This window comes from Drosophila subpulchrella, chromosome 2R (assembly GCF_014743375.2).
Source record: "Drosophila subpulchrella strain 33 F10 #4 breed RU33 chromosome 2R, RU_Dsub_v1.1 Primary Assembly, whole genome shotgun sequence".
Taxonomy (NCBI): domain Eukaryota; kingdom Metazoa; phylum Arthropoda; class Insecta; order Diptera; family Drosophilidae; genus Drosophila; species Drosophila subpulchrella.
The window spans coordinates 12,300,292-12,356,365 of NC_050611.1; the positions used below are offsets into that span (position 1 = coordinate 12,300,292).

The 56,074-nt window shown below is 42.0% G+C and overlaps 4 protein-coding genes across 4 annotated transcripts; 2 read left to right on the forward strand and 2 right to left on the reverse strand.

The window, feature by feature from the left end:
• The first annotated feature begins 22,041 nt into the window (after nt 1-22,041).
• Nucleotides 22,042-27,442, forward strand: LOC119550105 (protein phyllopod). Its single transcript, XM_037858585.1, has 2 exons — nt 22,042-22,437; nt 26,042-27,442. The coding sequence occupies exons 1-2, from the start codon at nt 22,249-22,251 to the stop codon at nt 27,065-27,067; spliced, it is 1,215 nt and encodes a 404-aa protein (XP_037714513.1). The 5' UTR covers nt 22,042-22,248; the 3' UTR covers nt 27,068-27,442.
• Nucleotides 27,443-30,543: 3,101 nt separating this feature from the next.
• LOC119550534 lies at nt 30,544-34,988 on the reverse strand. The gene has a single exon (XM_037859254.1). It carries the CDS (start codon nt 34,303-34,305, stop codon nt 31,675-31,677), a length of 2,631 nt encoding a protein of 876 aa, XP_037715182.1. The 5' UTR covers nt 34,306-34,988; the 3' UTR covers nt 30,544-31,674.
• A 6,503-nt stretch (nt 34,989-41,491) lies between these two features.
• Nucleotides 41,492-43,511, reverse strand: LOC119551590 (stress-activated map kinase-interacting protein 1). The gene has a single exon (XM_037860991.1). The coding sequence runs from the start codon at nt 43,426-43,428 to the stop codon at nt 41,716-41,718; it is 1,713 nt and encodes a 570-aa protein (XP_037716919.1). The 5' UTR covers nt 43,429-43,511; the 3' UTR covers nt 41,492-41,715.
• Nucleotides 43,512-43,934: 423 nt separating this feature from the next.
• Nucleotides 43,935-45,554, forward strand: LOC119550010 (zinc finger protein 239). The gene is made up of 3 exons (XM_037858433.1): nt 43,935-44,173; nt 44,232-44,791; nt 45,201-45,554. Exons 1-3 carry the CDS (start codon nt 44,105-44,107, stop codon nt 45,406-45,408), a joined length of 837 nt encoding a protein of 278 aa, XP_037714361.1. The 5' UTR covers nt 43,935-44,104; the 3' UTR covers nt 45,409-45,554.
• The last annotated feature ends 10,520 nt before the right edge of the window (nt 45,555-56,074 follow it).

Below are 56,074 nucleotides of genomic sequence, written 5' to 3' on the forward strand. Positions count from 1 at the left end.
TCCCAACTTGAGATATTTTTTTTGTTCTCCTTAGACAAGGGGGATTCGGTGCTCCACTGCAACTAATTGCATTTCATTGCATACATTTAGGCTGCCACGAATCCTTTTGGCCTCGCCATCTCGGTTGCAGCCGCAATCACATCGCACACACAACGTAAAACGTTTCAAAATTGTGCACAAATAGCCAGAGAGATTTCCTTGGAGTAGCCAAATGGTCTGAGGTAGAAAGCCAACCACAAGTGCCTCGAGTCGTTTATGGAAAGGGTGGGGTAAGGGGATTAAGGATGCCAGGAAGGATGCGCTGGCCAAGTGTTGAGTGCTAGCTATGACTGCACTGGGAGAAATTTTAAAGGTTTGGTGATAGTTAAGCCTTCCAAAAAATATATTTGAAATCTTCTTCTGAATTGGGGTAAAAGGTTCAGATATTTGAAGGAAAATATGGTTTGATCTTAGTAACATGATCTTAATTACATTGTAGATTTTCCTTTTTTCAAAAAAAAAATCTTTAAAACGTATAAGTAGAAGTATTTCTTTATATTTAGAGAATTTAAGAAGGTACCAAAAATAAAAGAAATAATTTTTATTTTAACATCCGATTTCCAGAAATACTGGATTGGAAAAAACTTTTAGAAAGGTCTTTTCAACGTTATAATAAAAGAGCATACTGATATATTGTTGGAAGAAAGTTCTAAATGTTGTTTTACGTAGAGTAAGAACTACTTGCATATTTTTTTTAGCCGCACCTTCTGGAGTACTCCCTATGGGTCAAGAATAGTTTTAGATGCATATATAATTTAACAAACTATTTTCTTAAAGTGTAGTCAAAGGAAGACACAGACAAGTTAGCAGCCGGGCAAAACTTAGCTCCGGAGTCGGGGGCAAGTAGTGAAGTCGAGTGAAGTGAAGTCTGAGTTGTGTGCATGAATGAATGAATGAAAGGGGGCGGCAAATGGGCAGCCCGTTCAGGATGCTGCCGGCGGCAAGGACGTTGTTCGGGGCAAAGACAAAAAGCACAAGAAGGAAGTTGTGAAAAAATAGCAGCCAGGGAAGTGAGACAGCCGTCGCCACACAAAACGAAACAAATAACACAGAAAAAGCATTCGAAATGGCACTAGAGAGAAATGTGGTTGAAAGTGAGGGAAAGATGGTTGGATGGTTGGATGGTTGGGATGTTTGGAATGCTAGGAAGGAGGTGAGGTCATGTCGTGGCCGTAGCTCATGATGCTGCCGGAGGTCTCCATTTCTGGCACCATCTCTCTGTCTATCTCGCAGCCTCTTCGACAGCTCGTAAATGGCAGCCAGGATATGTGAAAGTGATGGAGCAAGGGGGTTTTTTGGGAGGGAAGTAGGATGATGGTCGGGATGGGTCGGAATGCTCTGTGTGGTCCCAACTTGACTCCGACTTGTGCTGTTGGTGTTGATTGCTGTTTGGGGTTTTTAAAACGTAGTTAGGCTGCCGGGCAGCCACAGGACCGCAGCATATGGAAACGACACCCGCGGCACAGGTGTAGAGCACCCTGGAGTGCCATCTCCGGCAGCCAGGATAACACCCCCAACACCAATTTCAATGGTTATGGCTCCAGCACGCATGCTGTGTGTATTGTGGGGACTCGAAAAGTGGAAGTTCCTCCACAGTACCATAGAATCATACATCTGTGACACTTGGCCCACCGCTTACCTGAGTAGAAGCTGTCCAGGCTCTGCAGCTCCTCGTCGTCGTAGTCCTCGTCCCCGCTGAGACTGAGTAGTTCCTCGTCCAGTTCCAAATCTTCCGGCTCCTCCGGCTCCTCTGGCTCCTCCGCATCCGCATCCTCGTGGCCTGCAGTTAAAAAAGGAGAAGCTTATTTTAGCCTGGATTGCAAAGGGGCAAATGCAGCTGGGACTTGACCTCGACGTCTTGGATGGAAATAGCCTGGTGGCCAAAAGGGCCAGAAGCGCAGGGCAGGATGCCCTTTCCGGATCCCCAAGTGCAAGGAATTTTGATTATGCTAAGCCCCAGGGTGCCATAATTCCATACCCCCAGCAAGTAAGCCCCCCATGCCCCCGTACTACCTACCCCCTTCTAGAAATCCCCAAATCACCAGGACTTAAGAGCAGGAAAGAGCAGATCACCAAACTGCGCATGTTCCATTTAAGAGTAATAGCCAAAAGAGAGATTTCTGGCTAAGAGACCTGCTTGTTTTGGTCTCGAATTTCGAAGGAACAGCTGTTGCCAGCACGTGCTGCGAATCTTGGGCAGCAGGGGGTTAATGCGGAAGCAGAGGGGGTCAAAGTTTGTCTACCGAGCCGCACAACTTGGCGTTACTCATACGCAACGTTTGACGTGCCTCTTGGTGGGGTTCCTTGGGCGCCCAATGTCTCACGTGAGTAGATGTCTGACTTGGGCTGCTTCGGCAAGTAAACCAAGAAGCTGCTCCTGAGGGATATGCTAATGGGGTTGCGTTACCTGAAGGACAGTGGGAATAGTGTATTGGTAAATATGAAGAGGATAGATGAAATGTCAAGACATTAATTGAAAGTTAGTTAAAGTAGATAGGGATATTAGTGATTGGGTTGAATGTCTAGAGAATAAGATAAATATTATATGAAATTACATTATAATATTTACATATCTATATTGGAGTTAAGAAATAACTTATTATCTTCTTAAAATCCCATAGACAGCGAACCAATATCTCTCACTTTTCACTTCCACCATCATAAAACCAGCAACAGAGGTGAAACCCTTCGACATGAACTCATCAAGCCATCGACCATCAGGCTTTCACTGCTCCAGCTACTTTCGCGTTTTTGGCTTTTACTAGTTTCTAATGACAAAATGAAATTTCGCGGGTAGTGCTGTAGTAGTGCTGGGTTTAAAAAAACGAGTGAGATAGGGGGAGAAGCGCTGTGGCGACGGGTCCTGCAACATTCTAAGCGCTTGAGAATTTCCTTGATGGCTCGTCGTTTCGGCGACGTTTCGATGATGTGGTTCTGTGGCTGTGGATCTGCTTTTATGCCACTTTGCATGCCAGCACATAAAGCACACAGAATGTGTGAGAGGATAGACGGGTGGCAAGGGGGCGGTATGGGGGGCGTGGCAGGACTCTAAGCCAACAGTGAAGCTGGTCTGGACCGCCACACGTCCAATAATCCTTGTCCTGCAGCTGGGGAATACTTCATCAGCGGAAACAAAATTTTACGAATTTCTCTCTGCGATTGTGTGTGTGTTGGTGTGCTTTTGGGTCGTATATGTAATGGTATGTGAGTTGCACGTGCTGGCTGACTGGCTCCATCTGGCGGACGGACCCTGGACCCAGCAACAGCCCGGGACAAGTTTTTAACATGCCAAAAACGCATCTCGCGCCTGGTTGATTCCTCTTCGGCAACCTATGAAGCACTGAGAGAATTTATTATTGCTAAGTCACGAAAAATGGTATGAGTCTTGAATCTGGAAGTCTTATCCCTATAGGCAATAATGCTGTTCGTTTCCAATAAGGAAATTCTATATCATTACTTCAGTTCAATATATATTTTGGTAGCGAGTCCCTATCATCAGTTACCAATATAAATTTAAGATAACTTTCCTATATCATGGTTAGCAACCATATTATATATTATATATAATATTTTATTAATATAATATTTTAAAAAGAAGAGATAATAGGGATTTACGACATATTTAACAGTGATAAACATGTAAGGCACATGGCCTCTTCGAAAACTTTTAGATATTTTTAAAGTACCATAGCTATAAAACTAGGTATATAATAGGCTGAAAGGAATTTAAAGATTTTGTTATTACTAGGCTATATTCCTGATCTTAGATCTACTTTTTCCAGAGTGTGTATGTAGAAATGACGACGACTTTGACACGACTCCCGCCCCCCGACTCCCATTGCCATTTCCTTTTCCCTCTGTATCTCCGTCTCTCTGATGATGCCTGATGATTATTCAACATTCAATCTACTGGGAGTCATATGCTGCCACGCCCCCGCCTTTTGCTGCCCACATGCATCTCCGGTCGCTGCTCTGCTTTTTCGACTTCGTATGACGCAAAATTGGCTTTCGTCGAATTGTTGCTTTGAGTTTTGCAAATTTTTCGACACTACCCCAATGGTGATGGTAGAGAGGGGGGTGGGGATGTGAGCCGGGGCAGCAGGGGATCCAAAAGAGAGGAGACGAGAAGGTTCTGCAATGCATTCATCATCATCATCAGCCATCGACTGGCGTTGCCTGGCTAATTTTATGACTCTCTCGCATCTTTCGCGAATCATGTTAATGAACCAGCTATCCATGTGTGTGTGTGTGTTGGCCAGGATATCTCCATAAGTGTGTGTGTGTGTGTGCACTGTGTGTGTGGCGACTATAAATCGAACGAAATTTGCATATCCGAATAGCGCCATCTTGCGGCCATTTTTACGACTTTCGGGGCTTTGTGGTGCAGCTGCTGATTATTGTGAAGTTGTTCGGCCACGCCCACCCACTCTGCCCGCCCCCTCACGTACACACACACATGCACAGTGGCACTTTGGGAACGCTGCAGGCCGCTGCAAGCTGCACTCGCCCAGATTTCCCAAAGCGCCGCCGCCTACGAGAACAACAACAGCAACGAAATGAGCGGACAAAGTCCAGAAGAGTACTGTCCTATCAGGGGCGTTGTTGGGGACTTCCCCTGGGAGGGGGGTCCTTAAATCGTATTATGATATTACCAACTGATGTTGGCTGCAGCCATTGTTACAGCAAATATATTTGATGATATATAATAAAATTTGATGATATATAAGCTATAATTTTTTGTAAAAGGGTTTTACAAAATTGATGGTAGGTTAGAATAGTTGTTTTAAAAAAAGCATTAATAAATGATTGGTGAGTTATAGCCATGTGTAAACAATTTCTGAATATTTTATGTTAATGTCTATAAGCTTATCTACAGATACCATAATATTTTAGTAAAAGCATATGATATTTTTTACAAGCCATTAGCTTTATAATCAAAGATTTATAACAAGTCTTATATAATACTTCTGATATTTCTTATATTGCTAGCAAGGTTCCTAAGAACTAAACAAATTTAAAATAAAGATGAATCTACTATAATTACTAAATCTATTACTATGAAATGCATACAATTGTCTTATCAAATAATGCAAATTACAAAAGCTCTGCTCTTGATGCCCAACTCCTGATTTATGGCCCTCTGGTAGCCCAAACAAATTTATTTGAGTGTGGTTACTTTATGGTGAACCCCTCAGGCGAACTCCCGCCACCTCTGTCAACAACAACAACATCGCCGTGGTGGGACAAAAGAATGGGACAAAGGGGAAAGGAGTGTGGAGTTCGCTGAATGGGAGATGGTAGATGGTAGATGGGAGTCCAACTCGGACTGCGCCAATCCCGTGGGAGAAAGTCTGAAGCGGGCGCTCCGCTTCGCTCTGCTCTGCTCCGCTGCGAAGTGGGACCACCTACCGTGTGGTGGCTCTTAATTCGATTCGTTTGCTCCCTCCACTCCACAGAACCCAGTCCCCAGTCCCCAACCTGCCAACCTCCCAACCAACACCCCCTTTTCCTTGGCAAAAGCCAGCGCTCCTTTGCCTTGGCTTCGTTGCCATCGTCGTCGCCGAATCCTTGGGGAATTGTTGCGCAAATGCTTTTTGTGTGTTTCTGTTTGAAAATTATTGCAAAAAAGGCGAAATAATAAAGGCAGCCGTCGACGTGCATGTAATCGAACAGAAGTGGCGGGGGAGAGGAGAGGGGGTGGGCCAGGGGGAAGTACCTACGGGAAAGTGGGACTCGGATATGTCTCTGATGCAATTATGAAGTGATAAATGAATTATGTATGCACGGGGAATTGGCCCGAATTGGTCATGGTCATCGTCATCAACATTTCCATGTCTGCAATTTGTAAATTTATCGATCTGCGACCGCAATCGATAAAAAGTACAGTACTCCCTGTGCTTCATAATCAAAGCAGCGGTAGGCAAACGAAGTTTTGTCATCCAATTTAAGGTATCACCCCTTTTATATCCTGCTTCTTATTTCAGGAAATCTCCCACGGGTCTGTCAAGCTGTGTATATGTAGTACATACTATGCACTGATAAAAAATACAATAGTTTGACTACTCTTTGATATAATTATACAAAAATTTTTTTTATCTAAAGTTTTAGGGAACCATTTTTAATAGCAATCAGAGAGTAATGTATTTAGTTCTAAGTACTTATTACGATTTTACACAGTATTAATGAACGTAATAGAAACTACTCATAATGTTGTATAACAATGAGAAACCTAAGTCATTTTAAATCTTCTCGACTAATCCCTTATAAAAAATAGTAAAATTACCCCTGAAAAATATTATTTCTGTGTGCACCTGATAATTTTATGACCACCTTTCATGTGTGTTATGAATTAGGGATAAGGTGCAGGGGGTACGGGTGAAAGAGTCAAGGCGACGGAGACGATAACTCACTTTTGTTTCATTTTTCAATACACAGTGGAATAATAATGGCAAAATGAGCAACTTCGCTATGCAACAAGAAGCTGTCTCCCGCCTTTTCCATCGGTCTCAAGATGCTCCCCAAAGAACATACCAATAAACACGCTGGCAAAAGTTAGGAACACACACATACACACATTTGTGGAAGTGGGACGGAGACACCTTGGATCCTTCGGGGATCTGGAGTCCCCTCTCTTTGTTGTCTACTGTACTTCGTCTCGCCCCACTTATATGGCAATGTATAATTTTTATTCGCACCAAGGTTGCTCCCCATGGAAATGTCGTCGTCGAGGCGCCTCCCACTTTCTCCCCTTGCAACCGCCGTCAACCGAAAATATTGCAACATAAAACTTTACACAAATATAATCTATAAGCAGCAGAATTCATATTAGAATCAAGAGAGTGGGGGAGAGAGGGAACTTTATAGGGAACACACGTGTTTAAGTGTGTGTGTGTGGGTGGGAGTGCAAGGGTGTGCGTGTGTCATTTTGGCGGGCGCACAGTGGTTTGGGTGTATGTCAAAAAGTTGCGGCATAAGTGGATGATTAATTAGGACCAAAACAAACCTTTTTGTATAAACAATTTGTTATGAAAGATTAGCAACGAACCAAAAAGGGAACTTAAAGTGCCAGGAATAATTCTTTCTTTATGCTTTATTGCTAATATTACGTATATATATAAAAATTTGTTTTATTTCTGAGAAAACATTTAGTGAATTTCTTAGTACTTTAACCAAATTTGTAGGACCTTTTAATGTTTGTATATTTTTTTAAATCTCTCTGATTCTAATAACTTTATTAAAAAATTCTAAAGATATCATATTTCTTTAAATGTGTTTTTGAAAATTCAAAAAGTACTACCAAACGCCTATTGCCCCTAGCCTTATCTTGGCTCAATCATTAACCTACTTTTCCGCCTTTCAGCCCCACTGTTTGGAGTACCCTCAAGTTGGGCCACCATGGTGCTGGTGATGCGCACAAAAGGGCCAATTCATTCTCGCCGGGTTTCTCGTTGGCAGAAAGCGCCGCAGGAGCACAAGAGAGCGCCAGCAACGGCACGGAGCAGAAAGACAATTTTCGGATCCCCAAACTTATCACAGCCTCTCGATTTCCCCTTAGAACATTATACAACCCACCAGAGGGCCTCGCAGGACGAGCGGAGCTCCAGGAGCAGCAGGAGCAGCAGGAGAAGCAGGAGAAGCAGCAGCAACAGCAACAGCAGCAGTAAACGGACGCAGTGCAGCAGCGTGTACTTGTCATATAATATGCGCGTGCGAGCGAAAGGGACGGCGAGTGCAGGCGCGCTGTGGTGATAAAGTTTGGTCCTCCGTAGTGCCGTTAGTCCCGAAGAGTTCGCAGTGAGGTTAAAGCCTCGCACACACCAAACGGCAGCACACACACTCACACACAGAGAGGCTGTAGAGCTCCCAGGTAGCCGGCAACAATAATCCAGGGCACCCAGACCTTTCGAATGGCATTGGCATGCCAAATACAGTCCAACTTTAATAACTCGAACATGGTCAAATATAAGTTTTGAGAGCAATTTTAACCAATATGTTTCTTTGACAATAAAGAAGTATACCAAATTCAACAACCTATTTTGAAATATTTTAACCAAAAATGGATTGGTATGATATTACATTTTTAAAATACAACATTTGTAAAATCCTTTCTTAATAAGCAACTACGAAATTTTTCTGAATTTTGGTTTTTGATTTGACATTTTTATATCAAACTGTATTTGCTATGTCCTGATCCTCCAGAAAAATATAGGACTTTTTTATAGTAGTTGTAATGAGGTCTGAATAAATTTCATTTTCCATTGCCTACTTTTAGGTACAACAAAAAATGTAATCTTGAAGAAACTAAGCTAACCTTTTTGAAGAAATAATATATTTTATGTAAAGTCTTGATAAATATGGTTTCGATTTATAGATGTTCGACTGTATAGGGGGGTGGGTGGCACTGGGCGCCCGACTAGGTTCTAGTTGATGATGATGTTCTCCATGCCGTCGTCTTGACTCGCGGGAATTCGCCGCCCGGCCTGGCCAGAAACACACAGAAAAGAGCAACAAATAATGAACAGACACGTCTCAGTGTGTGTGTGTGTGTGATGTCCTGTGTGTGCAGATACTACCCATACACTGGCATGTGTGTTTACGTTCCATTTAAAACATGAAGCTTGTTTTATTATTGTCAGACAGCAGCGGCCATAACGGCCAGCCAGCGCTTTGGTCATTGGAATCGATGGCTTTACACCCAAGTGCCATAATCCAATGACGCACAGGAATACCGAATACATGGGGCACACACACACACAGAAAGTCAGATATTGTGTGTATGGGGCCTCATGGAGACATCAAAGTTGATGTGACCAGGCAGCGGTTCCAATGGGAATAAGCCAAATATACAGGGTCTGTACTGCATTGAACCTGTGTTCCATGTGTTGCATACTTTTAAGCGAACGCTTGAAAAAATCTTTAAGTGTTCCAGAAGAATTACTTAAAAAATTGGAAGTATTACAGAAAATATTTCTTTACCAACATTTGTTGGGAATGTACCATATTTGTTCTTTTATTTCAAAGAGAAGGGACCGAAATATATTACAACCCACGATCCTTTTATAAATCCATATTTCTTAGGTATTGATGGTAACATAAAGTTCCAATGCCCTAAAGCACCCTGTATGACTCTTTCAATGTGATTAACCTTATCCAATTTACAAGAGCACTCCACACTTTTAAACCGTCACCGTGAAGACACCAAAATAGACCGAAACCTGAGGGCCGAGGACCAGGACTCACGTGTCCAGTGGCCAGGGGAGCCACAAGATGCGGATGTGTGCCTTAGATGGGTCAACTCCGACCACAACAACGGGGCGAGAGCAAAAACCTTACATTTGCTATTTATGAGACTGTCGAGAGTTATTAGCCGGACATGTGAACGACCCAGGGGGAAATGCCCAAGACGACGGCGATGGACTTGAGGCAATGCCAGTGGATGCTGGCTAGTTTACATACACGGATATACGTATATACACATCGGTGTGTTCCTACAGATATATCTTTTGGCTAGAGGCAATAAAATATGCAAATTGAAGTCAAACTTACCAGAGGACTTGCAGTGCCCGTTGGCATTGGCAGCAGCATCAGATGCAACTACCTCATCCCGTGGGTGTTGTAGTTCTTCTGCTCCTTCGGCTGCTTCTTCTTTTGGCACTGCAGCTGGGGTCGCTGGCTCATCAGCTGTTGGCCAGCTTTGTTGCTGTGATTCATTGGGCTCGAGCTGGGGCCGCTCCCCTCCCTCGGGCGCCTCCTCATCGGCCACCTCCTCGTCCTCATCCTCATTATCCTCGTTGTCCTCGTCGGCACTGAGCAGCTCCTCCTTGGGCTCCAGCAGGCCAGTGTTCTCCTCATCCTCCTTCTCGCCAACTGAAAATAATGCACCGAATATATTTTGATAAAAACGTGACCAATATTGAGGAATTATTACTTCTTTTAAAAGATTAACATTTTACACCAATACATACATGACCCCAAAAGTATGCCATGAATTAAAGATTCGTTATTTCAACAAGGACTTCAATTGTGGTGAAATATTATAAGGCATACTTTTAGGCTTTCAAAGTATTGTTATAAAGTTTACAATTTCTGGAATTTGAGTATGGGATTATGGCTAAACAATCAGTAATTATTTTTCTTAGCCAAATTGGTAACAAATTAATTTCCCTGTACCCATACAAATTAAAGCTAATCAATTGATAACACTTCGAACACTCGCACAAATTGCTAGGTGTCGGATGTTGGCTCAGACATCGGGTGCTATGTGCAATGCCAACGGCTCATGCAGATTATGCCAAAGCACTCCCCGGGCGGCCATCGGGCCAAAAATTCTATTTACACGCTCCGTGTTTTATTGTTCCCCTTACCTTGCCAATAGCTCAAAACTCAGACTCCTTGGATGGCTATTCCGGCAAAGCCGCCACCTGATCGATGGCCTCTGCCCGGGGCCTTGTGGGTGTCGTTTTAAGCCCCCTCCCCCCAAAAAAAAGAATAAACCGAGTGCTTCGCCTCAAAAGTAATTGCAAGGGTGCAACAACGGAAACGGAAAAAGCAGCTGGATAAAGAGAAACTCCGGAAAATGGAAATGTGTAACATGTGTAATTGCGCAATTAAATTGAATTTTTCATACATTTCTCCAGCTGGCCGTGATGGCCAAGAGAGGGCAAGACGAATGTGGTCGGGATTGAGGGATTCTTTTGGATGCTGGGCCACACAGGTGACAAAATCATTTACAGAGAGCTTTTGGGAAAAGTTGTCTGTTCAAATCTTCCAACTTTAGAATAAATATAATTACGACATGATATAATATTATATGATCTGATATAATATGATTTATGATTTTTGGAAACTGATTAACTCCTGTGACAAAGCTTTTTTTGATACCCTTGTAACTTTAATACACTTTTAGTTTTGTAATAATATATTATATTTAGGATGGCATCTTAAAAATGTTAAGGAATAGTAAGCCAGTTAATTTCTTAGCAAAAAAAACCTTGCAAAATAGTGAATGATTTTGGTGGGCAAGGAGCAATATACCTCACAGCAACCGTATCCCCCTTTTTTTGAGTCTGAGAAGGAAGAGGACTTTTTCGGAGTGCGGAGTCAGGAGGCAGCGCGTGACCATTTCGAATTGGTGACCGCGAGGAAGGTAAGGACTTAAAATATATGGCCGAAAGGACAAGCCGGAATCACACCGCAAGGAATCGCCATGGAAATGAACATTATGCATGGGTATGGTCACCATAATGGGAGGGGGGGCTCCTGCAAAAGGGAACAAGGCGATGGGGCGGGGGCAAGAACATTTGGTTATTATTTCCATATAAAGGAGCCGAATGCTGCAGCCACTTGGCGGCGAGGTGGTGCGGTGGGCTTGGGTTTGGGTGCCGAATGGAAAGTGGGTGGGGCTATGGGATATGGGATGTGGAGCAACTGTGTGCCGTTTGCGGCGGAAGTGCCGCGTATTTTAAAATAAATGCGCGTGGCGGCGGAGAAAGGGGCGGTGGGGAAATGAAGCGAACAGGGTGAGAACCAGTTATGGTCGTTAAAATTGTCGAAGCACCGCAGCAACAACAGCGGCAGCAACAACACAAGCAGCAAGTCAAGTTCTTTTTGTGCAAGCCAAAAAGGATATGGGTACACTGGCCAAAAATATCTAAGATTTTGTAAGAAAAACTGTGAAATCATTAGTATTAGGAACGGGATAAACAATTAATATTATTACAATTTTTATAATTCTAGGAGGTATAACACAATAACACAATCGAAAAATGTTGGTTGTTGTTTTTTTAGACTTTGATTTAACTAACTACTTTATGAAAATTAAATGAAAATGGTGAAACAATAAATCTAATCAACTAAAATTGAAAGAAATTACAAATTTATTTTGAAGTTATTAATAATTTATTTTAAAAAAAATTGAAGGGCATTTTCTCATTAACTTTCTTCTATTTTATTTGTTTAAATTTTACTAAATTTTAAAATAAAATGTTTCTCCATGTGCACGTATGTGTGAGCATTGAGCACGCTACTGTGTGTGTGTAAGCGCCCATATGTATGCAAGCGATTTTCATTTTTGTTTAAAGCCCCCCAGAGTGCATTTCGCACTCGGTCGCTGGGTTGCCATCCCTCCCCCTCCTTCTCTCTCTTTTGCTTTCTCCACCCCCCTCTCCTCGAGTGTTTGTGTGTGTGGGTTTGGGGAGAATAAGTGGTGTGCATGTGTGAGTGTTTCTTACTTGTTTTTCGGCAATGGCATGTTTTTAAGCGTTTTACTCAAACATCCACGCCCCCCACCACTACCAACGAAAAAGGTGCACACTCACACAGACACAGACACAGCCAGAGACAGAGAGAGAGACGCACACATGCACACACTTATTTGTAAACGTAATAATAAGCGTCGTCCCCTTTGACTCATCAATCCGTTGCCACTGCCATCGCCTCCCCCCGCCGCTTCGGAATTTCCCTTTTTTCCCGCCAAATACCCCAACGCTTGCCACTTTTCCAGCTCCCAAACGGCTACTAAGCGTGTGTAGAGGGCACCACTGAGCAGCTGGGGAGGCATTGGGGGGGTGGCTGTGGGTGGCAACGGGGGGCGATGCACTATGGGGAATTTGACCACTTTTCTTGGCCAAAACCCATTTTTTAAAAGTCGTTAAAATTTGGTTTTGTTTATCACAAAGTATCAGGATAACATCAATATCTAATGTTACTAACAGAAAAGGTTAACAGTGGGCCCCACTGTTAAGTTATCAGCTGTTAAAGCCTGTTTTTATTTCAACGAGGTGGCAGCGCTGGTAAAGCGCCTATTATTCTTAATAGTTTAAATTGTCAAAAAGTGTAAAACTAAACATAGCACTGAAGTTTTTGAAATACCATCCAATCAGAGGGACTTATATCTTGTGTTTGTGACCTTGATATTGTATTTATTGATTGTGGTGCTCGTATATTCGTGTTCTAGTTCTAACCTCAAAAAAAAACAAGATCTTTAAGTTAATGTGTATTTTTAAATGGAGCTACAAAGTGATTCCAGCTGTTTCCACCTCTGAAACCTTTTTTATCTTGTAGAGTATTTAATTCTCATTAAGCTCGGTTAGTAAAAAAGTGCACTTTTGCGCACTTTCTCTTAAATTTAGCTTTAAAGACCTCTACCTAATATGGTATATTTCTCGCATTTTTGTCTGGTAAATGCCAGTTTCGATGTTATCTTAAGAGAAACAGTGTGCAATTATATTTCTTATTAAATAACGATTATTTTAAAATTATTTTACAACATCATTTCACTTACTAACCGTTGATATAAAGGATTTTAGTATTTTTGTTAAGAATTATACTGATAACAAAGCAAAAAATTACAATTTCATTAAGAAAATGAAAAATAAAAAACGCCAACTTTTTTTTTTAAATTCAGTTTGGTCTTCTATAAAAAAAAAAATTAAGAAAAAATTTTTTTATTTGATTGACAAAAAGAAAAAAAATTTTTTTTTTTTTTTAAAGGCGGGACCACGCCCATATTTTTTAATTTACTTCCTTTGGATTTTATATACTTAGTTCAAAAAACAAAACTTTGAAATGTTGCTTCGTTTTTAAGTTATTAATTAATGCCACAAAAAGTGGGCAAATTCCCCATAGTGCGATGGGCGGGTCGTGGTGGGGGTGGTTGGCCAAAACAAAGCGCGCTTGCAACTTTTATAATGGCTCGAACCAGAGTGAGTGTGGGTGAGTGTGTGTGTGGTATTAAAAAAATAATGAAATAACAAACCCGAAGGTGTTGTTAAAAGCGCCAACAATAAATTTTATCAATAGTTGCAGGAACAAGAGGTAAATGTCAGAAGCTGCCACCCGAGAAAACATGGCCAAAGAGATCGCTGGGCATTGGCGAAAACAGTTCACATAATCACATAGAATAGTTTGGAATTTACAGGTAAATTTCTTATAGCATATCTAAAGTTTTCATTAGATTTATTGATTGTTATAACTCAGTGGAATGAATTTACCTATCTGTACTTATTTTTCATTTTGAGAAAAAAGAGTTACTTATACCCTGTCAAATTGATTGATCTTATTGGTCACAAGTGGTAAAAATTTAGTAAGTAAAAGATAGAGGGATAAAAAATATATGATGGAATTTGTTCCATAAAAATTTCCAGTGATTTGAAATCACCCATGAAAGTGCCTGAAGGTATGCTATGATTTGTAAGGTAAAGTCATCAAAAGATATATTTCTTTTCAATTTTAAAGTATATTAATTTCCAAACATTTTAAGTCTTTAGTTAGGTAATTGTAAATTCATTGAAAGGTGATTTTCACTCTCTGGATATTTTTATGGATTAATCATACCGCATCTTTAATTATAAAAATCTAATTTATTTATATATCACCCCTTTGGTTATGGTAACTTTTAGTGCTGCCACTTTAGCCGCCTGAACTAAAATCCTTAAGACAAAACCAAACTACTAGCGTTCATGTGTGAGTGTTGTGGAATCCACAGAGCTGTCAAAATGCCACCACCGCTGCCGCTGATGTCGTTTGCAGTGTTTTTGCCTCCCGGCGAATCCCCAAGACACCTTACGACCCTGTGTTACCCCACCTCGCACATCGCACCACCCCATCCACCCAACCACCCACTCATTGCCATCGCCCACAGCAAATTCTATTTACCAAACTAGTTACCATTAGACGCAGCCAATATCCCACATTATGTGCCAGCAGAAGCCATTGCACATGGTGGCCGTAGCCTATGCCCAGAGCGGATTCCCGCTGCTGCCGCTCCAGCTCCTGAATCCCGAGATCCCGAGATCCTGAGATCCTTATTCCGCCCCGCCAGTTGTTGTTATTGCTATTTTTGGCGCGATTTTGCCGTGCAATGGCAAATATTTTGCCAATACACCAAGGACTCGCGCTCACGTTGACGATGAGGTGAAACAGAGGGGGGGATAAACGGAATGGAACGGATAGGAAAAGGATGGCCCAGGGGGTGGTGGGCTGGGAAAACGGGTGGCGAAAGGAGCCAGGAGGCAACGACAACTTATGGCAGCTGGAATCCTAAGCCTTTCGCCTAGCTATGGGAATTCCACAGCCGAAGCCGGCATTTTAAAGCATTTTACGGCAGACAGTGTCTGCTAAAAATATGCACGCCATTCACTAGGGTTGCTAGCGGAAAGGTAATGATGTTTTCCTTCCTAACCAATTGAAGGTCAAAAGGCTAGAGAGTAATTTAATCAATTTAATAAATTAAGTGTTTAAAATTAGTTAGTCAACACTGTTAAAATGTTAATTCAGCTTTACACAACTCTATATTATTAAGTGTGTCATGCTCTCAAACAATTGGACTATAAAAGTAATTATTATTTTGAATCTAAAATGTAAGAACAGGAATATATGTTTCAAAAACACTTTTTTTAAAGTTATAAAACGAATTTATCTGATGCTGAATATAGTTTTGAAAGAAGAAGAAAGAGTTTTAAGAAAGCTCTTTCTGTTTAATAAGTGTTTAATATTAAAAATTATTTTTTCTGATTACTAAGTATAGCACTTTTTGATTCAAGGTTGATAACTTATGAAAGTGACTGTATAAATTTTATAGGTGCCCAAATAGTTTCCAATAATCATAGCCAAAAACACACACTTTGTTTCTCGATTTTATATTTTTTTGCGGAAGATGACAGGCCATTAGCCATTGTGTGTGTTGTTGTGGGCTCTCAATAAGGATATCTGTGCATACGCAAGTGCTGGTGCCACCTATATGATATCCATATATACGTTTATCGTATATGGCTATACCTAGGGTTACAGATATACATGCAAACTGGCTGGCAACGCCGTCAACAAATGAAAACTCCCCAGGGAGTTGGCGCATGTTTGTTGCTGTTGCTGCCGTTGGATGTTGCTGCTGTTGATGTTGCTGTTGCTGTTGCCGCTGCTGCTGCCTCGTTGCCCGTCGCTTTTCTCCAGGGGATTGGCCAGAGAGCCGTTGCCGACTCCCCAGAGAAATACATGGCAATGGGTTTTCTGTGTTTTGTGCTTTTTTCTCGCGCCCCTCGCAAAAACACGTTGGTGCGAAAGAGAGAGGCAGGCGGTGGAAAAGAGCAAGCCAAAGTTCGCTTTTTATACGTTGGGGAAATTTTCATGCCCCAGCATGAGGATATCTCTTTCTCTCTCTCTCTCCCCCTCTCTCTCTGTCTTTCCTTGTGTGTGTGCGCCAGTTGTCCTTGGGGGCTTTCGGATCCCCTCAGCTGCCCACCCCCTGCTGGCCACCCACCTTGTGCCACCCACTTCTGCCCCCAAACCCACTTGCACATGTGTGCATTGGATTTATTGTCAATTTTATTTGTTATCATTGTTGTTGTTATTGTTGTTGCTGGCGCTGCTGCTCTGCTGTTATTTACACTGACACAATTTGGAATTGTATTAAAAATTAACGGCACTTTGGTTGCCTTGGCTTGGCCTGGCCGCAGAACGGCAAATGGAACCGAATCGGAAAACTGCACTCGAGTCCCATCTATATCACAAAAATATAAAAACTTTGGAACTGCAAAACTGCGTTTTGGCCAAACCACTTTTTGAGTCCTTCTAACGAAATTTATAGAGGACCTTGTTATATTACTATATCATATGTTTCCAAAACTTTTTTTAAACATTTTTTATTAGATAATATCTGAACAGGATCAAAGGGAATTCAATTTGGCACCTTAAAAAAATATTCTAACTATTATTTTATTTTCTAATTATAGATCATTTACTGAAAAAATTCGAATATTTTCTAAAATGTTACTACAAAAATGTATATATCAATTATTCTTTTAAAACATGACTTCGGACAAAAAAAAATAATATTAAGGGAAATAAAGTAATAACAAATTTGAAAAATCAGTACCAGCACATTAAATCAAGAAATACCATAAAACATTATTATATTAGAAATACTATATCTTACATCTTATATCTTTCTCAAGAAAGCGTATTCCCCATTCGCCTTGATGCACCTTTTGCTAACCATTTACTTGTTGGTTCACCAGAACACTCAATGTTTCAACCTCATGCTGGGTTTTGTTTGGGTTTCGGGGGTCTCCTGGCCCCAGACCACCTGTCCCCGGGCCACCCCAACCTATCCGCCCGGCCAGGGCTCCCTCATCCACTTTGCCCCCTTCTGGTCGCTCTCTATCACTGACAGTTAGGTGTGTTGATCCCTGGGGATTGGCCAATGCCTGCAAGCTGCTGGGCTGCAGCCGGTCTTCGGGTTCGGGACGGAATGGTATAGGGTATGGTATGCTATGGCATGCTATGGCTGAGAGTCGGGAGTCGAAATGGAGGGCCCTGACTGGAGGGCAGGGGAAATGGCCATAGCCCAACCGGACCGGACGGTGGGCCAACGCAGGCCGAGGCCATTTGCATTTGTCACATTTTGCGGTCCCGCGAGCAAAGTTTGGCAGAGTAATGTTGTGTCCACCCCCCTTTTGGGGGTTTATCAAAGCAAATCAATCAGAAGCACACACAAACACACGGAAACACACGGAGCACACAGGATATGGAAATGGAGACCATGTCAGTCGGTGGCCACCTGGGGATTCAGGTCCTGGCCACTGGCCACTGGCCACCGACCACTGACCACTGGCGCCCAACTTACGTTTGAGACAGGCGCGCGGTTTGGCCTGTTTGCGTCGGGACATGGCCAGGTTGGCTATTTAAATCACTGTTTCCGTTTTGGTTTTGGGTTTTAATTTGATTTGCCTTAGCAACTACGCCTTCCGGCTTCCGTTTCGCGCCAAAGCGTTTTGTTTTGGTCTAATTCGCAACTAACGAATCCTGGCAAGCGCTGCGAATATCCTTGTGCCTTGAGCGTCGGCAACTGACTGACTGCTGGCCTGGCCTGCTTGGCCCAAAAAGTGGCATCAAAACAGAAGCTCTTAAAACAAAATGGTATTTCCACAGCGCAATCGCAAAGAGAGAGAGAGAGAAAGGGAGAGACTGAGAGTGGAAAAACAGCCACCCAAGAACCCAGAACTCCCAGCCATCCAAGCACTGAAACCATCTATCAGTGCTGAACTTATTCCCCCGAGGGTTGCTTGGCTTGCAACCCCCTAGAGAATTGCGAACGGCACCAATCGCAAACGATTCTGGGTGCCTTTCAAGAGCTGGAAGAACCCATGCCGACTCCTCACAGTATGTTGCATTCGCATCCCTACCTTCCCCACACTCGCCTGTTGCAATTATAAAGTCAAGTCAATTATTTTATAGCCGACTTTCGCACGTGCGTATGGGGGGTCCAAAGGGGCGCGATCTCGAGGCGATTCAATTTGATTCCGATTCTCCCAAGGTGCCTGGCGAATTGCAATTTCCACTTGGTTTCTCAGCAGCGGGATAACGATAACGCACACCGCTCAGCTCCTTGGTGGGCCGTGAGAATCGTGTCCAGAAGCCGGGTCTTTCGTGCTTTGGCAGCGGGTGACGACATTGGCAATGGATCTTTTGTTGTGTGTTCCACTCATCCGTATTTCGAGAGTGCCACACGCATGGGTTACCAAAGATGAAGGAGTGTTATGTCGAGAGCTAAAACATATTTTTAGGGCGCTTTAAAATAAATTGTTGGAGCCTGTTTAAATCAATGGTGTTGTACGATAACCTAAAGGTAATATAAAATTCAAGTTTAAACTGTAAACCTCACATTTCTCTACTTCTCATGGTACAATTTTTAAAAAAATTAAGAACAGGGCTTTTGATGGTGCAGCTATCTGGTAGGTATTGCTGGAGTACGCTTTTTTTCCAAAACGAATTTTTTAAAGTATGTAGATCATCTAACTTAAAAATATTGCAGCTAAACGGCTTAACATTAAAAAAAAATAAAGTTTAAAATATATTTGTAACATACATTGTTTATTAATGATACATTTTAAAACCTTCTATATAAACTTATTGAACTAGAAATAATATAGTTCCTAAATATCCGTTTAGCCTGTTTAATGGATGCCATATCCAATACACTTTTTTCAAAAAACCATTTTTCCAAATCCGTACAAACGTGCATATATGCTGATTTAAGTTCTGTCGTTTTTATTAGAAGAGATTAAAATCAAGAGGATAAATTATTTATATAGGTTATCATTTGGTGAAAACCACCAAAAAGGATTTTGTATTACTTCATTATCGTTTCGTCTTCAAATCATATGTTGCAAGAAGCGCTAAGTTTTCACACTGCTTGCAATCATAACTAGCGCCATCTACCAAAACTCTTGAAAGACACACATCACCACCTAACGGCCAAAATTAATAGATGGCGCTTTGATGTAAAATACTTACGTTACGTAGTACGTAAGGAGAACGCTATAGTCGAGTACCTCGACTATCAGATACCCGTTACTCAGCTTTAGGGACCAACGGGAAATGGAGATATGCAAGTAGCAAAGCGAGATTTAAATGCGCCACCTACCGGCGGTAGACAGATTTAAGCGTTATGGGCGTTAGAGTGGGCGTGGCAAATTTTTAGATCAATTGATAGGTATTGACGAGACCAATACATTTCAGTTAAAATTTCTCTAGCATAAAAATTGTGGGCGCCACAGGCTTTGGCGGTTTGTGGACGTTATAGTGGGCGTGGCATATTCGCGTAACAAACTTGCGCCGCGCTCAAGCCTACGGAATCTAAATCTGAGATTCTCTATCTTTGATAGTTTCCGAGATATCCACGTTCATACTTACGATTTTTTGAAGTTTGAGGGCGTTAAAGTGGGCGTGGCAAACTTTTTTTTGGGTCAATCGATAGGTATTGATGAGAACAATACATTTCAGTTAAAATGGCAAGTATATGGTAGGTAGGAGCCACAGTTTTGGGCGGTTTGTGGGCGTTAGAGTGGGCGTGGCACTCTGCTGAAACAAACTTGCGCTGCGCAGGAATCTCAGGAATCTGCATGCCTAATCCCAGTATTGTAGCTCTTATGGTTTCCGAGATCTCAGCGTTCATATGGACAGACGGACAGACGGACATGGCTAGATCGACTCTTTATGGCGTCGGAAACGCTTCCTTCTGCCTGTTACATACTTTCCGACGAATCTAGTATACCCTTTTACTCTATGAGTAACGGGTATAATTACCCAATCGTATAGTAACATATGTATGCGCATTTGTCAACTTGACCAACCAAACTTTTTGTTTGTGAAAGGATTAGAATGGATTATTATTAAAGTGGATCAGTAAACTAATGAAGGGCGATTTTAATGTGTTGAAAATCAACATTAATTTCTGAATACCATTAGACCATTATTAAATACATAATCCCTTCTGATAACAATTAACTTTGCTTATCCACCTTGTAATCCTTGTGATCTCATCCAACCACCTTGGGCACTTCCTTTTCCGAACTCGGATCAGTATCGAGATTTGCTACGCATATGGCGATGAAATCGATCAAATCGAGGGTCCAGTTCCGGATACATTTTTCGTTCGCCACGCTTTCCCCGCTCGTTACCTCCCTCGCAAAGTCCCATTCATATTTTCATTCATCAGGGGACTCGATTGCGATTGCGAGTTCCTTACTCCTTTGTTTACTATCGACGAAGATACGTAGTAATAGTAGCGGCGAGCAGCGCCAGTTAACCCAGTGTCTGCAATCTGTGTCTGAAGAGAAGGTGCAAATCGGAGGGGCGGACGAAGAAGGTTCGGATGAAGGAAAAAAGAAGAAACATCTGTCGCCACGAAAAAATCCGGTTGCAAGCTGCAACACCGGCTCAAAATGAGCTACAACACAGAGAACATATGATTGAGCTGCCCGAACAAAATGGGAAAAACAAAAAACCGAAACGCACCTTTTGTATTTTGGAGCAGCTGCCGTTGATGTCGGTGTTTGGAGGAGTCGGAGTCTCATTCGGATCTGAGTATCGGTGGATCGGGGAGTCGGAGGGGCCTCAGACACTCGGCAGCCTGTTGATGAGCCCACAATGCACACATGCTGCAAGCTACATATTTTTTATGCATTGGCTCTGTGTTGAGCCGGTGGGTCTTCCATTCCATTATAAGTACCAGTCGAGGAAGCCGTCCACATTAAATTCGGTGTTTGTCGCTCGATGGCAGCTGCCACCGATTCCTCCGTGGGGCTTAAACATATCCGAAGAGCTGGAGAAGAGGTAGCTTGAAAGCCGAAAGTTCAGATAGGTCAAGTCGTCAATATGTTGTCAAAATATTTGACCATACTTTTGATGGGGTTTTGGTATTTCATTCATGAAAGTTGCAAGATGTTGATCATGCTTACCACTTAGTATTAAAATTCCAAAACATGTTGTTTATTAATTAAATAATTTTTATCATTAATCATTAATTTTCTTGGAAATACAAATAATATTCCTGCACCACATCAGTTATATTTCGTGGTAAATTTCATGGTTCTCAGGTAATACCCTTAGTGACATTGTTTGTTGTTCTACATTTCCTGTTCTAAAATTCGCAAAAGTCATTCTGCCTCTCAACATCCCTTTTGGCGCCCTTAAATGTGAACATATGTTGTTTTGGTTGTGCCACCCCTAAAAATGTAATTTCTTTCAGTGCAGGCGAAATAAAACAAGGATTGGTTTTTAGTTAGGGTTTTATATAATTTTTAAATTCAATCAGTTTATCTGGCATTTATTTAAAACATTTTTTATTATATTTATTTGTATGAATAAAAAAAAAATTCAACACCGAAAAATATTGTGTTTTTCAAAATGTATAAATTTGCAATTGTCAACAAAAACATTAAAAGTGTTTTCCATTTTAATATTTTAAAATATTTTTTTATTGGTATATAAATAAATAAATAGATGATAGGTAATACATATATGAATGAGTTCAGATATGATGATGTGATATAATATGCTGTGTGATATGTTTTTTCCTTCTTCCTTATAGACAGTCCCTTTTCGCTGGTCTGGCAACCCAAGACCATCGACCACTTAATTTCCCAGGTATGGCAGCCCGCGCACAGTTTTTGAAACTCAAGCCTAGAATAAGAGGACAAGCAAGGCTCATTCGAAACTTGTGCGTGCAACGCGAAGGACGTGCCGCTCCGTAGCTCGCTGTCCCGCTCTCACTCTCCATCTCTCTCGCTCACTCGCGTGTGTCTGACGCTTCGCAATTGTTGTGTTTGCCACTTTTTCGCGCCACCCCAGAAATAATACGAGTGTGAAGACCGAAATTCGGCAAGTTAGTGCGACCTTTGGTGACGTCAGGGGCTGGGAAAAATCGCCAGGATGTCTGCCAATAATCAGCAGCAGCAGGCGGATCCCTCGGCGGCCGTTGCCGCCCCGGCAGCCTCCTCGGAATACCTGAAACGCACCTGCCTCATCTGCGGCTGTCACACCAACCAGACGATCAATATCTACGAGCCCCGCTCTGGGCCCAATATCGTCCAGCTAATCCAGGCGAAATTCAAGTTTCAGGTATGGATTTTCCACGAAAGGCACATCTCACAAATGTTGTAGTGTGGGGCGGGGGTGTGGACAAAAAGAAATCGATATTGGGGCAACTCGGCGGATGAGTCATGCAACGACACAACGTCCTTCGGACAAAGTTTTCCCTGTGCTCGTGCCTCCATGTGTGTGTGTTTTTGGGTTAAAAGGGGATGAACTTCGCTGGGCGGAAAAATGGAGGGATTCCAGAGAGAGGGCCGGCGGGCATTTTTAGGCAGGTAAAGGTAGCTCTCCCGCAGCATCCCACTGGGAAAAAATGTGGTTATCGCTGTAATGTTAAAAGGGGTCTCTAAAATTCCCTCTTTTAATTATTTGAGATTTGTTTTCTAGAATATAAAATTCCCAACAATGTTTCTTTTCTTATTTATGTTGAAGTCAATTTTAAACATATCCTTCTGAACCAATTTGACATATTTATTTTAAAAAGGACCAAAATAAAGTTATTTATAACTGGTCTTTTTTTTAGAACCATTAAATTTGCGGTGATTCAAATCCGTTTATCTAAAATGTTTAAGTTATGTCCTTTCTAAGAAGAGCTTTTCAAAGATATTTTCGTTCAGTACTTTGTAAGTAAAAACATTTTTCTCCAAAGATCCATTTGCCTAAATCCTTTTCTATTCTCTGGTTTTAATATTCCCATTTTCTTTGCTCTTTGAACTGCATATCCTGCCTTTAAGCAGCTGATGCATTTCCCTAACTACTTTCGGTAATTGGACACTATGCATATGCTTCGCCACTTAGTTTGATTCCTTTCCCATAATTTCCAACAGCTTGTTCTAATATGGTATAGTGCGGTGTGTGGGAAATGCGACAGCGGAAGATGGCCAGGGAAATCGATCCTGGCTGGAGATCCTGGGTTTGTTTTCTGTGGAAGTGAGTTTCGGGTCTCGGATTACAGACACTCCACTGCGATTGACTACCTGTACCACAAACCTGCTCGAAGGGCAGATGTGCGGTGGATTTGCCGAGGAGCCGAGATTGCTCCAATTTCTGCGGGCAGTGAACGAACCTTCCACACACTCTTCACCCTATCTTTTTCCTCTTTTTTCCATATCCCAAACGACAGCTGTATTTGCCGCTCTGTACTCAAAATCCAACCCATCAGAGTTCCTGGGTTTTCTGCTGCTGCTTTATCAGCTCTTCATACCTTCTTCGGGTTTTCTGTGAGATGTTTTTTCGCATATCAACTATTGAATACGAATACCTGGATCTGAGTTCACAGTTTATTGTGCTTATGGCGGAGGGATTTTCATAACAGCGATCTACGGTGGTTGAACTCTCGAACAATGCCAAAAATCTTAAGACAGAAATTCCGGTTTCTTAAGTTGCTCAAATCCAAACAAAAGATCTACCCTTAGAATAAGGTATAGGATATTCCTTGAACCTATAATTTTTCCAGGAGAAGTCCTTAAAGTGCCGAAACAAAGCCGAAAACTAGACGTTACTTTTAATTTGGAGGTCTTCTTTTAGTTTGTTTTTTTGGGCAATAGTTTGTTCTAGGGTTTCCTTACTATTGGATTAGAAAACAAAAATGGGTCAGGCAGAGACTGAGAAGAGAGTTCCTAAAATGAAATGTAAACAGTTTTAAGTGGTTGTTAACAGAGTTTGTGAAAATATTATCCATATTGTACATAGAACATTAGCAAATGTATTTCTTTACATCCTTATAGTCCTCAACCTTAATTGCTTACGAAATAATCAATTTAATTACGATATACTCCAGCCGCACGCTATTCAATTTCATAATAATAAAAACCCCTCTGCTTACCCCACCACAACTGACCCACGAAGCTCACCCTCCGAAATGAACTCCCCTAGGATCGTTAGAATTTACTTTGAACCGTTATTGCGAAACCCTATATGTGGTGCTTATATACCACCTGCCGCGATCGTAGCCTGGCAACCGATCACCCCCACAGAATTTACACCCTCGCGAGTTCTGAATAATATAAAGCCCTCAATGACAGTGCCATAAAGTGCAGTTGCAATCAATTTAGCAGGCTGCCTCCCTACTTCCCTACCTCCCTATTTTATACACTGATAAAAATTAATAGATTTGCCTCTAAAAGCCTTTAACAAATCATTAAAAGAACATAAAATAAAAGATACACCTTTAAAATATAATAGATGGTTCAAATTACTTAAAATGATAGATTTACCTATAACATCATGTGATAATTATATCATTATGTAGCTATAAAATAAAATATCTAATTACTTTTAGAATTATTAAATATATCTTACAATGCAGGGATTTGAAATAAAATTTAAACCTGTTCAGAATTCGTTAATATATTTTGTGAACTATCTAGGTATATATCCAAATTTATCTCAGTGCACATCCGATCAGTGTGCGTGTGTGTGGTTTTCTGTCTGCTTTGCACCTGGCCTGCAATTTGCATTATTATACCGTTTACACATGGCCCTTGGAGCACACCTTTTCAGCGCCGAAGCCAAAGGTAAACAGACAGCCACAATCGCTCCTGATCCTGGCTGCCCTACCTCTTCCCCTTCTCCCTTACCCGATCCTTATAGGTAGTGTTCCCCCTCCTCCGATCGACCTTTATCTAATTTCTCCGAGCAGCTGTCGCCCATACGCGTGCCTAATATCCGTCATAGTTGGGTTTTAACCCAGTTCTCCTCGTCGGTTCCACTTCGTTTCTATAGGGCGCGTGGCCTTTGGCCAAAACGAGTTTGCTTCGAGGTTCGAACTAACCGAATATCCCTTTTTCCTTTAGCTTTTGACTGGTTTTCGTTCCTCAGCCATACAGCTGCTGCTGTTGGGCGCTTAGTTTTCGTTGGCAGGTGCACGAAATTATTGATACCCCCGGAATGTTGAGGTCTGCTTGGGTAATTAATATGCTCGGGACCGTCTGGCAGTTGTTTTTGGAATTGTTATGCTTTTTTTGCACCTTTGGTTCGATGCTCATTAGTGGTCGGTTCCCGAGAGCGATCACTAAGTGCATAGGCGTATCGTAATTTTCAAGAGGTTTATTCTGTGGTTATGCTTGGATTGAGATTACGGGACACGCAATGGAATTCTAAGGCTGATTACTGATGCCCTTAACGGTGTACTGCTTGTAATCAATAAATGATTGGTCTTGGTGTTATTAGGTAACCTACTTTTTTGGGTCACCTCTAATGACATTGAAAGGGCCCAATAATAACCATTATGTGTGCCTATCCTTTCAATCCTTTAGAGAATTCCACTGTTTAAATGGATTTATTGAAACGTTTAAGTTGCGATGAAAAGTCATGTACTTCTTAAAGCTAATATAAATTTTATTATTAAATATGCTACATTGATATGCAATTCCCTCTCTATTTATAGTAATGTATAACTGCCCCAAAACATTTCTTAAATTGAAACTTATAGCCTCCAAATGGCTTTAAAAAAACAATAACAATAAACAATGAGCTGCAATATACTCGGAGTTTCTAAGATGCTTACAGTAAGGCATTACCATCCTCTAATGATACTCAAGTTAGGAGTTATAGCTTATGTTGACTTTATAAAAACATCCCTAATGTTATGCATCTTGTACTCATCTATCTTGTATCTCTTTACTTACAGCCCCTGAACGAGGACAAGTTCCTCTGCTTCAGCTGCAACAACTGGCTGATCAACTGGCATTCCCTGCAGGCGGTCAACAGTAATGAGGCCGAAAGCCAAAGCCAAAGTCCCTCGCACATGGGCAACAGTGTGGTGCAGCAAGAGCGGACCAAGCTGCGTCCGGTGGCGATGGTTCGACCCCAAGTGCGAGTTCAGCCCCAATCGCAGCCCCAGCCACAGCCCCAGGTTCCCGTCAATCCCACACCCGCACCCATAGTCTACTCCAAGCGAAGACCCAGCAGCAGCAGACGCAGTGCCTCCATGACCCGGATGAGCCGAGTCTTGCGACAATGTTGCTTGGAGAGCCTACGGCGGAGTCCCCAGAAGAGGAGGAGCCAGCAGTCGGCGGTGATCGTCTACCTCAGGCCGCAGGGTCAGAAGAGAAGCAATCTGATCTGCAAGGTGGAGTGTGTGACGCCACGAAGGAAGCCGTTGGAGCGAACGGCGACCAAGGAGGTGGTGGCATCCGCACCCATGCCCAGCAATCCCATTGCTCCACCCACTTACCAAAGATTCCCGCAACCGAGTGTGGATGGCAAAGTAGTGGCCATGTTTCGGCGACTGGGAACCACGCTCAGCAGGGAAGTGTCATCCGCATCTTTTCCAGAATCAACCACCTCCACCACTACGAAACCCCCGCAGATCATGAGTCCAATCAAAGAGGGGCCGCGCTGGACGCGGAACCTCGATGAAGATGAGATACTGCTGGAATTCGATAGCGCCATATCCGAAGTCCTGCCAACCACCAGCTATCAGGTTACCCAGGGGGAGAATAAGGAGAACCAAAGGGCAGAAGAAATGGAGCTGGAGGAGGAGGAGGACCAAGCGGAACTGGAAGTGGTGCAGGAAGCGGAAGCGGACGCTCCACTGGAACCACCGAGCCACCGCAGCAGCAGCAACAGCAGCCACCACCAAAATTCCCACCAAGTTTCGCTCCAACTCTCTGGCCTGCGATTACCACTGGGCCTTAGCATTAGCCTCGTCTAAAGAACCGATGGGTCCAAAAGTAATGCCCCACAAAAATAGTCAAATTGCATGCACAATACGCAAATTATGAGCATTAGCGAATGTCTAATTTAATAGTACCTCGATTACATTTTAATTGTTAGTCAAATACCTTAATTAATTAGCGGACAAAAAATACACACACACAACAAGAAAAGACCTAAGAATGTTAAGTTAACGGATGTGGAAAGCTATATTTAAAATATACATATTAGTCATAGGCAACTCCCCGTTTAACCCAAAAAGAAAAAAAACAAAAACAAATAAACTCCCCTCGAGCCAATGTAGTTGAATTTGTTTGTTTGCTCCAAAAGAAGAAAGTATTACAAAATAACAGGCGAAATAAAAATAGCACAAACGCAATCAAAATATATTCGAAATGGTTTTTTATTTCTATATTTTCAGCTGGGTAAAATATACTTACCTATCCTAACTCGGAGGCTCTATAAATTTTATTGGCAATACAGATGGTATTTTACAATTTGACCTCTCCACGTCTATCTTTTTTTTGATAGAACATGGTGAATTAAGATCTGTATTCGTTTTAAATGGGGTTTTGGATTTGAAATGAAGTTTCTTATTCCCGCGCCAATTTTATTGGGACTGCCAACCTTTTTTAACAGCGACTCCGAAAAGTATGCTTCTATATTTCTATACCCACTTCAGTTTTTATGCCGAAAAGTATGCCATTAAAAAATAAAATAAAAGAAAATGTAACCAATTAATTTTAAAGGAACAAAAAAGAGAAAATAATTAAACTGTTAACTACCTTGAAATTGTATCAGCTTGAAGTTAGATCGTGCTAAGTTCTCAATGTAATGTTTTTAAGCCTTTCTTGCTTAATGGGCGTTACTTATAAATGTGTAAAATATTCTTCCAGTCCGGAAGTCCACATTTTAGAAACATTTTTATAGACCTCAATTTATTTCTGTAACTTCCCCAAGTTCCCCAAAGTAGCTTGGGTTCACAGGTTTTCAATACGTTATAAATGGTCTTAAAAACCCCCACCACAACATTATATCTGGGTTCTTCCAGAATCAACGACCTTATTTTAGAATTATCGTTTGCTTTCGCCTCGCGTCCGAAAGTCCGATGTGTAATTGCTGGCTTCTGATGTTTTAGCGTATTTATTTGATTTAACCAATTGCGTAGTGAGAACGAACGTGTTGAGGTCAGCATCGTCGCTGTTGTTGTTTATGCAATCGAGACAGCGGTGCGTATACTTATTTTGGCTTACAATATGGCATTTCATCAATACGAACTGATGACTGAGTGGCTGGCAGTTGTGGTTTTCGCCGACATGACTGGCAATCTTAATAATGTGGTGCGGAAATTTCTACGCGCGACTTCAAGTTCGCTTTATTGAGACAGCGACTAAGGTTACTTTTATTTATAAATAAATATCAGTGTGCCTTCTGAACTTGAAGATGACTGGGCGCAGCGTTCGAAAGGAGAGCGAGCAGTTTCCGGAAATCGCGCATACGCCCGGTGGCCGTGCGAAGAGCTTACATCTCTCGATTCGCGATTCTGCCGCCTACAAATGACGGTCAAGGTTGAGGCACTTTCAGACTTTCAGACAACTTGCCACACGGCACGTTCTACGTTCTGTGTGTCGGCAATTTTATCATTGAGCGCTTTGGGACATAATTAGCCGGTCCAAGGATGTGCGATCTTGCCAAAAAAGTGTAGACTTGTCTAAGGTCAGTTGTGCACGGAGAGAAACAATACCAAATAATATATTTTAAATGAAGTGGTAATTCTTTTACTTTCAAATTGGTATTTTTAAGGGGTATGAAAAAAAAATATATAAATATGAATAAAAAATTCAAGGCTAAGGTAAATTGGTTGTTGCCTGCAATAACTTAAAACAACTTTGAGAACTCGACTTCTTATAAAACGAAAGTTATTTCGAGTTTGATTTTTAATATAAAGTTTTTTTGATTTAGAAATAAAAGATGTCTTCACTTAATTTTTTGAGAAGAATGTAGTCTTGATTTGATTTTTTGAGACGAAGGAATTCTTGATTTAGTTTTTCAAAACGAAAGTAGTTTTGAATTTGTTTGTTGATACCAAAGTAGTGTCGATTTTTAAAGATTGAATACAGAAAAACCTTTATATTTAAAATTATAATCAATAAATCAGTTACTTTTTTGTTACCATATTTTTTCATGTGCAGCAAGCTCTATTGTTGCATTTCTTGACTTGAAAATACCCCAATACCCATCGCATTATGTCATCGATGAGACTTCGACTCCCCGCAATTTATATTTTATTCGATTGCGATAATTCACAGGGTTTTTATTTATATTTATCCCCATCCGCTGGAGATGAACTCTCACTTAATGAGTGCAAGTTGTTCTGGAAAACACTGTGCTTGCGACTGGTTTTCGGTTCGGTTCCTGTTTGAGCACGTTTAATTAGCATAAATTAAAAAGGGAATTTGGCAATAAAGGCCGCAGTGCCAGGAAGTTTAATCAAGCAGCGAGCACATGAACCCGAGCTATGTGATTACAATAAATTCCCCCGCTTTGGGGAAAAAAATGTTATGCAATCTACAAAATGCACGCACAAAATGCTTCCCGTTGGCTAGATCTTATAATGCTGCACTTTTGAATTTTGCCCACGCGGTGAAAAATTGTGCGACAATTAGTTCAGTGCGCTGCTGCTGGCCAAGCGCCCCAAAAAAACTGGTTTCGAATAAAAAACAGCAAAAAAAAAATACAATGTATATAAAACTTGGGCTGTGGGCGGCGCGGCGGGATGCGTGTGTGCGAAAAATCATTCACTTGTACGTGTACCAGCGTGTATATCCATTGAAATTGTTTAATAAATCGAAGTCGAAAAGAAACAAAAATGAAGAAAAAAGAAAAATGAACTGAAAAGTGAACAACAAATACCTTGGGACCGCAAAAAAATCGCACGCACGGCAACGATTAAGGCTTGAGTACTCGAAATTCAGCCCCAGAGGCTGGAGACAAGGCAATAACAATGCTAACGGCCGCTTTATGAACAATTATGAACCGCGGGCGAGTTCGCCAAAAAGCAAAAAAAAAGTACAAAATCGAAAAAAAATAAATAACCAAATCCCAAATTCAAGTTGGGGGCGCATGCGTCACGCTCATGTCACTTTGCGAAGACAAAAATTACGAATATTATTCAATAAAATTCAAATTGTTGCTTTCACAGGCAAGGCAGACTGGTTGGGATTTGCTGTTATTATTTATATATATATAGCTTTTGACTTGATTTTTTCCGCTATTTCGATGGCCTAGTTACCTTCGGTTCTCGAGTGGCGCGAATTTCGCTTTCAGTTTCGGGCCAGCAGCCACATTGCGCAAGATTCGTTAAATGATTTGGCAAAAAGACAGCAAATTTGTTAGCTAAGCTCCATTTCAAGTTCACCATTGTTGGTTAATTATAATAATACCCCCCGACCAATTGCAACTACAGGCCCCCTCTTGCTTTTTTGTAATAAGTTTATTTACGGTTAACACGCATAATATAATTTATTGCATCTACAGATTTATGCTTCTGTAAGAAATCGAAATTAAAAGCTAAAAATGAAAAATATTTTTATTCTCTCCTGTAATAATCCGTTTTGCTGTTTCCTCCATCTTTTTTTATCGCAGGAGGACAACCAAGTTTCTATACCTAAATATGCAATTATTAGACTAACTAAGTAGTAATTGAATTAAAGTGTTGAAATAATAAGCAAATAAATGAAAAAAGTTTGTGAAATTTATGAGTGGGATAGGTTGGAAATGTGGATATCATTTCTGCCTGCCCTGCGAGTGTTAAGCCTAGTGACCTGAGAATCTAATTAAATTTTTCTTGGTTCCAATTACATCCGTATTACTCACACCTGGTTAAGTATGGCCTCGATTCTAGAACTGATTTTTATGGCAGCCGTTTGACAAATGGGTGTGACTATCCTACATCTAACTTAATTTCACGACAATTAAAACTGTTTATAGGCAATAAAAGAATACTAGATCTGCATACAAGCTAGCAGCATTATTTTGTGAATTCATAAGGATATAAGCAGCTATAGTAGAAGTCATGGGTGACTTTGTGATACAAGTTGGGCCCGTACTCTACTTCTAAATTGTTTCAAATATAACAACGAATATAGAACCTATTCTATATTAACTGGTTATTGGTCAATCATATATGTTGATTATTTTGAAAGATATAATCCTAAGTGTCTACCAAACCAATTATTGTTTTTCCTTTTCTTTCCCTTAAACTATTGGCAGTGATTGTTATTGTTATGTTTCGTATAAGAATGGTTAAAAAAATATTGAATAAGTAAAAGGGCTGGCAAAAATCCACATCAACCAACGTAACCCCTCATAAATTTCTATGGTAAAAATTCGTTAACTATAGGTTCACGTTCCTAACCTAGGTTGGGCTAAGGGTTTGGGGATGGTGTATGGTGCATCTGTGGGACGTTTAACAAGTTGGACAACATCACAGTGTACAGCCATTAATTTCACATACGATTACCCGCTCTAAACGGGGCTCTATAACAGTTTTCATCTTCCCACTAAAATTAATCAACAAAAAAAACCCTTTTTCTTTTTGACCCCCTAGTTTACTGGTGATATGGTCTGTCCGAATTTCCTGGCCCTCTGGCCGAAACCCTTGCTACCATCTGGACCCATTGGAGTTCGCACCAGACTCTCGGCGGCCCGTTGGGCAAAGGATCCGGAACGCGATCGTGGAGATCCATCGAGGAAGCTTCCGGTTCGGGATCTTGGTTGGCCATCATAGCCATCGCCTCCATGCTTGTAGTTGCTCAGGAAACTTCCAGTGCGAGATCGAGGAGATCCCTCAAATCCCTCCGATCCAAAGGAGCAGCGACGATCGTAACCCGAATCCGTGGAGATACGTCTTCCTCCGATATATTGAGCATTATCATAGGCCGCCAGTTTGCTGCTCAGCTGCTGGAAGTTGTTGGAATAACGACGTGGCCACACCTGGTATCCACCGCCTCCTCCGCCCACCATCTGATCCGTCTGGATGGGCTCCCTTTCTATATTGAAATCATTCGAAGGACGACGATAGAAGCCACTGGTCTCGCTGGCATTCGAGAAGGTCCTCTCGAACTGCATGGATCCATTGGAGAAGCGACGCTCCTGGTTCTGATTGCCAGGACAACTGCCATTGGAGCACACCGAGGTCTTCCTGTAACCGGTGCTCTGCTCCGTGGTCTGCTGACCAAAGTCGGAGACCCTCCTGGAGCAGGGACAACTCTCGGAACAGTTGGAATCACGTCGTTGGGGAATTCCCCCAGTTTCGGAGCAATTGCTAGCCCTTCGCGACATCGGTGGATTGACCTCCGGCGTGAAGTTCTGCTCGGAACAGTTGGACAGACGCCTTTGGAGACTACTAATGGATGATACGGGATTACCGCCTGAATTGACAGCAGAAGATATGGGCGAACCATCGCCCAAGGCAGCCGCCGTGTTGGCCGAAATCGTCGATGTGTTGCTGTATCTTCTGGGACCATAGCCGAAAAAACCCATCTCCTGGTTCTGGTTGCTCCCGATGCTCCCACGTGGTTGATAATGCTGATAAGGATTGGCATGGTAGCCGTTGTTGTGGTTGGGTCCCATTTGCTGGTAATAACTGGGCTGGAAATCCGAGTTGTTGCGCTTGAGCTTGAAACGCAGATCTGGAACAGTTTCGTGACCCGAGAAGCTGCCACCACGACTCCTCTCGTAGTTGTTGTCGTTGTAGTAGCGATAGTTCTCCACCATTCTGGCCACCGGAGCAGCAATCTGGATGACGGCAGCCTTCTTGCCGGTCTTCTTCTTGGGGGCCACCATCTCGTACACTTGGAAGGGACCATTGAGATGACGGGCATCTCGGGCGGACGAGGATTCCAGGTACTCCACGAGCGCGCACTCCTTTTGCTGCAGCTCCGGATACTTGTTCATGAACTGGCGCACATCCACGGGAATGGCCATGCCTGGTTTTAGGATGCGGATTAGGGCAATCTCACCGCAGCGGGAGAAGAGATCTGACACCTTCTCGATGGTCAGTTTATCCATGGGAAGATCACAGGCCACAATGGTTCGCGAGGGCATGGTCTCATCGAAACTGGGCAGAGGATCGATTCTCCGCACCTTGGTGCCCACATCATTGAGCTCGATTTTGCGGGACTTGCGACGCACTGCATCGCCGACGACCTTCCACTCCCTGGTCAACTGGCGAACCCTCTTGAAGCTGGACACCAACTTGAGGCTGACGAAGCCCTCCTTGTTGCGACGCACATGCTTCAGCAGGAAGGCATCCTTCAGGATGCTCTCGTTTGAGAAGTAGAACTCCACGGCATCGGTGATTTCGGCAGCCAGTTCCTCGCTGGGAATAAGCGATGGATCCAGAGTGTCTATTTCATTGGGTCCCTGGTGATGCTCAGAGTCCTCCTCCTCCCGATGAACTGCAACCTCCTGCTCTTTCTCCTTCTCCTGCGGCTGCTCCACCTCCCTTTCCTTCTTCATCGCGAGGAAGGAGTGATGACTTCTCTTGGCCTCCAGAACAGGTGAGTTGGCTGGAGCCACCGCCGGTGGGGGAGAAGCATCCAAGGTGAAATTGGGATGCAGATAGATGTTATCCATCTGGTGCTTGCGGAACTTCTCCAAATTGGCCTCACTCAAGACGGCGGGTGGCGAAGTCTGCCGCTCATTCAACTCCACCTCATGCATGATGTGATTGTCCACAGCGAGGGGTTTTAGTTCGTCACCCTCCTCCGAGGATTCTTCGGAATCCCCAATGGAAGAGCCCATTCCCACATCCACTAGCTGGTGATCCGTGGGCGACATGGGTGGAGCAGAGGGAGAGGTATCCTCCGAAGTACTTCCATTGCTGCTGCCCAGCTGAGAGTCCAGGGATTCCATTTGGCGGAGCAGGGCCTGGGCAGATCGCCTGGCATGCATGCGGAGCAGCTTGCAGGGCAGCGACGAGGACAGGGGCACCACAGCCTGGGAACTGCAGCTGGGCTGGTCATCATCCAGTTCCAGTTCCAGTTCCTCCTGCTCCTCCTTGGATTTCTCCAGCGGAGCAGGGGACTCCCTGGGTTTCATCACAGGCACAGCGGTGAGAATGGGTGCTAGGATGGGTGTAGGATCCACTGGGCTCACCAGGAAGGTGTGACCCTCTGCTCCGGCATGAGGTGCCTTCACCTCGTACACCTGTTCCTTCTGATCCTTATCCATAGTTTATCTTTAACAAACGACCTTGGCTAATGCTCTGAGTTGATTTTGGCCACTCCAGCAAAAGCAAAAGTAATGGTCTTTCTTTCTTTCCGTTTGTCTTTCTCTCTGACCAATCTCTTCTCCGCAATTTCTCCGTTCTCTTTCACTTTCACTTTCAAGTTCAGTTGGGGGGAAAAGCTCTCTCTGTTGGGAGCTGCACTTTACATTGGTTGGTTGCGATTAGCCAAGATGTGCATCTGGGTAACCAGAAACTGAAGCGTTCATTGAACGTCAGCTGTTGCTGTTGGTAATGTTGCTGCTGCTAATGTTGCTGATGTTGCTGTTGTAGTTGCAGCCGTTGCTGGTGTGTTTTATATCGCCGTTTGCGTAATTTCGTCTGCAACGTGCTTGGAATTTCTTTGGGGCGTTTTCTCGTTTGGGTTTTGTTTTATTTCTTTTTCTAGGCCGCGCTTGACACCGTTTTGCCAAAGTTAATAAATAAAAGTTCAATTAACAATTTCGACTGCGTTTCGGGTGATTTTGGAGTTCAAGTTGGTTGTTGTTGCCCGTTTCCTAACTATGAGTTGTATATATATATATATGTATTTCCGTAAGGCTTTTCGGTTGAACTTGTGTAAACTGGCTGTTTCGCACGCGACTAAATTGAGTTCATGCAACGCTGCAACGCGGAGATCGACTGAAATTGCAAATTGATTTGAGGTCGGTTAAATACCCTCTGCTTTCGTTTCAATTTTTTTCTGCCTCTTTATTTTTCGTGTTTACAGCACCAGGCGGCCGGCGGCAGCGACGGCGGCAGCAGCAGCGGCAGCGACGGCGGCAGCGGCGTCGGCGGCGTTATTGAGCGGTCCAAGTACGCACGATAACAACAAAAGCCAATAGCAACAACAACAGCCGAGCGAGAGAGCAGCGACGTCGGCAGCGACAACTTATTGGCAACACACACGAAACTTGTTGCGTTGGCAACAACAACATTGGGGGGCTACAGCAACAACAGCAGCAGCAGCACGAGGAGCAACAATAGCAGCAAACACAGCTGCAACAATAGCAAACACCGCAGCAACAACACAGGCTGCAACAGCAATAGGGGCAGCAAACACAGGAGCAACACCACCAGCAAAAACAGCAAACACAGCAGCAACAATAAAAGAAACAGCAGCAACACCAAGAACAACAACACCAGCTATTCAGACAGCAACAACTGCAACACCAAGAACAACAACACCAGCTATTCACACAGCAACAACAGCAAACACAGCAGCCACACGAGGAGATATAACAGCAGCAATATAGCCAAAAACAACAGCAACACATTGGTGACAATCGCCTTTGCTCAATGCATTTGTTAGCCTGTTTAGTTGCCTGAATATTCTATAAATTTCCACATTTATGCAGCAAAGTGTTCTCGCACACACTTAACCACTTCCGATTTGCATTGATCGCCTGAAAATTGGGAAAGTGCTTTTCGTGTGGTGGTGACCTCGTTGCACAGAACACACAAATTCAATTGCAACTGCAATCGCAATAGCAATTACTGCGTCCAGAGCGAGCCGTTTATCTCCGAGGGGAAACAGGAAGGAAATTGCAGCTAGCGACAACAAATTGCAATTTGAGGGTTACACACTTGACAACCCAGAGAAGCTGATCAATCAATTGCAGGTCAGTTCCGCTTTGGAACCAAGCGATCGCAGTTGCACAGAATTCATGGAATATAATATTAGAATATTATATGAAGATCGTTAAAAAACAGAAGTACAAACTGCAAGGCCAAATTATGGTTGTATATGAAATAGAATGTATGTATAGTACTTTGAAATACTTTTTATATGTCATTAACATTCAATAATATATATAAAAACAAAGATATGTTTATACAAATACTAAGAAAATAAAACATTTATGACAATATAATACTTTTTATAAGATATAAGTGTGAAAGAAAACCTCTTAATATTCCGTTAGTTCCCTAAAACAAAATCTTAAAACAAATTCTGTCATGTTTAAAAGGAATTCCTTAATCAATTATGTCTCCATGAAATGTATCCCGCCAATCTGGCTGTTTACCCAACTCATTAGTGCGGGGAATCTTCATTACATCGCAGTTATCGCATCGGCAATTTGCATGTCAAGTGCAAGTTCAAGTGCAATATTGAAATGAGCCGCATTGGCAGCGTCATTCTCCCGACTTTTGCTTTGTATGGTTGATTATTGTGTTGTGCTGTGCATTATTATATCATCGCTCATGCTCATATGCAAAGAATAATCCCTTTAGCGGGGGCCTTACTTTTATGAAACACTGTGTTGCATCAGCTGGGCCCACAACTATTGTTTACCCAAACTGATAAAATTATACAAGAACAAGAAAAAGGCGAGACAGAACCAGAACAAACGTTTGCAATCCAATTACAAGGTGCTGCCTGTTGCCCCTCGGCGGCCGGCCACACGGCGTATACTTGACATAAGGTCAACTGGCCATCAAATGCTCATTAATTTGCCAATTGACGACAAGCATTTCATTTCGAATTGTAGTCTGAGTTCCCCCTACAATTTGATTTGCCAACAAGTAAATTATGTTGCCAAAAAAAGAGTAAAACCCAAAACGAAAAAATAAGATAAATGAATAGCGAAAAAGAAGAAAAAATCTTGCAACCTTGCGGTAAGAGACACACTGGCATACTGGCGAAGCAACAATAAGAAATCAAGAGTTTTTTTTATTGTTTATGGGCCTGGTAGCATAGCCAACAAATAAACCGCAAATGGCAAATGATTTATTTAATAAAAATCAAAATTATGATTTTTGCGGCAGGCGTGTCCCTCCAAGATCGATTAATCCAACTCGTTTGATAGTGGTTCCAAAAAGCTGGTAAAACTCCAGGAAGTGGCTACATTTAAGGTAGGTCCATTTACAAAAAAAAAATATTTTGGGAGGTAGTAAATTGCCTCTAAAAGCCAATTTTTAAGCCTTATGCTGCATTGTTGTTAGCTTGCTTTGTTCACGCATTATTTGCCTTTATTTAGCGTTTATTTACTTTTTGCACTTTTTTCCGAGCTTCGAAGTGCGTTCAGGGCCACCGATCTATAGCTATAGGGGTATACCAGATCCGATCTGCTTGCGATCGGCGCACATTAGCAATTGTTAGCTGAAGTTTGTCCTTCTGTTGACATTTTGCACGCGTTGCTCTTATGTTGTTGAGCCTACGCAAAAAAATATTCACTTCGCCCCATAGAGATTTTCGAGTCTCGAGTGGGAAGACCTGGCTGTCAGCACCGATCGGGGCAGATATTTGAAAATGGAGTTTGAAGTATTTTTTATTTTGCATAATTGCATTTTCATTAATATATTTTAATCACGCTGCCTGAGTCAGCGAGTATTTTAGCTCATTAGATTGCATGACAGACAGTCGGACAATTGGCAATCAAAACGACAGTTTCCCTCACCTCAAGTTCAACGTATTTTATTTTAATTCCTTGTATTATGCGAACTTGATGAGTTATGATCGCATATCCTGCGCGTCCGGCTAAACGGATTTATGGTTGCAAATTGTATGGATGGCCACAAAAGTGGGTCATGAGAATCCGCACTCAGAGGCACTGACTCCAGTGCGGGATTACATAATTCAGAACCTTTTATCGGGATGGTAAGAGCAGAAACCAGACGGGAAAACAGGTTCAGGACAAGGGCAGTGCAACCTTCGGGTTGTTTTGGGCTGCACTGAAAGCATTGGACTTTTATTTTAATTAAAATTGTCGATTTTTATTTTTGCTCCAATTTAAAAGATTAAAAAAACACAAAAAGATATTACTTTATTATATGCGGATATCGAAGGGTAGATCACCCAAAAATAGAGTCATATATAATGATATAAAAAATCGAAACATTCTTAAAAATACGAGTCTGAATATTTACGGACATTACGGACAAATATTTAATGTATACAACGTACTGAATAAAATATAGGTTAAAAGCACACGATATTTTTTATCCTCAATGAGATATTTTAAAAAGTTTGGTAATTAAAATCGATAATATTTAAAACAAATACCTTTTTTTCTCACAAAAACATTTTTTTATAAATTCATAAAAGGTTATTTACAATTTTGTAGTTTCAAACAGTGCAAGATTACACTGTAGTTAGGATATTTCTAGATCGATAATATGCACATTTTATTCTCCGTGTAAGTGGCAATCACCACCTGCATCTGGTGGTGGCATCCACTTGAGAGCGGTGCCCGAAAACCAGTTCCACGTCAAGTGCCTGCCACGAAACGAGCCCAAGTTTCGGCACTTCATTAAGGAAGCGACCTTGGCAGAGGCTGATGCCAGCACAATTTATCGCCGGTGGAGGCAGGAAGACGTTGCCGCCGCCGGCGACTCGTCCGCGATTCTGGACTGGAGATGGACATGGACTTGGAGATGGGGATGGGGATGCAACAGGTTGGAGACCGAACGGCTGACCTCCAGGTATAGCGTTACATATAGCATATTTTTTATTCGACTGCCGGGCCATTGTGCAGCACGCTTTTAATTAAGCCGCCGCAGTTCGAAATGTAAATCGCAAAGTGCATTTGCCTCCTTTCCCGAGCGACAGAATTGGGTTACAAATGTCTCGGAGCGGAGAACAAGCTATGCAGATAAAGAAATCATTAGGCATATCTTAACCTACTTAAAAATAATTAAATATTTTATTTTCTTTTGGAACTAAAGATTTCGAAACTTTAAAAATATAGTATATATCAGATATAATTTTAAGTGACAGATATTAAAAACGATCTTCATTTCAGAACAATAATATTTAAAGAATGATATGATAACTATACCAACTTTTTTAGGTTGTAATACCTATTTTCTATGAAAAGTAAAATTTTGTTTAAAAATTATAATGCAATTTATATTTTTATAAGCAACGAGTTGATGGTGATAACTTCTTTGTGTTTGGTATATCATATCAGATCAACCTTAGACATTTTATTTGTTTAAAATATTTCCTTTTCATTAAAAGAACAAATTCGTAATAGTACTTATAATGGGATATATATGTTTATAAGCAAAGAGTTGAAATGGTTAGTTTTTTTGTGTGTGGGGCTGGGCCTCGCACTTTTTGGAAAAAAATCCGCAATCCACAATCCACCCAGGTTGTGCAATTAAAATCGCAAGCGTTTTTCGAGCTGTGGGTCCCCGATTGGTTTTTGTAAATGTTTGTACCTGCTTTTTTTTAGTTTTTGGTGCGTGCAACGCATTGGGGCAACGGCAACGCCTGTCTCCGTGTGGGTTGGTCCCAGGTCTTTGGTATGTGCAAAATGTTTTGGCCATAATGAAAAGACCGACATAACGTTTATGGTCTGCTAGTTTGTTTATGGGAAAAATAATAATAATACAAACGGAAAGGGAGCTGTGATCTATGAAATTGTAGAACTAATCTAGCAATTTGCAGCATGCAAGTTACCGTTGGGAAGTATGCCATAAATTAATCTATTAATAGCTCAATTAATTTCCCCCGCCGCGATTAAAATTCCCCGAGCATGCTGAAAACAAACATCGCAAAACGGAAGCGTATCTGGAAGTGTGCGGCAATGAGAAGTTAAGTACAAACGCTGATCAGTGATCACTGATAACTTAATGTTGTTTATGAGTGGCTCGAAAATACATATAATTGGAAGTAACTGCCCGATCTTTCGGCTATCATAACCGAATCGAACTCTGGGTCCGGTTGCGTGACTCAGGCGCAAAATGCATTTTCCAGCGATTAATCTGCATGTGCACCCATAGAATACAAAATATATATCTCAATAGAGATATGCGAGTATACAAACGGCCTTCAAAAATGGCAAACAACGCGACATTAAATTATGCGCCTAGGCCTATTATTTTATGCAATTGATAAATTGACAACGAGGTCCGCTCACTTTTGTGTTTCGTTTTTTTTTTTTCACAGTGAAAATCCGCTCACATGCGTGCCAAGTTTCTTGCCCCGCCTACCATATCCACCATATATACATATACCACATCATATAGCATATGCGGCATATGAAATCGCATAATGCCTGGCAACTTTCATATTGAATGAACTTTTCGCTATTTGTCATTCGTTTTCAATGTCAAGGTTGTCGGTGTTTTGCTGTTTTAATGCATTTATTGCCTTTCAATTAGCCGCACTCGCAGTCGCATCCTTGTCGAAATTAGCCGCCTCTGCTGAATTCGCTTAGGCAAATTAGCTTGGCTGATAATTATGTTGCTTTCGGTGAAATTCACTAGAAAAGAGAAACAAACAACAAAATAAATTTCGAAGGCAACGCACTTGCCGATAATAAATTCTACCTATACTATAAATATCGTTGCATTTGACAAATTGCCTGCGATATTCAAATTTGTCTATTGAAAGAATGGGCTGGAGTTTCTGCCAAGGCTGGGCCAGATAGGCATAAATCATTTAACCCCAACTGACTGGACATATCGAACATGAAAATAGGCGTTTTCCTTTTTGTTTTATCGGCCATTTGAGATCGCGGGCATTTGTTAGTCATTTTCGGCATATGTGGCGTATGAGTGATGTTGGATTTAGGTCTCACCTTTAGCCACTTCCTCGGGGAATTGCATCTCCAGTGATTCACTGGCCATAAATCGAGAGTTGGCAGTTGCCTCGATATGGTCACGCCAACAGCATCATCATCATCATCATCGACATCAGACGAATGGCCTCAAATGTCGTGCTTTTTGGCGTGATTTCGAGTCGCTAACCTTGGCCTTAGAATACAGGCTACAATCGCTTGTTAGCCGCTGATACAGATGTATATGCATGCAGTCTAACGGCAGTTGGGCATTATTCTCGACAGCCCCAGCAGCTGTTAACAGGCGATCCAGCCCAGCCCAACCCAAGCCATTCATCGCTGACATTGCAAAGCTAAAAATAAAATGGCAAAACTAAAAACAATATGCAGTAATACGGCAAACCGTTAGGCCCGTCCCCGTCTGCGGCGTCTGTTAGATTAATTGCACATTGATTACAGGCAATTACAATGAGTAGAGCAAGAGAAACGGAAATAAAATCGAGAGATGTGGCAAAAACGCGTGCAAATCGCATTGAAACCGCACTGGAAACGCCACCAGCCAGGCGGAAGCTTATTTTCAAATAGACATACTTTAAGAGATATATCTAAAGATAAACTTATTCCGATATATTAACAGATTTCGTTTTAAAGAGGTTTTCATTTTTATTTTCAGGACCAGGCTTCGAAGTTAGGTGAGTTCAATAAATACTTACGGGCTAGGCAAACATGTGTAACACAATCTTTAGTTAGCAACTAATACAACTTATCGAACAGGAGGCGGAGGCGTAGGCGGGGACGTGGCAGCGGCAGTGGCAGTAGCCCGCCTGCTAGGCACACGAGCAGCAGCCGCCGCCATAGGAATAAATACTACAACTTTAGCTGCCGCTTCTCCAACTTTCGTCCGCGTTGCAACAGGAAATCGCGCCTCAAATCGCTACATCGCATCTCCAGGATGCAGTTCAGCTTGTTTTGGATCTGCTGGGCTATGTGGATGTCCGTGTCGAAGTCGTAGTGCTTAAACCGAATATTGCTGCTCGAGAAGAGGCCGGAAGAGTGACCAGGACTATTGGGTGAGTGGGCGATCCCCGTGCTAGCGCTTCCCATATTCAGAGTGGTAACGCTGGCATTGATCGGCGCCGAAGTGCAGCCGGTGGAGAAGGAAGGCGACGAGGAGTTGGACTTCATCCAGATGCGCAGCAGAGCCTTTAACTGGCGTCGCTCCACAATTTCGCAGTGGGCCACAAAGTCGATGGGAGTGGATACGGGTTTTTTCTGCGGCCAGAATTTGGCGTTTTTGTATTGATCGATTTCTATTCTCTCGCCGGAGATGCCCAGGGTCACATCGGATTTAAAGAACCTCTTGTCTATAATGTTTACGCGATAAGTCCGGTGCATGGGAGCTTCCAGCATGTCATTGTGGTTCAGCAGGCGCTTCTCGTACTCCGTTACATTGTCATGTGAACTGTCTTTTGCTCCTGCTCCGCCTGGATCGTTCGTTTGTCCGTTTAGATTCGTATTTCGCATAGCCAAACAAACCGCTTCGCCCACAGCTTGCTTCTCCGCCGCCTCCTCGGAAGTCATGGATTTGGTACCCAGCTGGCCGTGGTAGTCTACTCGGGTCACCGGAGCCAAAGGCCGACGTTCGGCGAGTGTGAGATGGGAGAAACCAAACTTGGAGCAGGGTTCGCGGTTGTCCAAAGGCGGGAAGTCCTCCATGTCATCATTGTCCTCTGTCATGTACAAGGCGTAATGCTGCAGGGACTTTAAAGGAACCTCGGGATACTGTAAGGAGGTCTTATAGCAGACGTAACCTATGACCTCCTGGATTTTGGCAGTGGCTAGGACACAGATCTTCAACGGATAGTTGCGATCCGGTTCGGGAAGCATATTCAGATACACGTTGATTCTTTTTGTTTGCATGCCCACTTGGGAGGTGCCGTCGAAGCGGGCGAACTCTATAAATCGATTCTGGGTTTGCATGGGACTCTTGGCCAGCTGTTCGGTGAGCTGGCTGTGGACACCCTCATCCGACAGCTCGTCCTCGTTGCTTTTGGGTGGTTTCTTTGCAGGCTCTGTCTTGGTGACGGGCAGCTCCTTACGCCTGAAGAAATCCTCGCTGTCGGGAGGCTGCACTTCCTCTTGGTAGTTGATACTCTTAATGCGCGCTGCCCTCCGCTTGGCAATGTCCAGTTTCTCCAGTTTTTGGGCAGTGTTGGAGCGGAAGCGGTGGGCTCCGACCTCCGGGTACATCTGAATGTCGAAGGAGTGCGTGGACATGTCCTCCTCGTCGTCGCTGAGGTCCAGTCCCGGATAGCAGATAAAGTCCACATCCTGGAGCGGAGCATCCGGATGACGAGTGTTGCGCTCGGGCGTCGCCCCGCCCCCCGTGGGCGGTGGCTTGTGTGACTTCCTCCAATGGTAGTGATCTCCTCCAGCGCCCGAGTTCCCAAATTTGCGCAAATAGTGCTTGGGCATGTCATCGCTCAACATCACCGTTTCGCACATCCCGCTGTCGTCCGTGGAGATGAAGGAGTTGCGGATGTGGGAGAGCAGCCAGTGCTGATTGGAATAGGTGGCCATGGTGGTAAACAAAAGAAAATCGCTTTTCCGCAATTAATTTCTATTTATCTCAGCATCTCGGGAAAATGCACTAACGCGTTTTGGCCAGCTAGAGACGGGAAATCGCTTAAGTCACGGGTAACTGGTTCGCGATGGTAGGTAATAGCTGATACAAGTCACTGTTTTCGAAAGTATTTATACATTTTGGTAATTTTTTTTATACATTTATTTCTTTCTAAATTGCAGAAGGTAAATAATTGAAATTAAATATTTATATTTTTCATTGGTTTTATTCTAATGAACAACATATGATAGAATTTTCTTTGAATCGCCAATAAAATATACAAATTTAAATAAAATTAACGTCTTAACTTACATCTACATATTTTTGGGAATTTATGTATATAATAATATTTAAAATAAAATTAGGGGATACCCCAACTACAAGCAGACAGAAACTAGTGGTGGCAGCACTGCCGCTATTATCGATGGTGCAACCTCATTCCTAACTATCGATACAACCGATAGCTTCACAGCTCTATCGGCCACCATATGACTTTTTCTAGACGCGAAAAGTTACAGAGTTACAGAATAAGTTAATTAAAGTGAGATTTCCGCCGTCTGACCTGCTGATTTTCGATGTCCCCATCTTGAGAACTCCCAGTCGGATCGCATCGATGTGCTAGCCAGCGCCGAGATGGCGGGCATGGAGGTAGAATTCGACGAGACGGTGGTCAATCAGTTCAGCTGCAAGCGCTGCGACCGCGTAAGTGTCTGGGAAATGCGTCCTACAAACCCGAACTAACCATTATCCTTTTGCGTAGACCTTCAAGAGCAAGCGGGACCAGACGCTGCACCGGCAGGAGGTGCACAATCACAACAAGACCACATACGAGTGCAAGTTGTGCGCCAAAAGCTTCTGCAACTCGGGCAACCTGGACCGCCACATGAAGGTGCACAACGATGTACGGCCCTTTGTGTGCAACATCTGCTCGAAGGCCTTCGCCCAGGCTGTGAACCTGCAGCGGCACTATGCGGTGCACAGCGGGGAGCGGCCCTTCACCTGCAACTTCTGCAACAAGTCCTTCACCCAGCAGAGCAACATGAAGCGCCACAAGATGACACACACCGGCGAGAAGCCGTTCCGCTGCCAGCGATGCGGCAGGTACTTCTCCCAGCTGGTCAACCTCAAGAAGCACAAGCTGGGCCACCTCAACGCCAAGCCCTACCAGTGCAACTACTGCGAGAAGGGCTTTACCCAGCTGTCCAACTTCAAGCGCCACCTGCAGTCGCACATCAAGGAGGGCGTCGACGTGGACGTGTCCGCCTCCATCCAGCAGGCAGCCGCCCTCGCCAGGGAGCGGCTCGAGGCGGAGCAGAAGCCGTAAGTAGTCGTTGGTCATAGAGGATCAAGGTGCCCTTTGAATCGATTTATCTATCTGGACCTACCTCAATTGTCTAAACTGGTTACAAACGTTTAAGGTATTCCAATAGATAAGGTACCAGTTGTTTCTTTTGTATTAATCATTATTATAAAACGATGGTTAAGAAACCCAGAAGCTCAATCTTAATTGTTTCCTAAAATCATGAATTTTAGAGACATTTAGAGATATTGCAGTTATAATAAGCTGTTGGGTTTATACAACTTTCGTCATTTTAACAATAATAATAAGGAATCTTTTGCCAACCATAATTCGACAGAATAGAAAAGATAAAATCGGCACACAAAGATACCTTTATTCTCCTTAATCTGTTATTCTCAAATTACCAAACTAAACTCATTCCATTTTCAGAAGCTTTTTCGAGTGCATGGTGTGTCGGGCCATCTTCGATACGTTCGCTGACTACGAGAAGCACGAGACCAAGTGCCATGAGGACCACGAAAGGGCCCAGCTGGAGGTGAATCAGATGTCGCACATGCATCCCGACGACTATTTGCCCATGAAGTTCGCCGTGCCCGATCTGGATACGCACGAAATCATAATTGAGACTACACATTAGAAACGGCGATAATGTTAAACAGAAAACCACGAAAACACACAAACCAACTCACACCTACACATACAAATAGCAGCGATTGCGTCTGGAAGATAGATTGTGAAGAATATTGCATTGAATATAAAAATATGAATATATATGCAGGCCAACATAGTTCTCCATTGAATTACGTCAATAAATGCAATAAATATGCAGATAGTACTGGTGAATCCTTTGCTGCCTCAGTCGCTTATCAACCCGATCTTGGTTAACATTGTTGCGTGAGCTGTTAAGCCAGGCTAACTCCTCGATTTACAGACCCTAAAGACGTTTTAACTGCACCCTTTATTATGTGCGACTTTATGGGCATATGTATGTATGATATTGGCCGGATCTTCCCGCGTCACATCATCAATGGCAATTGCTCGTTTGCGGTCCCAAAACCTCGCAGTGCGTAAATTGTCGTTTTAATGACACATTTCCCGTAGTCGTAAAACTGCCCCTTGCCAGCTTGTCTCAAAAACATTCTTGCGTCATTAATGTGGCAAATATGTGTGCTAAATAGTCAGGCTCTACGGCTCATTGTCGTCGGGAAAGTTTGGATAAAAAAAAAGGTACAGCTAACCGACAGGTCCATAATTTATACATATGTCTGCCACAACGATTTCTCGACTATTTGATTGAAACTAATTAACGGCACGTTGCCGACTTGTTTACAAGCCACCAGTCATGGGGCAATAATTGATCGCAGGGTCCTTGCTATCAGCATCCACCGCTCTTTCCGGCCATGTCCTTGCGGCCTTCGCAGTCATCGTTTTTGCAGCCGCAGCAGCGGCACTAAATCAAACTATTTATACATCTGGCTCCCCGCACTCACTCTTCGCACAAGGAAATAATATTTCATGTCCACATCGTTGTCCTGCCTCAATTTCTGGCCGTGCATGTGTGTGCTCAATTGGCATTCGGTTGCTTAAATGGTCACTGCTCGGGGCCCTCGGACTAATAGGTCCCCATTTATTAGCCAGCCGATGTCATTTGTTATAAATTTATTATGGTTACTGTCCTGGCCCTGATCTCAGCTCATAGGTTTGCGCAGTCAAGAAAAGCTAATAAGAAAGTGCATCCGATTTATAGAAAGCTGACCTCATTGGGGATTATATGTTTGGGTATTTGCACAATTTGATACATATTTTATGAACTAAAGTTTAAAGATTTAATATCCTAGATTCGAATTAATATTAAATATTTTTATAGAAAGGGATTTAGTCGTAGAAAGTTGTTATTGAAGTGTTCTAACAATTTGTATAATTTCTTTATAGGCACTCAAGTTGATTTTTAATATCTTAGATTTGTTTTACTTTTAACTACTTTAAAAAAAACTTTAATTGTAGAAAGATTCTATTGAGGTGTTTTACTAATTTTAATAATTTCTTGGTGTGCTCTCAAAACTATGTTTATAAATTAAGTGTTTATATGGAGGGTTAAATTTCCTCAAATTCTTAAATAAGTATTAACTATTTTTTTATACATACTGAAATCCTTTTGAACTGGTCTATCTAAGGCGCTACTATAAGTTGTACAATTTGTTGGTGGGCACTCAAAAAAATTATTCTTAAACATAATTCAATTGATAGCTTTAGTTTTCTACCACATAACCTTAAACTTTTACTTGTGTATAGATGAACAACTCAATATTTTGATTGCTATTGAACTTCAATTCTGTTCTATTGTTTTCTATCCATTGCTAAAATGTCTGGTGCAGATTTAGAGAGTGTGTTTTCACTGAAATCAATAACTGCTCCCGCCCCATCCCTTTTAGCATATGGCCGTCGGATTGGGACTGTAAACTTTGTGTGTGTGTGCCATTTTTTATTCACTCCAAATATTTGCACATTGAGATTGTGTGGCAATAACGGTTCGTTTCCCGGTCAACCCTTCGACCCCCTCGTCTTCATTGGCAATTGTTTGCTCAGCAGTGCACAGCATGCAAATAATCACACTGGAATCTGGTATGCACAAACATTTAGGGGGCGTGGCGTTTATGACGTCAGCCAGGGTTAATGAGTTCTGGGTATTCTTTTTTTTTTTGCTTTTTTAACCAAACAAGTTGACAAAGGCAAACAGCATCATCAGTTTTGTACACGCAGTTGAGTCATTAAGGCCAACGCCTGGGGTTAGGCAATGGTTTTTTTTTTCTTGCGGTGAAAAGTCCCCATCCCCATCCTTAAAAGCCAATTTCCATTCGAGATCGAGATTTTCCTCTTTTTCTGACGTTCCCGCCAGGCCACCCGCATGTCCTAAATTGATTTGGCAAGTACTCCATATCCAGCCATCATCATCATTACCATTATCAGCGCTGTGCTTCTTGTCGCTTGGCTTACAAGTACAAGTTAGAGCCACAAACTGTTGGCCAAGTCAACGGCAGAAAGTGTAAAAAGCCACAGAAGAGAGCTCAAGCAGTCGTTGCTTTTCATGTTGCTGCTGTGCTGCTGGTGTTGCTGCTGGTGTCGTTGATGTTGCTGCTGTCGCTGTTGAAGTTGCTGGTGCTGCTGCTGCTGCTGCGGTGCTGCTCTGACCGCACATTATGGCCACCAAGTGGCTGGCCAAACAAGCATGTCAGCGGCAGAAAACGGGGAATCACATGCGTATTGCTGGCGGGATTGCAGCTGCAACACCCGCAACACCAACGCGTAATTGAGTTTTACATCTGCAATGGAGCTGCCAATTGCATTTACCCCTAGATTCTCTGGTTTCCGTTCAACATTGAATGCAATGCCATAATTAGACGTTTGCCCAATGGGCAATTGATATTTATTGCCTCTAAAATTGCAGAATTTCGCCATTTGATTGTATGGTTTTCCAATGGCAGCGTATCCTGATATCTATCCAAATGAAGTCATTGCCATGTCAGGCAACCCATTTCGCCCAAAAACATATATTTATACTATGTATAGTGGGGTTTGGCATTGTTTTGTTAGTGGTATTTTGCGTATGCCACTCACAGCGGAGGTTTTGGCTGGCGAAACGTGACACCCACAGACTGCGTGTCTGCCCGGGTGGCCATGTGGGGTTCAAACCTCCCAACCACCCCCCACAGATAGGCAATAGAAATGGTTAACGCACACATATGCACGGCGGTTGTCATACACGCAAGCCGCTTAAACTAACGCCTGTCGTCTGTGAGTGTGTGGCTGGTTTCGGCCAGGTTAATTTCGAAAATGTGCCAAGCACCCAACGGGCAAAGCTATGGAAAAGGTGTGACAATACACAGTACACCCGGAAAAAAATCTTGTCAAGTTTAATTTGTATCTATGATAGTGGGCTTTGTTTCTGAGATATCGTAGAACCATTTACTGTACCCAAGAACAGAGATTCTGTAGGAGAAACAACCCCATTTTCCCGTTTCAAAGGAAAAGTTTATTAAAGGTCGATGAAAATGCGATGAAAACCCACTTTTATGCTAGTGACGCAACATTAAAACTTGATAAATTTGTCACTAATGTTCTTCTTGGACATGCCCATATTAATTTCTGTAATTATTTCTATGAATGTTAATGCAACATATATGTTTTTTGATGATTACTAATGAATTGATGAATGGTACTGCAGGGTACCTAAAATGTAAAAATAACTATTTTTCTTTGTGTAAAGACCAAAAATTTGGTGCATATTTGTTTTGTGTGTCTAAACTAAACTTTGAGCATAAATCATAAATAGTTTGTGACATTTTTAAATTGTCTTTACCTTCATCAAACTTTTGAGCAACAGCCAGGCACCCACGTCGTGTGCACCCTTAATGCAAAAGCAAAGCAGGAGTGTGCTCTTAAAGAAATTCAAGTTAAGCGATATTAAAGATCATAAAAAGATCCAACATTTCTATAACTTCAGAGTAAATTTCTTTCGGTACTGGATCGTCTGAGATCCAAACACTGTCACCGGCATAGCTCCATTGTGACACTCGGGACCATTATAATTGCCATGAGTAGGCATTTTGGGAGCCTCCACAGACACCGGGCGTAATAAAGGGGGAATTGGTTATGACTTCAGACCGTCTGTCTGTCAGTCTGTTTAAACAATACACAGATGGCGTGAAATAAACTGTGTTGATGGTAATGCAAAGGGATTGGATGGGATGGGATGGGCCTGGAAATTATGGCTCATCAAAGGCGTTGAGTTACGCTTGTTTAGTTGTTAGATGTTACCCATTTTATTGCTGACCATTTTGGGCCGAAAATGAAGAGAAAAGCGTTGGAGCTGAACGTGCTCAGACAATGAGCACAAATCCCGCCAGGATAATGGAAATTTATGTGCGTTTAAATAGTGAAAATGTCGACACATGCCGGCGGGTCCCACACCCTATATAGAACGATATGTTGTAATTTCCCTGCCACGTTGTAGTGCTCTCTATTGAGCACAAATTGAAACCAAGCGTGAACCATGGCCCCAAGCTGTTGGTCCGCAGCGAATGCAAATGACCAGTGGGTGGTCATCTGATTGGGGCCTGCATAAATTAGGTCAGCAGTTATTAAATGCATTTTATTCATAAGCTTAAAGTACCGAACACGCGTTTCCACAAATTAAATTTCTGTTTCTGCTTCCGTATGTCCTGTCCCTCGACTGCTTTTGCATATCAAAGCAAAGCCGGGTCATCCGGTCCTTCGGCTGTCGTCTCCCTGGCCATAAATATTTGATGAGCTACTGCATTCCTTTGCCAGTTGTCCATTCCGAAGATAAAATACCTGTGACAGTTGGCCGGAGAAAGGGTAAATTCAGCAATTGTGTAATAGATTAGCATGCTGCATGGCAGAACTTTCCCACGTTTTGAGCTGTGTTTATTTATAGCTGTTGTCCCTGGTTGGATATGAATGCCAAGGCTTAAGAGTCTTACATTCCTCAGAGATAGAAAAAATGGAACAGTTAAAATAAATATCTGCGTGTTTAGATAAAAGTCTTGTAAATACAAAAACATAATATTCAAAATAAAACATATTTAATTGCAGGACTTAATTGGAAAATATTTAAGTGAAGGTGGAAAATATTACATGACAATTAAGCACTTTTTAATTTAAAAAACATTCCATAACAAAATAAAAAATTAAATTCCATTACTTAACTATAATGATGTCATTTTAAATTAATTGAGTTGTGGAAAATTGTATATCCGCAGCTCATAATAATAATGTGTCCTTTAACTATACTGGTCTCATTTAATCTTACCATATTTAAAAAAGTATAAAATATTTAAACTCGCTATGTATCTATGGACTTACTACGTTTTTTTTATCAGTGCTGCTTTGTGTCAGGAAAATATTTTATGTAAACCAGAAAACTTTATTGTTTAAAATAATATTGGCCTTCCTGCCTTTCGAAAACTTGTAGGTATTAAGGAACGTGAGGTCCACTGCCTTCAAACTATTTATTTAGTTGTTAGCCAGAATGAAAAGCCGGATCTGGCACTTGCCCTGCTAATCCTTGTTGTCAATTTATTCCGATTGTAGTTGCAATTAAAGAGCCTTGTTTTGTCACATCCTTTTTGCAAGTGTTTGCTGGGCGTATCCTTAGTTACTTGCATATAGCTGCTAATTGTGGTCCTATGTACATGAGGGGTAAAGTTTCTCCATTATCCGCTTTGTTCATTGGTTGCACAAGCTGTTTGCCATTTTGATTAGAAGTTGCTGCATACTGCCGCTCCGGAATGGCCTGCAAGTCCTTATTACGTATACGCAGCATGGGCCCAGCTGTGCCGGCAAAGAAAAGACATTAAAGTTGATGGGGGAAGAAATTTAAAATGCATCCGACTATTTATGATGCACGCCAGTCGAGAAGTGTAATTCCATATTCTGCAGCCAGGAATTTTTCCAAGATTTCTTTTATTTCTCTTCTTTCTGCCAATATCGAAAATATTGATTAGCCTGCTCACTTTTCTTGGGGTAGAATTTCCCTTTGATTTGAATTTAAAATGAAGGCCACATCAAATTTAATATATATTCAAATATGAGCAGCACACCGAAGTGGAGCAGGCAGCCCTTATTCAATATGCTCCTGGAGGCCAAAAAAACCTTCCCTTTATTGGGATGTAAATAAAACAAAAAGTCAAAATTACAAATGCTGGACCACTGTCGTCAACTCCAATTAGAATCGAGTTTACGCCGCATTAATGTCTCATTAAATATTTCATTTGATTTTCCTTTGCTGGCGCTGTGTTATTAAAATTCAATTTCGAGTGTTTACATTCTATTTCTGTCGGCGTTTGCATAAATTTCCAAACGAACAGAAGCTTTTGGCAATGACAAAGAGCACAATTTGTTTGGGGGGATAATTTTAAACAAATAAATTTGTTCGGCCATTAAGGGAAAGGAGTCCCCGGCACATGAGTCCATGAGCTACGGCTCAAGCTTAGGCCAAGATTTATGGCCTAAGCCGGCGGAGCATGTGGAGAGAGCCTAGGTAAGCCGAAGAACATTTCAATTTCGCTGCCGCATTTCTAATATCCAGGCGGAAATTGCAGACACTTTGTACCCCCATCTCTCAAGTAACCTCAAAAAAAAAAACCCATAATATGCCGCAAATTTTTTACGGCTGTCTAAAAGCGGGAATTCATTGTTAGCTGTCGTTGATGTGGAACTAAATGCGAGTCGTTTAAATGCGAGGAAACTCCAGGAAGCCACACATTCGAGTCCATTTGCCAGAAAGACAGAAAGCTTCCCACAATTTTCGCACACGATTTGTAAATGAAAATGGAGCATCTTACTCGGCATTTTCCCCACCGCAAAACCAAAAATCCTGTCTGTGTGGTTGGGTTGGGAAAACTCTGGGGATTTGCACATCAAACATTTCCATCGATGCAAAATCTGTTTGTCACTTTTGATGGCCAACAATATGCTTGGCTGAATCCATGCCAGTTCGAGGGCCACTTTGGCCACGACTGGAGCACTTCCACTCGTTTATCATTGAGGGGAGTTTCCGGCCTGCCATCCTGAATACTGGGCCCGATCAAAGTTAATCACTTGTGTGGAAACTAGCCGGGCATTTGATTCGATTTTGATTGCCTGCCGCCGGTTAATGAAGTTGGGGAATACATTCTAGAGTGTCTGGACATTCCTTTTTTGTGTTAGGGACTTTAAAGCACATAAATTTCATCATCTATCATGAAGTGATGCTTGGGTCATTTTACCTAAATCAAATTCAATTTTTAGGATATTTTTGTATATCAAAGATAAGCATCATTGAATTTTTGGTTCTGTAAATTTAAAAGGTTTATGTAAATGTTTTCATAACTATATACAAAGGGAAATCATTTTGATACCGTGAAAGAAAGAATCACAAAGTAGTATTTAGGACAAGCTTTCATTTTAATTAATGATCTAAATATAGGATTTTTAATATTATATACTTTTTATGATCTATATCTTATAGTATCATAAAGTGATGTTTGGAACATCTTAACTAAATTAAATAACATTTTAAGGATGTTTGTGTATCCCAATTTTTTCTTCCGTAAATTTAAAAAGCTTACATTAATTATGTAATAACTTTATACAAATGAGAAGTCACTTTGGGACCATTTAACAAAGAACCACTCATATAAAGTAGTCCCATTTCATTATTTCCTGCTTTCATCTTAATTAAAAATCTCCTACTCATTTAACTTTCGTATGAAGGAGATCATTTATTACTTAAGATAAGATATGAAAGTTTCATTGAAAAGAGTCATATATTGTTTTCTGTGTGGTATACATTTCTGAAGGGCTTTGCATATTCTAATAGCTGGGAAATTATTCCCTCGACAGTTGCAGAACTCGTTCTGTAACTCTGAAGGCAACAAAGAGAAATAACAACAAAAATCATCAAAAAATCTGCAACAAATTTCGCAAATTAAAAGTTCCTTCGCCAAGGGAGAGCGAGAGGGAAAAATTGAGTGAAAGAGAGAGAAAGAAAGAAAAGCGAGGGCGGCAATGTGGGTCATGCCAAGTAAAGGGAGGCTCCCTGGAGAAAGGCTATTTGCTCCCCTCGCCGGCATGGATTTATTTTTACCCGCTTTTCCTTCTCGACGCTTATTTTCATTGCATTTTTAATGTCACTCCACAATGGGTTTTTCGATTAAAGCTTTCCTAATAAGAGTAATTACCGACACTTGGTGCAAACAATTGTTTGCAATTTTAATTAGCGAGTTTTCATTAATCATTGCGGTTCGTCGGCTGCATTATTGCGTCAGTCAAGCGCATGGTTTATTTAATGGGAATTTAATTTTCGCTTTTAAAGGTGGGCATCACAGCCTATCAAACTTGGCGTGCATATAACTTCTTAACAACATAATTATATTCCCTTCATTGTTTGCCCCAAAGTTCCCAGCACTTTTCATCACACACTTTGCGGCTACTGAGTGACCAATAAGTTTTTCCTCTGCCATCACTTTTCTTTTGTTATGTCCAACAAATTTGCTTGTCAGAAGCAGGAAAACTTTCACAACAAACAAAGGAGCCGGATGTCGGAAATAAGAAGTATACAGGTGTAGGGAGAGGAAACTTCTTATCTCTTGATAATAACACAATGTACCATATTTCCACCGTGCATTACTCAGGCGGAGTCGCTCGAAAAAGAACACACTTTGTGTTTATTGTGTGCACAACATAATTCAATGTAAGCAGGCAAGCGAAAAACTCGAAACACCGCAGGGACGTGGCCATTCCCAGAGCCATTTCAAGTCCATGCACGAGCAGTCTCCACTGTACGGGCATCCAGTATTCCAGTATTCCGAGGACTCCGTTCGAGGATTCCGCATTCAAGGGCCGCCCGAGGAGCAGCTGCTGGCTCGACAATGGGCAATCGGCAAAGTCAATGGTCGGAAGTTGGCATTTGCCTGAGTTAATGCTCTCTGAATGGGTATTGCTATTGTTATAAGTTTGGCAGGCAGTTAAATATATTTTTCTAAATATATAAGAGTTTTTCATGGGTTGCAAACTTTCATTATGTATGCGCACTGAGGCTACAGGTGATTAGATTAGAACAAATTAAAAATAAAGGTTAAAACATCCCAACAGAATATGATTCTATAACTTCTTGTAAATTTTGGACTCTGCTTACACTGTTGTCTATTTGAGATCCTTATTATTTGTATGATGTCATATAAGTTCTATATAAATGTGTACTTGTACTTGAAGCCTACCTTAAAATTTTCTTCAAATTTAATATATTTTAAAATCCTTTAATCATTTAATGTCTGTCACCACTTGTATAATAATTATGTTAATAAAATTTAAAAAAAAACACACACTACAAAATTTTAAAAAATTAATTAATTTATTTCAAATTCAAATTCAAAACACTTTTACAAAACGGTTCCAAAACGTTTTAAGAGTATTTCCAAGTTCGGACAAAAAGATCCCTAATCCCTCCTACATAGTTTTCCTTTTTCTCAGTTGACTGAATCCTGGCTTGGCAGCTGATGGAGAGATGGGACAAAAGACAGACGTCCAATGGCAAACACTTTGTCAAAAGTGCAGGGTGCATAAATCAAACTGCAGGCCACTCATTGCCCCACCCATTGCCCAATCCAGTCAACCACTCATCCACCCTCTTACCCCTTTACCCTTCTCCCGGCTAACACTTGATTTGAATTGCTGAGCAGATCTCAAATAGAATTCCAGTGGTTTGGTGGCCTGTGGTTAACCCATTAAGATGCATGACTCGAAATAAGCTGGCTGTGGCCTATGAATCACGAACCGCTTTCTAAAGTTTTGGCCCTTATCCAACGAAATCCCCTAAGGCCTCTCCCCATTTCAATTAGCCCTATAGCTCTGACCAGTTCCAAAAAAAAAAAGGAAAGAACTCTTTTACCTTGACCAGAGTGTTGCAAGTTTTTCGATTTCATAAATCTCTGCGGCATTCAGAGGTAAACTGAGAATGACTTTGTCTTTTTATTTTTGGAATGGGAGGCGCCAGAAAACTTTCGTTTTTTTTTTAGCACCAGCTGCACAAACAAAAAAGGACATACACACCCACATGCATTCGAAGGACACCGAAAAGGTTGGTGGAGTATTACTGCCTGTTAAAATTCCTCCCACATGAAAAGCTTTCCGTGCTTAATTATGCACTTGGCTGGCATAATTGTTTGATGAACAGCTGGGGAATTGGGTTTCGGTGAATGGTGAATTGAAAGTAAAAAAGGGAAAAGCGGGAAAATAATGCTAGCTGGTTAAGTACTAAATTAGCGGCTGCCAACTGCCAGCAGTTTACCAACTCAAATTGCGTCGCACTCGAAACAGTTTGCATTCAAATTCACATTCAAATTCAAATTTTCGCCCCTAAGCCAGTAGCACGGTAGTCGACTTGACTTGACGGCTGATTAGGTTTATTATTCAGCGCTTTTTGGCCAAATCCATTTTAAGCGGCCCAGGGCTGCAGGATCTGGCACAGGAACCGAGCCCAGGACACCCTAATTAGTATGCATGTCACACCGCCTGTGTGGAAGCGACAGATGTGACACGGGGCACTCGATGTTTTCTCACATTGAACCAAATAAAAGGAGCCGGAACAACGGTAGGCCCTTCTTTATGACACTTTAAAGAGGATTCCCCCCGGGTAGTTACTTTTTTAATGAAGAAATAACGGCGTTTGCAACAATAAATTCCAAATGGCCTTTTCTGCAAATAATTGCCGGAGATAATTACCCATTAAGTCACTGCAGATT

What these genes read in the sequence shown, in the direction of transcription:
- LOC119550105 (XM_037858585.1), top strand. Translation starts at nt 22,249, where the DNA reads ATGTCTGCCAATAATCAGCAGCAGCAGGCGGATCCCTCGGCGGCCGTT. An exon ending in AGGCGAAATTCAAGTTTCAG is followed by an intron (nt 22,438 to 26,041) that starts GTATGGATTTTC and finishes CTTTACTTACAG; the next exon opens with CCCCTGAACGAGGACAAGTT.
- LOC119550534 (XM_037859254.1), bottom strand. Translation starts at nt 34,305, where the DNA reads ATGGATAAGGATCAGAAGGAACAGGTGTACGAGGTGAAGGCACCTCAT.
- LOC119551590 (XM_037860991.1), bottom strand. Translation starts at nt 43,428, where the DNA reads ATGGCCACCTATTCCAATCAGCACTGGCTGCTCTCCCACATCCGCAAC.
- LOC119550010 (XM_037858433.1), top strand. Translation starts at nt 44,105, where the DNA reads ATGGCGGGCATGGAGGTAGAATTCGACGAGACGGTGGTCAATCAGTTC. An exon ending in GCTGCAAGCGCTGCGACCGC is followed by an intron (nt 44,174 to 44,231) that starts GTAAGTGTCTGG and finishes CCTTTTGCGTAG; the next exon opens with ACCTTCAAGAGCAAGCGGGA. An exon ending in CTCGAGGCGGAGCAGAAGCC is followed by an intron (nt 44,792 to 45,200) that starts GTAAGTAGTCGT and finishes TTCCATTTTCAG; the next exon opens with AAGCTTTTTCGAGTGCATGG.